The sequence below is a fragment of the Varanus komodoensis genome, unplaced genomic scaffold (assembly GCF_004798865.1).
Source record: "Varanus komodoensis strain SLA01 unplaced genomic scaffold, ASM479886v1 scaffold44_3, whole genome shotgun sequence".
Classification (NCBI taxonomy): Eukaryota; Metazoa; Chordata; class Lepidosauria; order Squamata; family Varanidae; genus Varanus; species Varanus komodoensis.
The window spans coordinates 2,180,220-2,248,639 of record NW_025336010.1 but is presented as its reverse complement, the minus strand read 5'-3'; the positions used below and the strand labels follow the sequence as shown (position 1 = coordinate 2,248,639).

Here is a 68,420-nt window from a genome sequence, read left to right as displayed (position 1 = left end):
TGAACACACTTTGGCGCTTGGAGGGCCGCCAGGTGGGCTGCCCCTGAGATCATTAGATCCTGGGGTGCCATTGAGTCGCCAGTGGCGTCACTGTGGGCCTAGAGGGACGTGGGTCCCCCGGCTCGCCTCAGAGGGCTGCGCACACGTGCTCAAAGCCGGCCGAGAGTGTCTGCAGCTGCGGGGGCAGCGGGGGCCGAGCCCAGCACTGCTTGGCCGTGGATCGGCAGGCCTTCTGGCTCCCAGCAGCGGCACCCACATGATGGCTCTCCCTCCACACCCCTTTCTTTATTTCACTGAAATGGGGGAAGCCGGGGGCAACCTGGAGCATGGCTGTGCCTGGAAGGACCTGGGCAGTTCTGGTGCCTAGCAGATTCCTGGGCTCTGGAGCCTTCCCTTCGCACCAGGCTCCTGCTGGTGGGCCTCTGTGTGGCGCTGAGAAGCAGTGTCCCTCCCACAGCCTGTGCTGCTGGGCAGGTGGGGGGTCCTTCCAGCCGATGTCTCTGTGGCTACTCGGCAGTCTTGCACTGTCCAAAAGAAAATGGTGACGGTGGGCACCCACTCCCCACAGTTAGACTGCTGGAGAGAGGAAAGGTTGGGGAGAAACCATGAGCAGGCTTTGTGCAGAGAGACAGCGAGCTGCATTATGGTCTGGAAAAAATCCCTGGGCTCGGCACATGCTCGGAGGAACGCTGCTCCTCGATTCTCAGGGGATCAGACTCTGGCTGGGGGCCTGCTTGCTTGCTTGCTTTAGTAAAAGGCAAAGGGGATGCACAGTTCCAAAGGCTGCCCAGCCCTGGGGCCCCCACTTACCACATCCACATGGTTAAAGTGGGCAGTTGGGGAGGAGACACTCAAAATGCATCATCCCAGGAGCAACTTTACCCCCTTGCGCCGGTTCCCCTTCTGCTTCGAGGGTGGAGGTAAAGGTAGCCACTTCGGGCTTGTAAAGCCCCACCCTGGCAGGAGATCCAGTGCCAGGCCCGGCCCGGGGGGAGCCCAGGTTCACCCTTTCGGCCAGGGTGGCCTTCCCTGTGGGTGCCCTTGCTGTGGAATTCCACCTCAAGGGAGGCCCACCTCCGAAAATGCTTCAGGAACCTTTCCATGTTCTCCTGAACTCCATTCCTGGTGCTCCCCGTTCTTGTTTTGTTTCTTGGGCTGCTGTTTGCTAAACTTGTTTTAGTGTTTTGTGCTTGTTTGGTTCTGTTTTCGTGCATGCTTTGGGGTGTCACAATTACTGTATTGTTGGGAACTGTTGCAAAAGGTCATCCCTAGTGGCATCTTTTAAACAAAAATAAAATTAGCTGGGCTGCCACAGTTCAGAAAATCAGCAAACGGCCATTTTGCAAAGCAATCCAGCTACTTCAGAAACTTGGACAGCAAGTTTCCTGTCCTTAAGGTTAAAAGTTGAGCTGTGGCTCTCGCAAAAGGGAGCATCGCCATGACAGTCAAGGTGAGCAGAGTCCCAGGCAGCCTGCAATGAGTTTCGGGCAAAGGAGCTGCCTGCTGCATCCCGGGCCGGCACCTGTGTGGCTACGCCGAGAAGGGTGGGCAAGCCATTTGCACGCGTGTTGAGGTCAGCCGGTCCAAAGACGTTCCAGCCACATGAAGGGTCTTTGGGTCTGAAGGTTGCGGCTCTCCTTCAGGGCACGCCTTCCCCTTTCAGGACCTGCTGGAGGTGCTGCACTGCCACCCCCACCTTTCCCAGCCAGCACAGCCACACTGGGAGGGCACCGGGCTGTGGGAGGCTCATCCAGCACAAGGCCGGCCCTTCTGCTGCCAGCCGAGCAAGCGTGGTCTGCCCTCTGACTCCGGCTCACCACTGGGTCACCGCAAGCAAAGTGCACCTCTGTGGTTGCTCCCCACCCAGATCCTGCTTGCGCACCCCTACGATTTGCAGTGCCGCGTGCCGTTCCGGTTGCCCACCTCAAGAGGGGGCTGCGCAGAGGTGGGCGGAGGCCAGAAACGGGCAGCCAGCGTGGCAAAGTTGGGCACTTTGCTCATGAGGAAACGCAAACCGTGCCTGGGCCGGCCGTTCGTCTCGCGCTCAGAGCTGCGAAGGGGCACAGCAGAGGTTAAGAAAAGCTCGAATGCTGCGGAGAAAGTGGCAGGAAAACCCCGGAGGGATGAACGCCTCCATTCACGGCCCACGTCTCACATTTCCTCAATCACGAGCCTGTTCTGTCCAGCTCCAGCATCAGTCTGCGCTTCCGAAAAGTTCTTGAAAGTTCACTTCTGTTTGTATACAGCATGCCCTCACAGACGCATGAGACGGAAGCAAGGCGCCTCTGCTGGTGGAGCTCGCCCGGCTGCCTCGCCCGGGCCCCGGGGCTGCCCGGGCAGGGCTCCCCTGCAGAGGCAGTTGGCAGCCCAGGCCCTCTCGAGTCAGCCTCCCGCGTGTCTCCCCGCGCTCCCTGGGGGCGGGGGGGCAGGCGCAGGGCAAGTGATCCAGGCGCTCACAGTGCCCTGCAGTAGCTTGCAGTCCCAGGCAGCCCCCCCCCCCCTCAATCCGAGCCCGGTCCGGGCACGTCAAGGGTCGATTTCAAGCAAGTATAGCTTGGGCCATTGCATAGCTCTGTCCTGAGAGCAAGTATGAGGCTGATCGGCTTGATGTCACTAAAATTTAAATTAGAGTAGTTATTTTCTAATTACACACACGTATTTGCATATGTAAATTGGCACGTGCAAATTTACCCAGTCTTTTTCCTTTGGGCCTGCGTCCCAGACTGTTTAGGTACCCAGCACTATCCTGCTGCTAAAAAGGCCTGGCTTGGCTTGGAGAAGTTGCTCTGCTGCATAAGTGCCCTGTTAGGAAAGGCGGCAGTCATTTGAGGAGGGGGCACAAAGTGGAGCCCCTTTCTGAAGGGAGCTGGTGTCCCCTTCCTCGAACTCAGCACTGAGGAAAGGAGAAGGTGCAGAGTGGGGAACCCACGCCAGCCCACCCCAAGGCAGCTTTCGGGGGGGGGGTTCACGTCCGGGTGCTCAGTGCAGGAGAGCCGCCCCAGTGGATCAAGACTGCAAAGCAGTGTCCGCAAGGTCTGAAAAACAGGATCCTGCAGCGGCGTCATCCAAAACTGTGGATATTCTCACTTTGCACAAAACATCCCGTGTAATGTAGAACTATTTGCATATGATGAAAAAGAGCCCTCCCGGCCATCTCCCTTTCCCGTACCAAGGGCCCTTCCGGCCAGGAAGATCTTCTCAGTCCTTCCAGGAAGTGCCAGAGGTGGAACTGGGGACCTTCCGCGTGCAAAGCAGCCGGCTCCCTGCGGAGCAACGGCCCCGAGCTTTGAGGTGGGACAGGGCTAGGGAGCAGTGGCCCTCTGGACGTTGCACTGCAGTTCCCATCGGCCAAGCTGAGTGGGGCTGATGGGAAGTGCATTTTGACACAATCTGACGGCCAGATATGAGGCTTTGGAACAAGCGTTTAAAGCCTGGGCTAGGGCCTCCGAAGGGACCCGCCCTGTCGCCAAAGGCCCACTGCCGGAGGGCACGCTCTGGGCAGCCCTGCAGGGCCCTGGCCTGCATGGAGCCCACCAGAGGAGGGCCTCCAGTGCGGCAGCACCATTGCTGGGGGGGACAGGCGGGCAGGAACTGGCACGGCACTGTTCTTGGCCCTCCTGAGCATGCCTCTCTTTGGGAAGCCTTCCTGATAAACAGCCCCATGTTTACTGATGCAGCCTTCTTGGACTGGCTTTTCATTGCTCATCCCTGTGGGTTGCAGAGTAGCGGGCAGCTCTTCTCCCTGGAGCCACAGGATTGTAAGCTCTGTCCCGCAGTGGACGCATCGGAAACGGTGCTTCAGGAAACGGTGGCGTTGCAACATGGACAGAGAGCCTTGGGGTGCTTGCACTGAAGTAGCTCAAGGTGCAGGGCAGTTGTCTCTGAACCTCAGGCCATGCCCTAGATCAGATTCGGTGGCTGGATGGCTAGCCAGGTGGGTGTGTGCAGAGTTTGGCCTACCTGCACCTTTATTTGTATGCGCCAAAATACACCCTAGGCATCCATATTAGGACAGTGAAAAAAGAGAGCAGCACAGGTGATCTTAAACGACCAGCGCCACAGAAGGGAAGAGCAGGGTCATCCTGCTCTACTCTTTGAAGGCCATTCGGGGCCAGATTCTGCCTCAGGTGACGTATAGGGCCGAAATTTCCAAGAGCTTTGCTAGGTACTGTTACAAACTACTGGAAAGATCAGAAAGCAGCTCATCTGCCAGTGGTCTGGAGCAATTAAGTCCTCAGTCACAAGCGGGCTACATTCATGCCAAGAAACCTCCTCAGGAGGCAGAGTGAGGCGGACACCTCAGGCGTCCGATGGTCGGAGGCAGCCACAAGGTGCTGGAGGAGGACGGAGGACATGCTCGCCCGCGGCTAGGAGTTTTGCTGGTGCAGCTGTGGCCTCAGGTGCCTGCCAGAAAGCATCCCGACCATGGCACAGCTGTCTTTTAAAAGGAGTGCAAAGTTGGGTGCGTCTGCGAGCTGCCAGAGCTGCTTTTCCCCAGAGAGAGCGGGTGGGATGCACGTTCACCTCTCCGGAGTAGCTACAGCCTCAGAAGGAAGTGCAAATGTGCATCGCCCTGATGATTGTAAGGGCAAAGGGCTCTTGTCGTGAAAGGGGTGTGGCTCCTGTTGCTCGTGGTGAAGTCGCACCCGACCCATCGTGACCCCACGGACCACACTCCCCCAGGCCCTCCTGTCCTCCGCCGTCCCCCGGAGTCCACGCAAGCTCACGCGACTGCTTCAGGGACCCCACCCAGCCCCCTCATCCTCCGCGGTCCCCGTCTTCTCTTGCCATCCACGGTTCCCACCATCAGGCTCTTCTCCAGGGAGCCCTTCCTTCTCACTAGGTGGCCAAAGTATGGCTCTTGCCACTCCCCATTTTGCAAGCCAAAGTCACTCTCCTTGACAGCCGTCAAAAGGGAGCAGAGGGAGGAAAGAACCCATTTGGAACCGTTCAACATTGTCTATGCAAAAACAGTATTTTAAAATGCTTGCTGACCACTCACAGCCCCTCCCAGGTATCACTTGGGATTGTTGGCAGCTGTCAGTCAGGACTGCAAAAGCCGGGGCTTCACAATTTCCAAGGGAAAAAATAGATAAAGGGGCAAAGAGCCTCGGTGAGCTGAAAACTGGCTTACAGCCATGGTGAGGAAGCAGCAAGCCGACGCTAGCCGCCCGAGGCCGCTGGGGCCCTCGCAGAACGTCTTGTCCGGAGCAGCAGAGGCATGGTGCTGCTTTTGCTCGGTGGCTCGGTAGCCAGTGCCTGGCGCCCACAACACAGTTGTTCACCCGGTGTCAGATGACACAACAGCCTGTGGGCAGAACAAACCTGGAGTGGCTTGTGTGGCACGTTGGGCGTTTGGTGGGCTGGGCTGGGCATCCCTCCTCTGCATTATTCTCACAACGGCTCTGCCAGGTAGGTCTTCTGGCGAGCAGACAGGTGCCCAGGTAGCCACTCGCTTTAAGACTGCTGGCAACGGGGGCAAGTGGCGTCTGGCTCACGGACTTTTCTAACGTGCGCTCTGCTTCTCCCTTTGCAGCGGAGCCGTTTGCTGCGCAGGATGGAAGCAACGAGGGGAGGAGTGCCCGACACGTAAGCACGAGCTTCGCTTGCCCTCCCTCCCCCCCACCTCTGTCCCTTTCCCAGGGAACTACCGAGGCGCACCGCGTGGGCTGGGGCAGGGCGAACCCCTTTCCAGCCGTGCCTCAGACATCCCCAGCGCTGGCAGTCCATTGGCTCGCCCACCCTGCTCCCCGCGGACCAGCCAGGCCCGCATGTGAGCGAAGCCGGGAAACCAGGTGCTGCCAGGCCTGCCCCACCTTCCCCAGTGGATCCCTGTTTGACAGGAAAGAGTCCGGAGACACGGGGTGTTTGGAGAGGAAGACAGCCGTGTCTGGGCCCCATAAGGGTTCGGAAAGGGACACAGCAGTGGCGTGAGGAAGGAATCCTTGGGGCCACGGCTTAGCTGAGCTGCTCTGGGGGGCAGTGACCTCCCTGCTCCAAGCAGACAGTCACGTGGCCTCGGGGCCCCCTAAGCGCCACAGGGGGCTTTGCAAGGGTGTGGGCCCCTGCCCTAGCCAGTTGCTGCAGGCCTGCGGGGGTCGCGGGGGTCGCGCTGCTTACATCCAGCACCGACCACGTGTTGCCCGGCTCAGTGGGGCTCTTGGTAGCCCCCTGTGCAGAGTGGCAGCCTCGCTAGAAGAGGAGCTGCGGCTTGGCTGCCCCCCTCCGTCCCCTGCCGCTTGGGGCCGGGAGTTGGATCGCGGCATCCAATGGTTCTGTCTGAGATCACTTCGGAGGCGTCTTGCAGCAGAGTGGGGGGAGTGTGGGCTGTACATTCTTGGGACTTCGAGTCCCAAGGCACTGATGGGAAACTCAGAGAAGCTATTTTTAGCCGCTGTTAAATTCACTGCTGTTCCAGCTGGCTCTGGCCCCCTTTCTTTCCTGTGGAGTAATATTTCTCCGTGCTGATTAGCAGCGGCCACATTTGGCCTCTTGGGCGGTTGGCCTGTCTGTGGAAGCAGCCAGGCGGCTGCGCTGGACTGCGGTCCAGGCTTGGAAGCTGCTGGGCAGGGAAGGGTCCTCCTCCCAGGTGCGCGAGGGCCCCTGCCTCTGGGCACGCTCTGTGGGGCTTCCGCACGGAAGGCGAGCAGGAGATGGAGAGACCAGGCTCTTGGGAAGCGATCCACCAGGACATTTGCTCCTGCTGAAGTACGAGGGAATTCCTGGGGTTCTGGGGTTAGCTCTTGTTGGACCTATGGGTGGTCACGCTTCAGAGTCCTCTGAAGGCACCGGATGGGAGGAAGATGTGCAGCAGACTGGCAGGTTGCATGGGAGCTCAGGTTTGGCCCGTCCTGGTGAATACAGAGAGAGCTGCAAGGGATCTTGGAGGTCATCTAATCCACCCCCTTGCCTGCTTCCTGGCTGACACTAGTTCCAGCAACTGCCCCTGGGGGCCATGGCGGATCCAGACCTGGCCCCAGCTCCCCATGGCTCTGTCCTGGCCCCATCCAGGAGCTGTGCAAGACCACCCCTCCCACCTGTGTTTCAGGGGAGCATCTGGGCCTTCAAGGCTGGGCCGAGCCTCATCGCAGAGTCACAGGACATGCGGGGAAGAGGATGTGGGTGGAGGGGATCAGACCATGGTGCATGAACATGAGTGCAGGAAGGCAGATTCTCCCTCCGCCTGCGCATGTTCGATGGAATGTCGAAGACCCCGCACATGCGGAGGAGCATTCTGCACACATCCTCGTGCCCCTGTGCCAGTGAGAGGCTGGGCCCACCCTCCCCTCCCTGTATCCATTGTGCTGTGCGCACTCGGAGCACTTGGAAAGAGCCAATAGGCTGGCTGGTCAGCTCTGAAGGGGGACACGCAGCATGCCCCGCCCAGCAGTGGCCAATGTGGGAGCAGAACGCTGGCTGGACGGACCTTGGCTTCATGCCATGCGTGAAACATGCAAGTCACAGAAGAGAGCTCTTACACACTTGGGCCTCGCGCACCCCGGGAGCTGTGCCTTCTCGGGCTCTGTAGTGCTCACTGTCCCGCGGCATGCAGAACGTCTGAGGCCCAGTCGCCAGCATCTCCAGGTGGGCAGAGAAAGGCCCCTGGAGAACAATGCCAGGCAGAGGAGATGGTTCGCCAGCCAGACCAGGGCTGGGATGTGCCCCGGAGGCGATTCGCTGGCGGATTCCTCCTGCCCTGCAGATTGTGCTTGAGCCTCCTCACGTGGCGGACAAGCCTTCTCCGGTGCAGTGCCCTTCCAGGATTTAGGTCCCCTCCATCCCTCAGCACCACCGTCTTGGCAGAAGCCGATGGGACTTGTACTCCACATTGTTTGGAAAGCTGGAAAGTGCCACAGTGCAGAAAGCTGAGGGACTCAGTGTCTGGCTGGGGTTTGCCCTCCTTGGAGAGCTGCAGCCAGTCTTGGTCGGGGGCTGCCTGGCACTGCGGCAGGCCCTGCTCTCTCTAGCCCCATGCAGCCAGCACTGACTGGCAGCAGCAGCGGCGGCGGCAGCTTCCAGGGTTTCTTGCAGGCATTGTTCCAGCCCCGCCTGGAGATGGTGGCCATTACGCCCAGTGCTCTGCCCCTTCCTTCTTAACCCACACGCAGTTCCCACGGCCAAACTCCCACACTTGAGGTCTGTGCCTGACATGGCAGAACCTGAGCCTCTTTCAGAAGGCGCCCCAAGATCGCCTGGTGCCGGGTCAGTGGGGAGGCGTTGCTGCCCATGTTCACAGGGTCACTCCTGTCACAGGGCTTTGGGGAAGCCACGCAGAAGGACCCATCTTTGATCTCTGGGGCAGGCAGCAGCCCTCTCCAGCCGGGTGCCCTCCAGACAGGTTGCACTGCCACTCCCATTATCCCCCGATGGTCCCCTTGGCTGGGGTGATGGGAGTGGCAGTGTGGCCTGTGGGAAAGGTTCCAGACTGGAGAAGGCTGGGGTCCCGTCCAGCTTGTGGAATGGTAGGAGGCAGGCAGAAGAAGCAAGCAAGGGGAATACAGGGCGTGCTCAGTTCTGTATCCTTGGATTGAAGTTCACTATGAAGGAGGAACTCGTGGGGTCACTTCAAAGGCCTTGGAGGGGCATGGATTTGGGGCTGGGCTGTGGAGGAAGAGAGCGGTGAGAGGCACGCAAGGAGGGGGAGGCACAGGATGGCCGAGGTGGGGGAGCCGGTGAGCAGAGACCCGACCAGAGGAGGAGAGTGGTGGGCATCCCCTCGCCTTTGTCTTGGGCCAGTGCCCGCCGTCTAAAACCAGCCCTACTAATATTAACCCCGCTGCGCTGCGCTGCATGTCTCTTCGCGCTGCTTTCCCAGAGCCTCTGGGATCGAGTGGGCTCAGCATTCACGCCCAGGGGTTAGTGTCCGTGTCGCCCCGGCACCCTCTTCTCAGCCCCTCTGCTCAGGTGGGAGACCCCCAAAGAAAGGGTGGCTTGCTCCTCTGTGGTCCCTGTGTCTGAAGGCAGAGAGCCAGGCCCCCGTCCCGGGGTCTCCGTCCGGGCGCTAATCATTTCGCCGGCTCCTCCTTTGCATGTGCTCAGTGCCTGGTCGAATGCTAGCCAGACGGTTCCCACGGGCAGGAGCGTTTCCTCCACGGAGAGGCAGGTAAGTCAGCGCTCGCCTGGCATGTCGTGCATGGCGGGAACCGGGGACGAGCCTTTGGCTGCACGCCGGGAACCCCACTTCTCCTGTATTAACCCACTGCTAATACTCTCTCTGTGCCTTCATAGATCTCTCTCTGGTGTCCACCCGGGGGCTTTCTGGAACCTTCACTTGCTTCCTCACCACCTCCCCGCCATCGGGTGCCTGTTCACTGGTGTCCCTGGGGAAACGCTTTGTGTCAGGGCTGTGGCGCGCCCGGCCCCGGACCGGCCCTCCTCGTTCAGGAGCCAAGGCTGGCCGAGCAGCTGAGGAAGGATGGGTGGCCAGCACCACGCCCTGCGCTTGGGACCCAGCCGCAGTCAACCTTCCCGCCCTGAGCCTCTTGGTCCAGGAGCCGCCCCTGGGGAGGCTGCCGCTGACTCACTCTCAGGAAGGACCCGGGATGCCGCAGGTGGAGGCCGCAGGGTGCGTTCAGGCGCGTGGATGCCGGTACCTCGGCTGCCCCAGCTGGCGTGGGCAGCAAGCCCCAGTCCAGCTTCCAGAGAGCTTCTGCAAACGTATTTCCCAGAAAACGCGCCGGGGCTTTCCAGAGAGACCGGGGTGGTGAGTGAGCACCTGTGGAAAAGAGGCCCCTGCTGGGAAGGAAGGCACGCATCCCAAGGTCCAGCAGATTCAGATGAGGCCAGGAGGGGCCCTGGGAACCAGCGCCCCAGACACTGAGATGGGAGAAGTGGCAGGGGGGAGGGGGGCTTATCTCTCGGCCGCCCTCCTCAGGTCTTCCGGCAGACTCTGAATAGCTGGGGCCTGCAGTTGCCGGCAGAGGGCTCGGGACGAGAGCTCCAGGAGCCGGCTGGGCCTGGTGCAACTCCCGACCCACTGGCTCAGTGTGGGGAGAGAACGGCAAGCCCACTCGAGGGGCGGCATGCGGAGAGGAGGCCTGCATGCCTCCAGAAGGGCCAGGGGGACTCAAAGAGAGGCTTCTCGGAAGTCGCTGCTAGGTGGAGTTCAACAAAGGGTTCTTTGCATGCTCAGAGACTCCTCGGTGGTGGCTGTGCTTCCTGGATGTACTTGGAGAACAACGAGCCCTTGCAAAGGCTCTGTCTGTAGCGTTGACTGCACCAGGGGGGCACTTGCCCCCAGCCTCCGAGGCTTGCGGGGGACGCTTGCAGCAAGGCCCGTGCAGGAGGAGAGGAGGGCTGCCTGGCTGCCCAGCGGGGTGACGGGAGGACGCTGCCTCAGCCGGCAGTTGGGCCAGCTGGAGCGGCCGAGGCCTGTCATGCGCCCGGTGTGTGGGGGAGCTGCCCGGGCCGTCGGAGGGCCTTGCCCGCTGCTGGAGCCTCGGCTCTGCCAGGCTGGGGAGTGCAGGCTCCCTCCCAGAGCCCCGCTCTGAGCTGGCAGGTGGCGGCGGGGCTGTGTCCTCTGGCCAGGGCGGCCCAGACGAGGCCCTGCCCGGCAGTCTTTCCTGTGCCTTGCCCTCATCAGAGTGCTCTGCTGCACGGCGAGAGGCCCGAAGACCGGGGCCGCGGCACGCCCCCTCACCGCCTGATGTTCCCAGCACCGGTGGGTCTTCTCCTCAGTCCCGCTCCCCATGCATGGCAGCTCTTGGTGAGGCCTAGCCGGGGATCCAAACCCCTCCAGGAAGCCACGGGGACGTGGCCCTCCCCAGGCTCACCCAGTGCCGCTTGGACCGCGCCACCCGCGGAAGCTGAGCGCAGCATGAGCCCCCGCTCACGCCCAGGCCTTTTCTCATGGACTGCCTTGTTCTAATCCGCCCGCTGGTTTGCCACCCAGCTGAGCTGCGCTCCCTGAGAGCGTGGCTTGAGAGAATCAGCCTGCTGGCCACGCCTGGGCTCTGGGCAGGACCGTGTAAGTGGGCAGAACCTTCCGGAAGGACGCACCATACTGCCTGTGGCTGGGGGCACTGCACCGTTGGGGGAGTTGCTTGTTTGCTTTTTATAGGAGTGGGAAGCAGAGGTCACTCGACAGGAGAAGCTAAGAACTGAGCAAACGACACAGTGTTAGGTGGGGAGGCCTCACTGATCTCTCAGTGAAAATCACCCCTCCATGATATCACATCAGGTACAGCGGTCACTCCATTGTCACCTCCCCAGCTTGCCCCCCCCCCCCCCCGATTTGGTGCACTGCAGTACCCATTCTCCTCCAGACAGAAGGACCATGGGCCAAGGTGGCTGACGGTGATTCGTGCTGCGGCCCAAAACACCTCGAAGGCACCAAGCTGGGATGGCAAAGCTGCTCTGCATTGTGTAACTTATGCAAGAGGGCACTGCAAGGAGGCCCAGAAGCCAGGGAATTATCACAGGACATAGACTAGGAACAGGAAGTGCAAATCCTGCAAAAATGTGTAGTATGCGAACACTCACATTTAGACGTCGTTATACCATTTTGTTGATTGCAAAGAACCATTTACACCACCTCATATGCAGATATGGGCATGACTGGGCCTAATCTTATTTTTAGGCCCAAGCAACCCCTCTTGCCTTAAGCAACAGGAAAGAAGCCACACTTCTGGCTTGTGTTCTGCCTTCGCTTCCACCTGCAGGAGGTTCCCCTGTTCTCTCCAGCTGGAATTCCGGGAGGGAGCTCTGAACACAACGGGACTCCATTCCACGCAGGCTCGGAGACCAACACCGTGTCATCTGACAGGCGCGTGCTCCCGTAGTTGTGGAATGTGTGCCCATGGCAGGAGTCCTTTGCGGGCTGCAATGACCTTTCCGTGGAACCGCTTCCTGCCCCCCTCGTACGCCTGCCGGGCCCTGTGGCGCGTGGCCAGCCACTGGCCAGGAATCTAGCTGATTGCCCGTCGCCATCCAGCAGGGCCCCAGTCCTGCTGCACCTCTGCTGTGGGGGGGAGGCTTCTCCAGCTGGAGACCCTTCCATTCCCATCATCCCCACCACTTCTGGGCACCCCAGCAGGAGGACGGCCTCTGCAGAGGCCCATGTGGCGCAGGCGGTGTGGCCGCCCGCCACCCGCTCACCCTGCCCTGCTCTCTCCCCGTAGCCGTGTGCGAAGGGAACTTCACCTGCAAGGACAACGAGGTGTGCGTCAGGCCCAGCGAGTGCCGCTGCCGGCACGGGTACTTCGGCGCCAACTGCGAAACCAGTGAGTGCAGGGTGCCCGGGCGGTGCCCCACTGGTGCGGGACTCCCTCGCGGGGGCCTGCCCCCGGAACCTGGGGCTCAGGGAAGCACGGGAGGAAGAGGCTAGGCGCGAGCCTCGGTGCCGGTTCTTGGCTGCCGAGGCCCGGAGCGGGCTCTTTCTGGCAGGGATGCACGTGGCCTGCACCCTTTGCCGTGAGGGGCGAGGAGCGGCCGCACGCTCTGACCGCAGGGAGGGCCGAACGTCCCGTCTGGCAGGAGCCGCTCAGGAGTGGCGGCGGCTGAGGCTTTGCTGTGTGCCCGCAGAGTGCCCTCGCCAGTTCTGGGGCCCCGACTGCAAGGAGATGTGCCAGTGCCACCCGAACGGGCAGTGCGAGGACGTGACAGGCCAGTGTACGTGCAACGCCAACCGCTGGGGGCCCAAGTGCGAGAACGCCTGCTTGTGCAAGCACGGCAAGTGCGACCAGAGGACGGGCAAGTGCTCCTGCGAGCCCAGCTGGTGGGGGCCGCAGTGCTCCAGCGCCTGCTACTGCAGCCTCAACTCACAGTGCGACCAGCAGAGCGGCAGCTGCCTGTGCCAGCCGGGCTGGTGGGGGCGCAGCTGCAACAACCAGTGCGCCTGCAGCAGCTCCCCGTGTGAGCAGTTCACCGGGCGCTGCCAGTGCCGCGGGCGCACCTTCGGCCCCCGCTGCGACCGCTACTGCCAGTGCCACATGGGGAAGTGCAGCCAGGTCGACGGCGCCTGCACCTGCGAGCCGGGCTACCGGGGCAAGTTCTGCCGGGAGCCGTGCCCTGCCGGCTTCTACGGACAGGGCTGCAGGAGACGGTAAGACGCCCCCCAACCCCCCCCCCCCGCACGACGCAGGCTGGAAATGCATGTCCGCAGAGAGGCTGCTAGGGAAATGCCGCCTCTTGAGAACAGAGCCTCTCCCCGCTGGGTGGCTGAGTCCTGTTTCGCAGGAGCTCTTGGGCTGCACCCCGGTGGCCGGGGGGACCTGGGGGCGCAAGGGGCGCCACAAATGCAAAGGCGACCAGCATGTCTCCTTGTGCATCTCTCCCTGCCTTGGCACAGGCGCTCCATCCTGCTGTGATGCAGGGAGAACTGCATGAAGCTGGCACCGCCACGTGTGCAGCGGTTGCCGGAGAGGCAGGAGGCTGCGGGGCCTTGGATGCTCCAGACCATGGGTCCTCGAATTAAGGCCCAGGGGCCGAATCCGGCCCGCCACGCGCACATCTGCGGCCACACGCGTGCCCACTGCTGCCCACCTCACCCCACACACCGTTGGCTTGCTCGGAGAAACCAATTTCCAAGCCGCTGCCTCGCGCACCTGCCTCACCACACGCGCACGCCCCCGCCTCGCCTCGCCTCATTGCACATGCCTGCACGCCCCGCCCCCGCCCCCACACCGGCCCGCGCGCACCGCCGACACCCCCTCTCCGGCCCACACCCAGCACTGGCAGCTTTCAACTGGCCCCGGTGGCAAAATGTGAGGCCCCCTGCTCTGCCCCTCTGGGGATCCAGAAGCAGCTCCTTCCCGCACACTCTGCTTGCACGTTCAAGTGCAGGGAGAAGAGGAGCTCCTGGCACGCTGCACCATCTGACCCCTCCTCCTGTCAGCAGAGTCATGCCCCACCCCGCCCCGCCCCATGGCAGTCTCAAATCCATGCGGAGGGGCACGCGGGATGGGCAGCGGGCCAGCCCCCCCCCCCCCCCCCCCCCCCCCCCCCGGGGGCCCCACAAAAACCGGGGGGGGGGGCGGGGGGGGGGGGGGGGGCCGCCCCCCCCCCCCCCCCGGGGCCCTGCCGTGGAAGCACCAAGAACAGACGGGGCTCGGCGAAGGGCCTGGGTGAGCCGAGCCACGCGAAGTGGGGCTCCAACACGCCCTCACCCTGCCACTGGGAGGTGGGACTGGAGTTGGGGTTCCCCGGGGCCCTCCAGGCCCCCAGCAATTTGAACACTGCTCCCTTCAGAGTGAGCTTTGCTGTACTGAAGCCTCATGCAACCCGGGGCCTTCCAGAAGTGCTGGGCTACAGTTCCCATCATCCCTGCTTGGCTACTGCTGCAGCGGATGCACCACTCAGTGGCCGAGCGCTGTCCCTGGCCCCCGGTGGTAAAGCAAAGCGGCCGGGGCACCAGGGCCCTTGCGAGGAGACCGGGCCACCGCTCCCGCCGACGGCACGGTTCCCAGCGACCTCTCGGCGCGTCTTTTCCAGCTGCGGGCAGTGCAAGGAGCTGCAGCCCTGCACCATCGTGGACGGTCGCTGCCTGGCATGCGAGGCAGGCTGGAACGGCACCAAGTGCGACCAGGTCTGCTCTGCAGGCTTCTATGGGGAGGGCTGTGACCAGGTCTGCCCCCCCTGCAAGGACGGCCACACCTGCAACCACATCAACGGGAAGTGCTCGCACTGCAACCCTGGCTGGATTGGGGACAGGTGAGCCCTCTGTGCGCGAGGACCGGGCTGGGGGGCAGCCCACGCCCAGGGGGCCGTCTCCCGCTCTCTGGGGCAGCGGCTGCAGCTGGGCGTGCAGCAAGGAGAGGCGCAGGCAGGCGAGTCGCGTGAGAGCCGGGGACCAGACGGTTCGCGGCTGGCCGGGGGCCCTGTGGTGAAGTCCGCAGGGGACGTGGGCAGCCCTGGGGCGGTCAGGCGAGCCTGCAGCATCGGAGCGAGAGTCCTCTGGCCTAGCATTCTGCCCACACAGTGGCCACCTGCTCCCCTCTGCACGTGCCTTCCTGAGCCCCCTAGAGCAAAACGGGGATCAGTAGGACGTAAACCCCTCGGCCCCCCATCTGGCCAGAGCAGGACTCCCCGGCCCCGGCCTGAGCCTAGAGCAGGACCTGCAGCTTCAGGACCTCTCCTCTAAGCTCGGAAGCACGGGGCAGCCAGGAACTTCTCGGCCATCCCAGAGCGCAGGACACAGGATCACGGGCTCAAGTGGCGGGAAGCCCGGCTCTGGCGGAGCGACAGGAAGAGCTTCCTAACTCTGACCATGCCGCAGTGGAACTGGTGGTCTGGGCAGGGGGTGGGCTCCCACACCGGGGGCGTCACAATGCAGCTGGGCGCCATGCTTGCAGTCCTGCGGGCCTTATCAGCTCCTTCCAGCTCTGCTGTTCTGCGATTCTGAGCTCCAGTGGCACTTTCGCTCGATAGACCCACCCCAACACCAGCTGTGTCAAAAAATGCAGGAACATAAAGCAAAATGTACTATAGACATATAAAATGGCTTGGGAGCTACTTAGGAGTGCCAGACGCAGCTCGCAAGGGCTTCTCCGGACCGTGTGGTGTGCAGGTTTCCCTCTGGGAGGAGGCAGGAGGGTCTGCGGGGCCCCTCCACCGCGGTGGTCCCTGAGCCGAGCCTGCTCAAACTCCTGCGGGGGTCCTGCTGCGTGGCCGAATGCAAAGCCTGGCCTGGCTGCAGCTCCTCCAACAACTGAGTCCGAAGCAGATGGCCGACGGCCACAGCGGGAAAAGCCGCCGTCGCATCGGGGGCTGGAACATGTTTGGAAAGGGCGGGTGCCAGCAAGCCTCGTTCCTGTGAAGAGGAACCTCAGAGACGGAGTGCGTTTGGCGTGGAATCATGGAAGAATAGAGCTGGAAGGGGCCCTGGAGGCCATCGAGTCCACCCCCTGCTGTTGGGGGCAGGGCGGGGGCAGGCAGCCACAGCTACCCCTGCTGTACCTGGAGGGCTGCAGCCTATTCTCTGTCATCGGGGGGGGGGGGGGGGGGGGTACAGGCCAGGGGAGCACAGGCTGAGGCAGGCTTCAGGCAAGCATCAGGAGAAGCTTCCCAAGGGCCTGGCAGCCAGAAAAGGAGCCAGCCGCCTGGGGAGGTGCTGGGCTCTCTCTCGGCTGAGATAGTCAGCTGAGGGCCAGAGAGCTGCCTGCCAGGGATGCCTCCGCGACTCCCGCACCCACGCTGTGTTTGAGGGCCTCTGTCACCCCATCCAGCTCTGCACTCGCAGGCAGCGGCTCCTGGTCAGCAGGGATGTTGACCCCCACATGCTCCTGGGGCCCGGCCTCCCTGCCCCCTCTGGGCTCAGCCGCAGTCCTCAGCACCTGTTGGAGGGGGCGGGGGCAAGACTGGGCGCTTTCCTGTTGGCGGAGCACGCAGCCTTCTGGGTGGCTGGTCCTGAAGGGACAATGCACCCCCAGCCGCTTGGCAAAAGGCCACAAGGGACGGCTGGGCACCAAGGGAAAGGGGCAGGTGGCCACAGCTGTGCCTGACGAGCTGCCTCGGTCCCGTTCCAGGTGTGAGACCAAGTGCCGCAACGGGACCTACGGCGAGAACTGCGCCTTCGTCTGCAGCGACTGCTTCAATGGCGAGTGCCACTTCGAGACGGGGCGATGCCTCTGCAAAGCCGGCTTCCATGGGGCTTCGTAAGTGAGCTTCGCCAGGCGCGGTCGTCCGGCCCGCCGGGCTCCCTGTGCACCAGGCCATGCGAGGTCTCCCCGCACTTGCAGAAACATCAGCGCTCTTGGGGAAGCTGACAGGGGCAACTCGGTGCCCAGGACACACTAGGCAGCATTGTGCAGGGCGCCAGGCCGCGGAGTGCCACGGCGCATGCTCCCCTTTGGGCCCTGGGGTTTCGTGGAGCACCACCCACACATTTTCAGGGATGTCATCTCTTCAAAAGGAAAGCTGAGAGTCTCGGGATAATTAAATTCTAGGCCAGGTACAAAATGTTGGATTGCTGCTTTGCACGACTTTCCAACAGCCTCTCCCAGTGAGGTGCTCTCCGGGGGGGTTGGGCTTCAACCCCCTTTGTCCTACCCAGCAGGGTTGAGAGTCAGGAATGCTAGGAGTGCTGATCCGCGATGCACAAAGAGCACCAGGCTGGAGAAGCAGCTCTGTGGCCGTAAAATGTGCGTGGGCATCGCTGCCCACGGCTTGCTTTCATCTCTTCTGCAAAAACTCAGGCTGCACAAAGGCAGTTTCATCATTTGCTTGCTCCACGTGGGCCCTCCCCTTGCTCCAGAGAAGGTTGCGTGCATGTGCCTCCACGGTGCTTTCTCATGGTCCAAGCAGTTTACAGGTCTGGGACTGTTGGGAAGGAAGGCAGATGGAGAAAGGTTAACCGTAGCGAAGGAGAGTTGGCAGCCGCCTCTGCCCCAGGGCAGGCTTGTTCCCTCTTGGCCCAAGGAGGGTGTTGGCAGCTTGCCCCAAGCCTCACACTGAGCCCCAGGCAGGGCCCCTGAACGGACTTTCCCTGCACACCCCCCATAGTTTTGCAGCCTGGTCTTAAAAGGGTTGCAGTCCTTTGTGTTTCTGTTTTGCAAAGGCAAGGCTACTGACAAGCTGCTAATGGCGGCTAATAACTTGGTGATGTAAATTTTTAAAGCTGCTGGGTGAAGTACCAAGTGCTTTCTCTTTCCTCATGTGCTTTCTCTTTCCCCGTCTCTTGGGAATTTAAAAATGCATGAAGGGAAGCCACAGCCCTGAAAGAAGGCAATCTGGGCATCCTGTTTTGAAACTCGGTTTGGGCCCACCAGCCTGGGAGAGATCGCCTGACAGTGCGCCTGGGTGCCCGGCCAGCCCTCCTCTGGTGTCCTTAGCAGAAGCAGGCCATGTGCTCGGGATGAGTCATCCTCGCCTGCTGACTCAGCTCCAGCTCCGTTCCACAGTGGGGCAAGAGCTTTGCTTTCCCCCTTCTCAGCAGAGCCGGTGTCTTCAGCAAAGCAAGAGGGTCTCTCTGGAGGCGCACATGGAGAGCATGCCAAGTGCCTGTGGTGCAGAGCTCGTCCTCTCACTCCTTCTGCAGCACCACTTCCTGCACAGGTCCAGCAGAGCTTCAGTTACTTTCTAAGGCAGCCTTCCCCCACCAAGGCTCTCCCGGGCATGTTGACTCTAACTCCCCTCATCCCCAGACAGCAGGGGATGGGAGTTATGATCCAACACACCTAAAACACATCAAGTTGGGAAGGCTGATGGATTGGGTCATCAGCATGATGAAGTCAAGAGCCGAAAGGCCAGGAGGAGTTTTTGGCAAGAGGGAGGGAGGATTTGGGGGTATGATTTGGTGCCTGCATCCAAAACTGGAGCAGATGAGAGAACATTCTCTTAAGCCGAAGCACAGGAGTACTTCTGCTGCCTTCAGGGGGCATCCTCCAAGGCAAAACGATGTGGAGCCAAGCTGGAAGTGTTCTACAAGGAGGTAGCAGGGCTCGGCGGAGCCAGCCTGAGCGGCCGATGGGACACATTCCTCGCTGGGGCTGGGAAGAAGGATGCGCCTCTGTACGAACGACAAGTGTGCCGTTTGGCCCTTGCCTGAAGAAATGTACGTGGGCTTCCATCGCCCGACGCTCGCGAGGCCAAGCAGCAGAGTTCTGCAAGTAGAACTGTGGAAGGTGCCCGTTGGCCGTCCCCCCTCGTGAGGTCAGAGGCGGTGGCTGCTTGCACCCGCCAAAGGGCTGTGCGCATGGCCGGCTCGCTCCTGCTCTGCGCTGGGGTGCATCCCCACGAGGCTTGCGCAAGACAGCGCTGATCGGTGTTGGGAGGCTCCCGCTCGTCTTCCCCTGGAATCCGAGCGTCCGGGCACATGCTGCCCCCGTGGCCTGGTGGAACGCGGCGTCTGGCTGAATCCCAGGCTTTGTCAGCAGATGGCAGGAAACCCTGCAGCACATGCTGAAAACAAGGCCTGGTCAGGAGATGCTCGCTTTGGCTCTGGCTCTCAAGGCAAACGAAAGGGCTGCGAAGGGGTCTCGGCGGTTCTTCCTTCTCTCTAGCAGAATAAAGGGTTCGCCCAAAGAGGCGAGGGCGTGTGGTGCCCTGGTGGCTTGAGTGGGTGATGGCTTTCCCTTCTTGCCCACCCGAAAACAAAAGAACAGCGCGAGAGAGCCAGAGGTGGGAGGGCAGGATCCTGTTGGCGTGTCAGTTCCCTCGTCCCCTTCAGGCTTTTCTGCTGGGCTTTGAGCATCACTCAAAGGCAGAATGGCACCGTGCATGGTGGACTGCATACAGCTGCGAGCAACCCAGGACCAGCATATTCTGGGAAAGGCACTTCTGTGTCGGAAGAGGCCCTCCTGGGGGCTCAGCGCAGGTGGAGCCTCGCTGGAGTGGAGCGTTTAGTGCCCTGCTCCCTCCCTCCCTCCCTCCCTCCCTCCCTCCCTCCCTCCCTGCCTGCGCCATTCCCCTCCAGGTGGCGCCGTCTGGGGGCACTGCTTGTTCTCTGTCTGCTAACCTTTTTCTGAACAAGCAGCTTCTGGTTTCCTGGGATAACTTACTGCTATTTTTATTCTTGTTGTTTTCTATACTGTTCATCACTTTTAAAGCTATAGAGCAGGTTACCATTTTACTGCCAGGAAAAACAGTATAATACAATAACTGCAGCCCAATAGTTACAGCCCTCGTTGGTGTTATCAATGTTGCATTATATATGAATTCCCCTTTTCCTGCAAGGACAACAACTCCTCCTCCATTTTGTCCTAACAACAACCCTCTGAGGTAGGTTAGGCTGCAGGTCAGTGACTGGCCCAAAGAGAGCTCCATAGCTGAATGAAGACTTGACCACTGATCTCCAGAGTCCCAGTCCTGTACTCTCACCATTAGGCAAGCCAGCTCTCTGCACCACACTGACTCACACTCATTGCAGTGTGCAGATGCAGTCTTCAGCCAGGAGTTTACAGACCAAAACCAGGGAGGAATAGATTTGCCAGTTTGGGTTTCACTCAGTTGATAACTTTTCCAGCACAGAGTTTACCCACAGTCCTGCACATCATCCCGGTTTCTGCATCAGCACTTCATTGGGTTCAAGCCCACAAGAAACACGTCTACATTTTTGCAAGCTATTTTCCCTATTTATGCCGTCGCTGAGCACTCACTCTCTGAGTTGACTCTGGGCAGCTGTGGATGCACCTGGCGGTCGCTCCATCCAGCCCACTTTGAGCTGGTTCGCTGATCCATGGGGCACTTTGTCAAGGGCTTTGTGAAGTCGAGATGGATTATGTCCACAGCATTCCCAGGGTCCATCAGGGAGGTGACCCAACCAGAAGACGGAACCAGATTGGCCCAGCAGGATTTGTCCTTGAGGAATACATGCTGCCTTCTAGTAACCACTGCACCGTTTCCAAGGTGTTTGCAGACCGACTGCTTTATAATCTGCTCCAGAATTTTCCCAGGGAGTGAGGTCAGACTGAGTGGTCTGTAGCTCCCCGGCTGTTCTTTCTTCCTTCTTGAAGAGAGGGACGACATTAGCCAGTCTTCTGGCACTTCCCCGACATCCATAATTTCTGGACGAGAATCGGCACTCTGACAGCTCTTCCAGCCGCTCCTTTATGACTCCGGGATAGAGTTCGTCAGGCTTTGGAGATTTGAGCTCATTCAACCCAATTAGGAGACAGGAAGTTGCAGGTCCTCTTTTGGGAGAAGACTGAGGCAAAGGAGGCATTGAGCACTTCTGCCTTCCCTGTCACCTGTTACCATTTTGCCATCCACACGGAGTAGTTGAACCCCCATTTCTTTCTTTTCTCTTTTACTATGGACATTTTTGTTGCTTTTATCAACCCTTGGTAACCTTAGTTCATTCTTAGCGTCAGCTGTTCTGATGCCACACCTGCAATTCCATGCGTCCTGCTTGCATTTTCCTTTGTAGCCTGTCCTTCTTTCCGCTTCCTATCCTTCCTTTTTTGTTTTTGTTTTCAGATCATCGGTAAACTTTTTGTGAAGCCACAAGGGCTTCTCCTGTTGCCTTCTATCTGTTTTTGTTGACGGAATTGTCAGTGATTTTGTCTTTAGAATTTTTTTTTTAATTCCCACTCATTCCATACCCCAGGTGCCCTAACTGTCAGGAAGTACTTCCTGGCATCCAAATTGAACCTTGAAGCTAGGGTGTGGAATGGGCTTCCATGGGAGGTGGGTGAGGCCCCCTTGGTGCGGGTGTTCAAGGATAGGCAGGACATGCACATGGTGGGCATGTCGTGAGCCAGCTGGAGCCGGGGGTCAGACTAGATGGCCCAGGAGACCCCTTCTGACTCGCTCAGTTTCTATGCTTCTGTGTTTCCTCCAGAGAAACCACAAACCTGATGAGTTGGGGGGGGGAGGGGCTTCAGGACATGCATGTGTTTCCATTGTATGCAACAGGGAGTCTCCCACAACAAGCCCCCGACTCGCACTGGTGTCAGCGCCACTCCGTGGCCGAGCTGCAGCCCTGGCCCAGTCATGCGCGGGGCGACGTGCAGGCCCGCCACTGCCTTCGGTCTCCTGTAACTGGAGGCAAATCCGAAGCGCCACCACTTCCCTGCTGCAGAGTGTCTTCCAGTTCTTCTGCTCCCAACTTTTCCAGGGAGTTTCCTCCTCGCTCTCCCTGGCCTCATATGAGTTGCATAAGCAGCCTCACTAGCAATTAAGAGAGCAGAGGGCTGCAGTCACATGCCCTTCATTCCTTATCCAAATCATTTCAAAAAATTAAACCAGGCCATCAAAAAAGCTAACCAAAAGCATCATCAGTCAACCCGCTGTCCCCACCCCACACCCTATGGTTGGCGTTCCTCTCCCCTTTCCGTTTCCTCCTCCCCTTTCCACTTTTCCATGCGCGCATCTTCTCTGCCCCAGATGTCCCTCCCAGAAAGCCTGCATAAACTTCCCAAAGAGGCCCATGGGCATGGTCAGTCCCGCTCCAGGCTCTAAGTTCTTGGCGCAGAGTTCCAGAGCCCGGCTTCCAGAAAAAGACCATCCCAAGGCATGTGCAAACTTGGGGAAAGAATGGCTCTCCTCAAAGTCTGGCCCCTCACACCCGCTGGCTGTCACTGCTGAGGAGGAAGAGGTCTGGGGGCCGGGTCTGCACCCCAGCCCAGTCCGGCTCTTCCTCTCCACTGCACCCTCCCGTTTCCAAGCCAGCGGCTGGAGGAGTCTGCGCGGATGTGCCATGGCTCTGGGAGCCCCCGGCAGCCCACTTGTGGGTCGGGGAAGAGGAAAAAGGCACGGGCCCTCACACTTGTGGCAGCCCCCTCTTGCAGAACAAGCTTCTGGCCAGGAACTTGGAGGATTTCCGGCTGCAGGAGAAAGTTGGGGATGCAGTGGTTCGTCACCAACCCTGGGGCATCCAGTTTTTTGCAGAAGAAAAAGCTTGGCACTTGACTTGTTCCACTCGCTTGGCACTGGCAGTTCAGTCGCAGCATCTGTTCCTTTTCCTTTCTAATATTGGTTCGGCTCAGGCAGTTCCACCATAGAAAGGAGACCAAAGAGACTGCACTTTCCTTTGGATGAAGCCCCAAGAAGTGCAGCTCCCAAGCGATGCCTTGCCAAGAACCTGCTGGCCACGGCGCTGTCTTGCAAATTATCCGTGAAGCCCTGATGTCTTGCCAGTCAGGGAGAGCACTGGGGCACAGAGGTTAAAACTCATCTGGAGGTCCCGGGCTGCTGTGGGCAGGTGGAGAGAACACAGAAGCTTCTCGGAGGCACTCCTACATATTTCGTTCTGGAGTCCTCTGCTGCTGCTGTGCTCAGGCAGGGCCTGCCCCATGGCCGGCCAAGGCCACAGCTGGCACTCTTTGCCCGGGCAGTGGGCCCAGCTCTGAGCCCGGATGTGGCACTCCAAGCTCCGATGCTGCTGGTGATGCCATGCAGTCGCCTCTTCACAGGAAAATGGCACATGCTAACAGGACTGAGAGCCAGTGTGGTGTTGTGGTTAAGAGCCCAGGCCTGGGACTCAGGAGGCCAGGGCTCCAGCCCACTGGATGACTTTGGGCTGGTCACAGACTCTCAGCCCGGCCTACCTCACAGGGTTGTTGTTGTGGGGAGAAGACAGAGGAGGAGGAGGATGCAAGCCACCTTGAGTTCTTTGCAAGAAAAAAGGTGGGATAGATAGATAAATAATAAAAGAGATGTCCAACCATGCTGACAATAAGCAGTGCATTGCCCTGGACCGAAATGACATGCAGAACTGCAAAGAACAAGTGGACCAGCACCAGGAACAGACAGCATGGGCGAGAAGCTCCATTCAGTCAGGGGCAGGGAAAGCTTGCCCAGAACGGGGGTTCTGCTGGGGGAAAAGCGAGATGCCTCACACGCTTTCGACTTCTGCCTGCTGCCGGTGGGGGAGAGGCCGAATCCCCCTCCCGGCGAACTGGACGGCCCTTCTGGCTCTGGGGCTGCCCCGGCGTCCACAAGCAGGAAGAGGCCTGGCCGACAAGAGAGCCAGCCACTTATCCCGCTTCCCGTCCCCACGGCAGCAGCCGGGCGCCCCTGGAGGCCACCCAGGGCGTGGCGGGGGGGGAAGGCAGCGGGCCTCCTGCTGAAGCCCCGGCCGGCCGGCCGGACCTGGCCGCCTCCCGAGAGCCAGCCTGCCTTAAGCTGCCCGCGTGCGCCAGCGGCGGTCGCCTCCTCTTCCGGCGGCTCCTCTCCTGAGCCTCGCAGCCCCCCAGAGCCGCTCGCAAATGTCCCGTGCGACAAGCCCGTAGTTGTGCCTGGGTGAAGTCGGCTGCTCTGTCCCGCGTCTTCTGTCGATTCCAACTTGTCTTTGCGACCTGGAGGCCCACCTGCTTGCAGAGTCTGTTCTGCAAAAGCGGCGATTCCCAGGATGCGGAATTCTGCACCCCGCGGCGCACAATTCAGAAGCACTCCAGAATATTAAAAAGATGTTTTAAAAAGGCAGCAGCCACCGGCTGGACTTCAGAGCATGGCTGTTTGCAGCTGCCGCAAGCAGCTGGGGAGTTCGTGTTCTCCAAACCGACTGGCACGTGGCATGGGGAGGCCGGGCCCTGTGCCCAGGCAGAAGCTTTGGGTGCTCAAGAGGCATGACGATTCCTGAACTTATCAGAGGAAATATCGCCTCATTCTTAACCAGAGACGGGGTGAGCTCCGATCCTTGTGCGGTGCAGTGAATTGACTGAAGCTGCGTTTAAGGCCTGCCAGAATCGCTGGTGTGGGACGCGGCAGATTCCAAACTGGACAACTTCCCAGGACTTTATTTTTCACAGCAAATTTTTCATCTCGTACATTCATTAGTAACAATGAATGGATGCCAATTACAAATACAATATGAGGCAAGCTTGGCAAAGCCGTAAGTAACGTTTTCTTGGAGATTATCCCTAGCAGAGATGTGGAAGAAAGCGTGCATGTCATTGGAATACGTATATGTCTCCATGTGAAATCAAAAACAGTAACTGTGAAATGGGAAGTGCCCACCAGTCTTGGAAAATGCTGAGCTGTGCTGCAAGACACGCTGCACTCTGACTCCCTCAGAAGTGTATTTCGGCACGGCACAAATGCAGCATCTCCAGAGAGGCTCACCTGGCACCTGGGTGGCGCGGCCTTCTTCGGCAGGCTTCCCAGCTTGTTCATAGTCCACCACATTTTGCGGGGGGTCCAGGTGACCCCATTCTTCACTTGTAGCCCTCCTGCATTTTCCCTCTGCTGCTTCTACTTTTCTTCTTTCTCATGCTGCACACAGAAATGTGCAGAGGAGGAGAATCAGGTGTGCCAGGCCAAGGTCCGCGGTGATGCCTCTTCCCCTCTCTGCTCACTTGTTTCCACATGCCCTGCGGCAGCATCAGGACGGAGCAGCCCTAGGCGGCCGGGCCACGGAAGCCGGCCCCCGGGAAGAGGCACCTGCTGCAGCAGCAGCTGGGGGCCTCGTGGGGCGTCTTGGGCTGGAGCCCAGGATGAAGGTGCAGGCGAGTTTTGGGGAAGGGGTTTGCCAGGAGAAAGCAACACTCTGTGTGTGTGCTTCTGCTTGTGCAAACAAAGGCATGAGTGTAAACCTGAGCTCACTGCTGGAGAGAGACTGGCATGATGGTTATGTATTTTTTACCATTTCAGTCCTTTATTGGCTTAATTACAGTTTACACTTTTGTTTGTTGCTATGATGTTATAATAGTGTACATTTTTAATGTTGCAAGCCACCTTGAGTCTCAACACGGGGAGTAGGTGAGTTATAACAATCATAATTGGAATAATAATTAGTAATAATTAAAAATCATAATGCTTGCTGTTGCTCAGGGGACTGAGGCTTCATCGCAAGCATCTTTGCATCCCTCGGTCAGCAAACCCTGTGAAAGGAGTCCAGCTCGAGGCAAGGGGACTGAGCTCTCGAAGGGCAGTCCTGCAGCAGCGGAAACGCACTGCCCTGATGGAAGATTGCCCAAGGAGCCAGCCAGAGCCCCTTCCCTGGCGGAGCAATGATGTAAGAAAGAAGGACGAGGAAACCGGCCGGGCTGGTGTGGCGAGTTGGTCACTGCTTGAGCCTTGAGTGGGAATGAAGTCTGTGGGAAGCCTGCCTGGCGGAGTCTTCGCCACCTTAAACGTGCCTTTTCCTGTCAAGCTCAAAGGAGTTGAGGGAAAGTAGAGAAACCCCGTGCAAGGCTGAGTGATAGTGCGTGTGAAGGAAAGGGGGGGTGGAGGGGAGAATGGAGGTGCCACACGGGTTGTACTGAAACTTTCCTTTACGTGCAAGGGAACCAAGTGTTGCCCGGCGCTCACCTTTACTTCTCCAGCTGTTGACTCTTTGCACTCTCATGCGCACTCACACACACACCTGGACATGTGCAGGATTCTGCCCGTCACCGTTAGGGCTTCCCCCGTAGAAAAGGAGCAGTATCGGTTGGCGTGAATCCGACAGCTTGCCAAGCTCTTTCTGTGGGCTTTGTTGTTCTGGCAATCAGAGAAGAAGCAGGCAGGCTGAGGTTGTGCAGTACACAATCAATGCTCCCCTGCCCTGCGAGGCTCTGGATTTGAGAAGCGTTCGGGGAACCCAGCCATCTCCCTGAAGAGTCGCCCATGACCAAGAACTGCGAAGCACAGGCTGTTCGTTGCAAAGATGGGGCAGTTCGGGAGAAGGGGAAGGAAGCTAGGAGGACACAAGCAGGAGTCGATGCAGGATTATTCTCTGTAATTTGTTTACGTTTTGCTTCTAAAAGCTGAGGAAAGAGTAATTTTAGCAGGTTTCTCTTTGCCTTCCCTCCATTTTGGGGATTGGTACGTGTTTTAGATGAACCTTGTTTTTCTTTTAGTTACTACGAGGGGTCTTCAAAAAGGTTCTGCACTTTTATATTTTCCTTGGCGACAGTGAGGGCGGGAGGTGCAGTGACTGGCTGCGTCTGAGGGTGTCATGGGACTAGTCTGTCTGGCAAGCCGGCTGCCCTGGCAGATTCGCGAAAGTTGTCACGCTGTGGCCAGATGCCTGCGAAACTTATGAATTGAGCTAGAGAGGAGCAGTGTTCTGCATATGCTTTTTGTGGGCAGAAGGTGTGCCGGGGGCGCCGGTTCATCTCCGCGTGTGCTCAGCACGTTGAGAAAGTTCTCTCTCAAAGAGTCGTTCGTGAGTGGGTGGAAAGCTCCAAAAGCGGCTGGATTAGTGTGACGGATGCAGAGTGCTCCGGATGTCCAGCTGCAGCCACGACCATGAGGGATGAAGAAAGGGCCCTGGAACAGAAGAGTAACAGCTGAAGAGGTTGCAGGGAAGTGGAATGTGCGTGTTGGATTGCCCGGCCCCGTGCAGCGAAGTGTGTGCCAGGTGGGGGCCCAAGCAACTGACGGGGGAGCATAAGCACAAGCGCTTGGACGTGTGTTCCCGGCACTTGGCCTGTTGCCATGAAGAAGGTGGCAGTTTCCTGCAGCGGACGGTCACTGGTGCTGAAAGGTGGGTTCACCATCACGCGCCCGAAAGCAAGCGGCAGAGTGTGCAGTGGAAGCATCTGGCCTCTCCTGCCGCAAGGAAATTCCAGCTGCAGTGTTGGCAGGAAAGTCGGTGCCACCCGTCTGCGGGGACTCTCGAGGGCCTGCTCTCGGGAGCCTGGCACAACGGTCACAGGCGCAACGTATTGGGACACGCTTTAGAAAGAACTCAAACCCGCAACCTGCCCTAAAAGAAGAGGAGATCTGTCAAAGGGAATTGTGTTGTTGTATGACAACTCCTGCCCCCACGGCGCAGACCACACATTGGAAACCCTCAGACAATTGAGGTGGGCGGTTATGGAATACCCAGCATATAGTCCGGACCTTTCTGGACCACTCAAAGAAGCTTCAAGGGGAGAGGATCTCCATGGGATGATGATGTGAAGGCAGCGGTGCATCAGTGGCTCCGTGCTCAGCCAAAACCCATTTTTGCTGGTGGAATTAAAAAGTCGGTATGATGCTGGGGAAAATGCGCCCAGGAGGCACGCGCAGGATCGCATGGTAAGCAGGACTCGGAGGCAGCTCTGCAGAAGCTCGCTCTGCTTGCTCCCGCCTGTCACGTCTTTCCAGCCTGCTGACAGCGGACGCTGCACTTCCACATCTCCCGTGGAAAGCCCTGCAGTTCCAGGGCCAAGGGCTGCACGGGGGGGGGGGGATCCACTCGGGGTTTGTCGACAAGCGCAACATGTGCGCACCCTGCCCAGCAAGGCACCTGCTGCTGCCCGCGGTGGTTCTTCAGCTGTGCAGAGCAGCCTCTTGGAGGAGGAGACGGTCGCTGGCAGACGGCTGCATCGCCACCTGCAAGGCTTGCCAAGAGCGCCCTCCGGCCCAAAGAGGCCGCCCAGCTCCTGCCCCACTGATGCGGCTGCTGGCCTTGCGGCGCGCTGTGAGGAACCACTTCCACAGGGTGAGCAGTGGGGCAGGCTCATGCTTTCCGGACGTTGCTGAATGATGTGAAATCACCAAAGGGCTGCTGAGGCAAGAGGTCAAATTTGGAGGTTTGGGAGCCCCCCATTTCTGCCCCTTGGAGCTCGCCAGGACCCACACGCTCACATGACCTCCAAAATTGCTACCACTGAGCTGCAGCCAACTTTCGGCACCAGCTTGGCAGCTAGCAAAAAGCTGCATTTTTGCTAGCTGCCGAAAAGCTGCGTGCAGGGAAGACCCGCCTTGTTTGAATACAGAACCGAGCTCCGCTGGGGTGCAAGCAGCCTGGCCGAGGGCCTTTCTGGGACGGGGAGCCCTGAGGGGAGCGGGCATCCCCGGCGCTTTGCAGCCGCAGCCACTCCTGGATCTTGGAGGTGTGTGCCCTCTCCTCTCGAGGAAGGGAGTCGGAACCCTGGCTGGCAACGGGGGCAGAGCGCGCCCCTCGTGGTGAGGCTGGCAGCAAAGCTCTTCACAGACACCTCGTGCAGGATGAGCTCCCCGAAAGGGGTCCCATCTAGGAGGGAGGCTGCACGCTTCCTCCGCGAGCCACTCGCCTTGTTCCACTCGCCTGGGGGCACGTGGCCACAGGCTTGCTTCCTCGCTAGCCTTGGCCCTCGCAGCCGGCACCCCCCAGCTCCCGGGATGCGCAGGCCTGGTGGAGGCACTCCACCCTCCCTCTTGGCAGCCACTTGGCGCAAGGACTGGCCACACTGCGCGGGTGCAGGATCCTTCCCGCGGTCCATGCAGGCAGCCCGCGGATTGTGCACCCAGAAGGGCACTTTCTGCCGCGTCTGGGGATTGTGCCACCTGCGGAGTCTTCTCTGATTTGAACATGTGCGGGGCATTTGCTTGTTTTCAGTGCTTCCAACAGAGACTTTTTCTGGTCTGCTTTTAAGCGATTAACTGTGAGCATTTTGCATGTCAGTCCTTTATGCTGTGAGCCACTTTGGGCGCTTTTTTCCCAAGCAAAGCGGTTTCTAAACAGAAGTGGCTGCTGCGGAGAGAGGCCCGGCATGCCTGGGAGAGCCGCGCGAGGCCACGCCAGACCTGCCCGAGCGCCTCGCCCCGCTCACCTCGCTCTCCCTCCTGCAGGTGCAACCTGACCTGCCCTGTCGGCCACTACGGCGTGAACTGCGAGGAGTCCTGCAACTGCCGCGAGGATTCGTGCAACCCCCTGACCGGGACCTGCCACATGGGTGAGTTCCCCCGGGGAGCACGGCTCGGGGGGCACCACCCTCGGGGGCCCGCTCCCCCCCAGCAGCGTGGGTCTGGTGCTGGCGGAGGCTGACGGGGCGCTCGGTTCCTCTCCAGAGGCCAACCAGCGGATGGGGGTCGTCGGGGCAGTCGCTCTGCTGGCCTTCCTGCTCATCCTGCTCCTCTCCCTCCTGAGCTGCTGCTGCATTTGCCGCAAGAAGGACCGAGCGCGGGAGTAAGTGCGGGGGCCGCGCGGACCGGGGGGGGGTGCCTGGGCCCTGCCCTTCCTGGGCGAAGGCTCCAGGGTTGCCGGCCGTGGGGAGGGGCCGGATCTGCTCCTGGAGAGTGGCGACAAGTGGGCAGGGAACGCTGCGGACACGCTTGGGCCCCAGGGGGCATGCCATGGGCGCCACCGCAAAATGGCCACCGTGAGGGAGCCTGGCTGTTCACGAGAGCGCACAAGAGGTATGGCGGAGTGGGGAGAGGTGAGGGGGACGAAGTAGGGAGTCAGAGCGGGTGGAAGGAGCACGTCTGGGGACTCAGAAAGCAGAGGAAGGCTGGCCTACAGTTCCCGAGGCTCTTCTTACGGGGAGGGAGCTGCAGGAGCCGTTCCGGGGACGCCTCCGAAGGGCACAGGCAGACGTGCTTGAGGGACCGTGCGTTTCCACCCACATTCCTGCAGCATGGGGCAGGAGTGGCCATGCGCGCCCCCTTGTGCTGTAAGAAGCTGCCGTGCATGGACCTCCGGAGGAGCCGCGAGCCCCTTTGCAGCCTCCTGGGCTAGGCTCCTGAGGGTGGCTGCCCGGGTGCCGAAAGAGGCAGATTTTCAGCAGGTGGCTCGGTGCAGCGACAGAGGGGGGCAGGGAGGGGGTGCCGGACCAGAAACTGGGTTGGGGATGCTGGGTGCCCAGCTGGGAGGGAGGGTGGGATCTTGTGCTTGGGGGAGGAGGCGCGAGGGCCAGACGGGCCTGGGAGGGGGGGCAGAAGGCCCAGCAGCACGAGGGGTGGGGCCAGGCCTCATGCTTTTCCATGGAGGAGCAAAAGGCCCACATGAGATGCTTCCCGCCCGTGGCCAGCCCGGGGGCTGTGCAGCCGGGGAGCCAGGCGGGCCGCGTTTCCCCTTCCTGTGGCTGCAAGGAGTGCTGTCCATTCCGGCACCTTGTACCCTGCGCACCCCAGTGTCACGAGGCAGAGTGGCCCCACACACGTGCCGCAGCCATGCCGAGCCGCCCCTCATGCGGCATCTTCACAGGCCGCCGGACTTGTTTTGCAGCCCGAGCCAGACCCCGGCCCATGAGAAGCCCCCCAAATGCCTCTGCGGCAGGTTCAGCCGGATCAGCATGAAGCTGCCTCGGATTCCGCTCCACCGCCAGAAGCTGCCAAAGGTTGTAGGTAAGCAAGAGCACCTCACCTGCCCGGCCGCGGTTCCACCTGCTGACAGTCGCGTGGCCAGTCTCACGGGGGGCAGACACGTTCGGGGAGCCTGGGTTGGGCCGCAGTGGGTGCTGCCACACGGAGGGACAGCAGGCAAGATGCGCCCGCCCCCTTGCTCTGGGGCTCCCCCCCAGGTTCCCCCCCACACACTCTGCTCCCCCTGCCTTCGTCACGCAGCGCTCTCTCATGCTGTCTTGGCTCAGAGAAGCGCAGGGTGCGGAGGCAAGCAGCTGCAGCTGGCATCTCGGGTCTCCCCAGGGCTGGTCCGCCTCCAGGCCCTTGTGGGGCGGGCTAGGAATCGTCCGGAGAGGCGAAGGCTCCGGGGGCACAGCCTCTTCCTCTGCAGCTCACCCTGCCTCTTCTGCAAGTCGAAGAAAAAAGCAGGAGGCGAAGGTGCCGCTGTCTGCAGGGAAGACGGGCGCTGAGAGGGCCAGGGAGCAGGTGCCGGCAGGAGGGGCGGGAGCAGCGCGCTGGGGAGCCGAAGCACGGGGGGCACCATATTCGCGGCCCTCCAGACTGCACGACCCAGAGCACTGCGGCCCCCGCACCCCCTGTGCCATTCGCTGGCAGCCCCACAGGGGGCGCTCTTGTGCTCCGCCCCACCTGCCGGCTCTGCGAGGGGTGTCCGGCCGGCCGCGGTGGGAGCCGCAGCCTGGACTGGAAGGCCCTTCTCTCGCCTCAGCCAGTCGGTGCGATGGCAGCAGCGCTCGGGGGGCCCCAGTGGGGACTCTGGCCACCCGCTGCAGGTTGTCAGCAGACTGCATGGCACCCAAGGTGCCGGTGAGTGAGATGGATGGGCGAAGCATCCAGTTCAAAGGTTCGGGGTTCTGGTCGCAAACACGCAGGACTTTAATGGTGCGCTCGGATCTGTCCTCCTCGAAATCCATGCGGGGTGAAGGCAAAAGCTGTCCTGCTCCTCCATGACATCATGGAGCAAAAGCAAAGGGGCTGCATGGTACCAGGATTTCCCTGCATTCCCCCCGCGAGGCCCGGCCAGCCGGGGTGCCTGGCTCCTTCGGGGATGGAGAAACAGGGAGAAAACACGCAGCACAAGACTGCAGAGGAGCGGGGGAGATAGCAGGAGACTTCCGGGGGCTAGCGGGCCTCCCCCAGCCCCAGGCCCCGGCGGTCCTCACTCCAGAAACTGTACTTGAGGCGGAGTTCATGCAGCGCCAGGGGAGGCCCGACTCCAGATGAGTCCCCTCTGGGGCAGCACTTCCCAGCCCAGCCTCTCCCGCCACACCCCAACAGGGTGGGGAAGTGTGGGGGCCCATCCCTAAGCCCAAGGAGTGCGACTCCGCGGAGTGGAGCCATTTCCCCAGCGAAACAGTGACAGCTGCTGTGTTTGCAGAAGCAGGCTCCTTCGGAGAAGAGAGGCTCCTTCTGTGGAGCAGAGGCGCTGGCTGAATGGGCCGGTGTGTGTGTGATTTCCTGGCGCTTGCTGCTGCTGGGAGGCTCTGTATAAACAGGGTGGCAAGAGCGCTGCCCTCCGCCGCTGTCAATTCCCAGAAGTGGGCTGAGCAGGCTGCTCCTGCTGCCGGGGGTGTGGAGGACGATCCGAGCGCTCTGCACGGCGGCAGAGGCACGCAGAGCCTTGGAAAGGCGCTCCACCTCCCCACTCGGAACATTGCCTCTTTCCCGGCCCTCTGCCCTGGCACACGGAAAAAAGCCTTTGTGCAGGATCCCACCACGGGGTCCACGGCGCCTACTCTCAGGTGCCCCCTTGGCAGTAAATCCAAGCGTTTTCTAGGACACCCGCGGTTCCCATTAGTTGCCCGGGCTCGCACCAGCTGAGAGACCTCCGGCATCCCCCCTCCCCCATGAATTTGGCCAATCCCGTTTCAAGCCACTCACTGGTTTACGTTACTAATGTTTATGTTCGTTTAAGTTAATTAACTTAATGTTCTTTTAAAGCACACCAAGCCTCTGGTGGTGCACGATGCACTATGTGGGCCATAAAACAATGACAGCAGCGCATCACGTAGCCAGGATGAAATCAACAGCAAAGAGTAGAACTATTCCAGCGTGTAAGACCTGCGGCGGGGGTGCGCGGGGGCCAGAAGCACAGGTGGGGCCCCCGGCGGGCGAGCCAGAGGGGCTCCAGGCAGAAAAGCGTCCGGCCGGCCGGCCCGCTGGGCGTCGTGGGCCCTCTCTCGCCTGAGCGGCCCGCCTGGCGGGGGTGGACAGGTCTTCGCCCGGAGGCAGAGGGCTGCGGCAAAGGCTCCAGGTGAGCCTGTCTGGGGAAGCGGCCACCCCCCCACCTTCCTTGGCAGGGGCACCTGGACGGCAGGTCTTCACACCGGGTGAAGGAGCGCCAGCGTGGAGCAGTGGGTAAGAGCACAGGACTGAGGCCTGGGAGATCCGGGTTCAAGTCCCCGCCCAGCCATGGGGTGCACAGGCAGTCTTTGGGCCAGTCACAGACTCTCAGCCTAGCCTACCTCACAAGGCTGTCGGTGTGGAGAGGAAGAGGAGGATTATGTAAGCTATCCTGAGTTCCTTGGAAGGAAACTGGTGGGATAGAAGTTCAATCAATGGTGGACGGGAGGAGAGAGCCACCCGGGAACTGCGCCCAGCTGCTTGAGGCTCTAAAGCGCTTCGAAGCCGTCCGGCAGAGGAAGGGCCTGCTGCACAGGCGGCGATGTGTCCGGGCTGCCTTCACGGGTTACGCAAATCCAGATGCGAGGTTAGCAGAGCACGAGCAGCCGAGCTGTCCAAGTGGGTCCAAGGCCACGGCCCATCACACGCTCGCCTGGTCTGCGCAGGAGCCACACATGCTCTGTTCCGCGGTGCGTGTGCGACCGTTCAGGCCGGGGCGGGCGAGGGGAACCCCTGCAGGCGGCATCTCGCTCGCCCTTGGCTGCTGGCTGAGCTTGGCGTCGCCCCCAGTGTCAGCTGGAGGAGAAGTTGTCCTGGAGCAGTCAAGCCACGCACGATGCCAGACCACTCGAGCATCGTCGCATGGGTTTTTCTGTCCTGCAGAGCAGCGGTCAGGTTTGCGTCAGGGCATAGACAGCAAGGGGAGTGGGCTGTTCTCCACTCCGCAGACCCAGCACAGATCTCCCCATTTGGCACACTCTGGGGAGCACCGGGGAGCGATCCCTTGGAGGCCCAAGGGGCAGGAGGGGTTCAGCGCCATGGTCCAGATCTCACTGCATGGAGGTTTTTGTTTTTTCAACGGCTTGCAGCTGCATGTGATGCACTTAGTGTGGCCCCAAATTACATTCCAGAGAAGGTGCCTTTGGTTTGCGCTGAAAGGCAGCCCTTCCTGAGAGCTCCCTGACTTGCCCAGTTTCTGTACTGCCCAATAGCAATAATTAAGCCATAAAGGAGGACGCAAGATAAAATGCAGAAGTCCAAAAATGCAGTGTAAAGTAAGTAATATAAACAAAAAAAATGTAAAAGCTTGTTATATTTTTGGAACAGATCACACTTGGCTACTGATGTGGCAGCTGGTATTTCAGTGTTCTGCAACCGATCCCTGTCAGGTGGGGGTACCCCAAGCTGAGATCTTATTAAGCCTGAACTTGGTGCTGACCTAGGAGCATGCCCCCCCGCCAGCTAGGAAGACCCTGGCCCCAACTTAGTCCATGATGGGTGGGCATGAGCACCCACGCCACATGCAGACTGCCACCCTCCATTCCCTCAGGGACCGGCACAGTGGTAAATATTGCCAAAATAATTACGCCGAGAATTTTCAACACACCAAAGAACCTACGCGGGGCAAAATTGTCCAGTACGCACAGCTCTGGCTGGATGCTCTTCTAATGCATTTGAGTGAGTTCGCTGGCTTGTTTATGTGAATTGTTTGCCACCACTGCCACCCCACCCCCAAGAACAAGAAGAACAGAACAGGCATCAAGTGGAATGCGCTGCAGGGCCTGGGGGGTTGGGGGCGGGGTCAGCCCTTGGCCTCCCTTGTGGAACGGCCCCCCCCCCCGAGGGTGGGAAAGGCCGATTCCGCCCCCAGCCCTACTGAGCCACGGCCTCAGAATAGCCAGCACAGGCAGAGGGCCAGTGGCAGCGTCCAGCCATGCCACCTGATCGCCCCTCCCTCGCAGAAGCCCCCTGAAACCATCGTCCGCGGGTCCTGCACGCGGCTCATTAGCACCGCTGCCGGGGTGCGCTCCCGCCCGTGCGCAGCCCCCCTGGGAGGCCTAGCTGCCGCTTCCCTGGCCTGCCAGAGGACTGTTCTTCCTCTGGAATGAGACACTTCGCTCGCAGGCCCCTTTGTTTGGCTTGGCCCGAAGGCCCGCCATGTGTTCTTCAGATTATGCAGCCCTGGCTGCGGGGGGGCTGGCCCGACACAGCTGGCGGGGGGGGCAGGGACGAAGCCCGGCCGGGCAGGCAGCCCTCTCCGCTTTGCCTGGCTGGGTGAGGGGGGCCTCCAGATGCGCCAGATGACAGCTCCATCATCCCCAGCCAGCACAGCCACAATGGGAGGTGCAGTCCAACATACCTGGAGGGCGCCTAGTTGGGGAAAGTTGGCTTTCAGTGATGGCAGCAAGGAGGGGTGCAGTTCTGCCGTGCCCACGAACAGGATGGGAACAACCCCCCCCCCCATTGTCTCTTCCCAGCACCTTTGGCTTAGACTGTCTCTGCCCAGGGGGGCATTAAGTTGTCAGCAAGCGCCAGGATGAGGCAGGCGAGGCGAGGCGAGGCGAGCTTCTGTGCTTGCAGGCCGCAAGGGTCAGCGTGCAGGCCCTTGGGATAAGTCCTGTTGTTGCTATTCAGTTCCCAAAACCGGGACTGCAACATTAAAGGACCTGAATATTTGCAACATTAATAGAAATAGGCAAATGCTAAACACAGAAACAGAGCGAGTCAGAAGGGGCTCCCGGGCCACCTAGTCTGGCCTCCAGCTCTAGCCGGCTCCACTCACGACATGCCCACCATGTGCACGTCCAGCCTGTCCTTGAACACCCACACCAATGGGGCCTCACCCACCTCCCGGGGAAGCCCAGTCCATACCCTCGGGGTCCTAACCGTCAGGAAGCACTTCCTGGCATCCACCCTAAATTGCCTATCCTATTAAAGCTATATAAAATGCCACAATTAAAACAGCAATAGCAGCAATGTCAAGGGCAGAGCAGGCTCCCCAGCTGTCAGCGGGCTGTCCTGCCCTGCCTGCCTCCGGAAGCACGACAGGGAGGGTGCCAGGCGTGCCTCCCAGGAGGGCTTTTTCAGAGGCTGGGGTGGCCCCTGAGAAGGCCCTCTCCCGTGCCCCACCATGCATGCCTGTGAGGAACGAGGGGCCAAGAAAGGCCCCCCCTCTGATGCTCTGGGCACGGCCTGGACCTGCGCCAGATGTGGCCTTGTTGGTGGGTCCCAGCACGTTGTCCTGGGCCCAGAAGCCAATGGGGAGCCCCCGCAAGCCCCTGTGTGTCAGTTCCAGAGCCCAGCCTTGGCTGGACTCCTTCATGGCTGGAGGAGGAGGAGGACAAAGACGCGGCTGCTCGGCAGACGTGCTGCAGGGACCTCCGCTGACTGACTCTGGTGCTGCCACAACTGTCATCCTCGTCATTCTCACTTCCTCACCCGACTGGCGTATGCGCTGCGCACCCGCCGTCCAGCAGCCCTGCCCTTCCGGAGGGTCTGTCTGTCGATGGAGGGACAAACGGTACAAAGCATGGTACTGGTTGCACAATTCCACTTCCTGGCAGTCTCAACATGCATCTTATAAAATGCAAGTTTCTAACTCTCAGTGATTCTGTAGATGTAGTTTAAACCATGTGGACAATGCCCACTAAGCAGAGGGCTGAACAAGTTTTCCAGTGCGGGGGGGGGGGGGTGATTCCTTCCCCTCTGCCTTTGCCTCATGCCCTGCTTGCGGCCTTCTCCAATGAAAAGAACAGTTCTTTGCTTTCATCAAGCAGAGTTTTTTATATATTTGCGAGGAAGGTGGGCCCACCAGTAGCTGTTGACAGTAATAGCGAAATGGACCCCATGCCCAGAGGCAGAGTGCCTGAATGCCAGGCACAGGGATCAGACAGCAGGAAAGGTGTGCTGCCCCTCTTGGAAGCAGGTCGCTAACCCAGAGCAGATGGTTGGCCTGATCCAGCAGGGATGCGCTTATGCAAACAGAAAGAAATAATCTTGACTTGCTGTGCCCCCAAAGTGCAGCTTTACTCTGAGCTCCGTGTTTAGCACCAGGCTTATGAGAGAAAATTTGAACCCTCGATTTCAAACGAGCAGCCTAGCATTTGGCTGTGGTCCATTTCAAACATTTTCATTTGCTCAGTCTCACTGAAGACAAGAGACTGGTTTAGATTCCACATGCCGTGGCTGTAATTCTCTCCTTTGCGCCAGAGCTGCAGAAGGCGCAGCCTCACTGCCCCCGGAGCCCCGCAACCTTCCTCTCCGGCTTGCGTTCGCCGGCGGCCACGCAGCCCCTGCAACCCGAGCGCGTCCTCGCGCAGGGCGGTCTCTCCGATGCAAAGCGTGCAGGCTCCGCCAGCCCCTGCCCTGGACGCGGCAGCCGCTCCTGCAGTCTCCCCTGAAAGCAGAGGAGGTCCCACAGGCCCCTCTCCTGCTTCTCGCTGATTAGTGGGAGGCAAGCAGCCTTAGGTGCCTTTCCCACCCTGGACCCCCGTCCTCCAACCCCCCCCCCCCGAGTGAGCCTCAGTGCTCCCACCCTCCTGCTTTGATGGTCCCAGAGGTGGATGCCCCGCAAGGGCGGCTAAGGGTTGAGCAAGACCATGGCTCTTCTCCCTCCCCCCGCGCTTTCTGCTGGCCCCCTTTTTTCGTGTCAGGGAGGGGCCCAGTGGCTTCCTCTGAAAGGAGCTGCTCCACAAGGCAGGCCATTGAGAGTGCGGAGCGGCAGAGGCAAACACGCCGGCAGCAGAGGCCTGCAGGAAGCGGCCCGGTTTTCTCACAGCCGCTCTTGGCATGATTTATTTGGCAGCAAGTCACCCCGAACCAGATGGCCTGCGAGCAGGGCACTCCAGGAGGTGCAGCGCCCCTGGCCTCCTCCGCACAGAAGCCTCCTGTCCTGGGGTCCTCGCAGGCCCAGGCCCAGGGCAGCGGGGTCAGTCCCCTGGCTGGGCACCCCGGCACAGCGGAGCTGCATGCGGGGAGATGCGGGGCGGTCTCGACATTTTGCGCCCTGAGCGGCATCGCAGCAGCCGCGCTGGCAGCAGCTTCCGCCCCTCCTGCCCACCTCACTCTCCCGATCAGAAGCGGACGGAGGGAGGGGGTGGCCCTGTTTGCTCTGCCCCATTGGGAGGAGAGGAATTGTGGGGCTTGGTCAGGGACTTTGTAGTCATTCCCCTATATTATACAAGAAGTGGAGTGGGCTTCCAAAAATTAAGAGGTATGTGCAGGTCCATGGTTGGCACTCTGCACATGATCGAATTACCCTGATTTTCAAGGGAGAGGCGCGCGATACTTGCATGGTAGCCGTGCTGAGAGAAATCACAGGCTGACAGCCTCTGGAGGTCCACGAACTGCCCGCCTGACACAGAAAGACACAGAAAGCCATTTCTAGCAGATGAATTATTCGTGCGTAACAGTGCACTGAAGGACCCTCCGTTAAGCAGTGGGCACAAAGCGCGTCACTGAATGTGCTTGCCCCGGCGACGTCCCCCGATTGCCGGCGCTCCCTTGCAAGGCTGCTCGGAAGCCCTGCGCACCCGGAGCGGACTGAGCGAGCCGCACAGGCTCTGTCCCCCCGCGCCGCGTGCTTCCTCTTGATGGCCGGCCAGAAGAAGCCCTCCGGAGCCATGGGCTTCAGCAGGAGTCCGCGGGGGATTTCATGCCGGCCCGCGGGGGGGTGCCTCCTGCTCACCACAGGCCGGTGCGGGGGCTGGCTGTGCTGCACCCCCTCTTCCTTGGTTGGCATTGCACTCGGGGGGGGGGGGGGGGCTGCCGGTGTTTCCAGGGCACCAGGGAAGAGAGAGAAGGCTTGGTGGGAGCCATGCTGCACCAATTTGGGTATGTTGTTCTTTTGTTGGCATTTCGTTGCTGTTCCTGGTTGTTTTGGAGAATTTTCACTTCTTCGGTATTGTGTCTGGAAACAGATGCATAGTACACTGTTTGAGCGTATGGTGCTTTTTGTTCTGCCTCAGCGGGTGGATTCCCATCCCGTCTTGCCCTCTGCTGGGAGTTGCATCCTGCCGTTTACCCAGGAAGTGGAGGGAGCCCGCCCCTGCTTATCCTCACGGCAACCCTGGGAGATGGAGATGGAGATGGGGCCAAGGTCATACATGGGGAGCTTTGGGGCCAGGTGGGGAGGGGCACCCAGTTCCCCCCACTCCAGCCACCCCATTGCACCATCAGCCCCCCGGCGCCCCGGTCTGCCTCGTTCATTCGTGAGTCGCCTCTTGCTCGGCCCCTCTGCCTCACCTCTCCTCTGCCCCAGCCCCGTTTCTTGACCCTCCAGCTGCTTCCCCGGCCTTTGCCTTTTCTTTGGGCGTTTGCACACGTGGGTGGCCTGGCCATCGGGAAGGAGAACTCAAGAGGCGATGCAAACCTCGTGAGAAGCTCTTCAGCCAGAAGGGGACTGGGCACCCTCTGCTGACAGAAGAAATGAACTCTTTTTAGAAGTCCTTTGTGTGCTCTTCCTTTCTGGCGCTCGTGAGGTCTTTCTCATCGGTCTGAGTTCAGTGTGTGATGAGTGTTGGGAGGACGGCCGGGGCCCAACGAACATGGCTGGGGATCCTCACGGAGCCAAGCTGGCCTTTGAAAATGGGGCCAGCGTGGCGCAGAGACGGGCTTGTCGGACCGCCTGGGCACTCCAGTCCCGTTCTCCACTCAGCTCGCAGAGCTCCCTGGGTAACTCTGGGCCAGGCCCCGACTCCCAGCCTCTCCCCACCTCACAGGGTGGTTGTTACACGGGAGAAATGGGGAGGAGAGGGATTGCGGGCATGGCCATGGGAAAGATGGGGTTCATGTAAGGGCACCGCTTACTCCACCTCCAGTGCCTGGCTTAGCAGGATGCCTCTCCCCAGGCATGTGAGGTCCAGCTTCATCGGAGGCCACAGTAGTTTGCTTGGCTTTTCCCAGGGAGCTGAAGGCAGGTCAAAGGAGAGGTTGTCCTTGGCAGTGCGCGTGGGCCGCCTCTCCCCGTGCATGGATTTGCCGCTTGCTCCAACCGCTGGTTTGGTCAGAGGCCCCCACAGGTCGGAGCATCACCTGCACCTCTTTGCATGCTCTTAAGAACTGCTGCCTGCCCTGTGGCTGCCGAGATTCCCAGATAGGTGCTCACCTGTGCTGCATAACAATCATCTCCAGGTGAGCGAGGGAGGGAGTTTTTGTGTCTTTCCTTGGGTTGTGCCTATTAAATGTCATGGGCTGGTAATTGTGAGAAAGGACAATTGGCCTGCATGTTAGGAACAACATCCTGATGGAGAGCAGCTTTGACAGCAGGAAAAAAATACCTTAGAAGAGATGAGCTCCTCGTTGGAGGCAGGTCACTTGGAATGCCCAAGCATCTATTAGGGATACTATAGCTGTGTCCGGGGGAGGTGGGGGGCCTTCCAGATTCCTTCCAGCTCTGGTTCTATGGCAGTTGCAGCTAAAAAGAGAAAGGGGAAAATACCTTCCTTGCAGAACCTGTAGGCTGGGTTCAGACAACACAAAAACCCAGTTTCAGCCATTGAGTATGTGTTGCCGTTGAACTGTGGGTTACTGTTATCTTGGCCCAGCTACACGAACAAGCCATGGCGAGTTGTTCATCAGGGTTTGTTATCACCGCTGGGTTCAGACAACAGGGTAATCCACAGTTCAACAACCCACACTCAACCCATGCCCGAGCTTGAGCGGATTATTGTGCTGTCTGGACCCAGTCAATTCACTGAAGTGGCTTTGGGGGGGAAGGAGGCAAATCCTCCCAAAGAGGCGTTCCGATTTCCCTGGCGCCACAGTCCCTCTCACGCAAGTAGTCCACCTCTGCCCTGCCCTGAGGCAGCCTGGCCTGAGCAAGCACCCCCAGGTGTGTCAGCGTGCCGTTCGCGTCACTCGGGGGCAGAGCAGCCCTGAGCGCAAAGCCCAGCTCTCCTGCATGGGGCCAATTTCCAGCCCAGCCCCGTTCCCCAGGAGCCCCAGGAGCAGGCTGTGAGGCCAAGAGCCCTGCAGCCACAGGGGTCCTGCCCCGAGCCCACGGGTGGGCACAGCCAGCATGGACTGACGGCCGGCCCCCCGCCTTGTGTCTTCCAGTGGCCCACCACGACCTGGAGAACACCATGAACTGCAGCTTCCTCGAGCCGCCATCCGTGGTGGAGCAGCCGTCCCCATCTTGGTCCTCCCGCGGGTCCTTCTCGTCCTTCGACACCACAGATGAGGGGCCCGTTTACTGCGTGCCGCACGAAGGTCAGTGGGGCCGCGGGGGTCTGGACGGCAGCCAGGGCTCCCCAGCGCCCGGGGCGACCGCCCTGCAGGGCAAGGCGGTGCCTGCATTCCCTGTGGCCACATCAGCAGGTGCCACGCGGCGTGTCAGTGGCATCCGGCCTTTTTGGCAACGGGCCGGTTTTGCGGAAGACCACTTTTCCACGGGCGGGGGGTGGTTTCAGGGTGCTTCAAGCGCATTGCTTGTATTGTGCTCTTTATTTCTATTATCATTGCATTGTGATAATTGTGATAATGAAATAATTATACAAGTTGCCATCATGCAGAATCAGCGGGAGCCCCCCCTGACCTGCCGCCCAGCCCTGTCCTGCTTCCCGGCTCCCTTGCCACTCGCGCACCCTCTCTGGCTTCGCCGCGCCACTTGCCACCCGGCTCTGCCGCTGCCGCTGCCGCCACTTCCTCCTCCTCTTGAGGCCCAAGCCCCAGAAGGGCCCCGATGATAATCCGTATTTGCAGCCGCTCCCAAACTGTGAAGTGGCCACAAATGCAGATAAAAGTTTTGCCTGCTGCTGGGCTCCTGCTGTGCAGCCTGGCTGGGGACCCCTGCTCTGTGTGACAGCCATGCAGAACATTAAAACAAAGTGTACTGTAAAACGGCTGCAGTCCAGCATAGATGGAGAAGACGACTGCAGCAGTAACAGTGTCTAGTGCTGGGCGCCAAGATATAAGGAAGATGCAGGAAAACTAGAAAGGGTCCAGCGGAGGGCCACAAAAACGATCCGGGGTTTGGAAACACTGCCCTGGAGGAGAGACTGGGAGAACTGGGCGTGTTCAGCCTTGCGAAGGGAAGACTGAGGGGGGACATGAGATCCCTCTAGAACAGGGATCCTCAGACTTTTTAAACAGGGCCAGTTCACTGTCCCTCAGACTGTTGGGGGACTGGACTATAGTTTGAAAAAAATATGAACGAATTCCTATGCACACTGCACATATCTTATTTGTAGTGCAAAAACAGGAAAAACAATACAATATTTAAAATGAAGGACGGTTTTAATCAACATAAACGTATTAGTATTTCAATGGGAAGGATGGGCCTGCTCTGGCCACTGCGATGGCCCGTGTCCGGCTCTGCATTTGTCACTGCCAGTCGCAGCAAGGGATGCGAGCGTGCATGGGTGAGTCTGGGTCTGGCCGGAGATGTCAGAGGTTTCATGTGGGGAAAAGGCTGTTCACAGGCACAGGTGCTGCCAAAGAGGGTTGCCATTTTGAGAGCCTGGTTCCTGAGATTAAGATACGTCTCAGGGGAGAGAGATGCATAGAAATTAGTAAGGCTGCTTAACTTGAATGCATCTTTCAGAGAGTCACAATTCACTAAATTCTGGCATATCAGACAAACAGCTCTTTCCTTGTACTGCATGAAAAAGTAATTGTAAGTCCACTGTTCTTTGAATATCCTGCACTCGGAGTCCATTTTTCTTGACATAATGGTTTCCTAGGGATGCAAAATTGCTATTACTAAAATACCAATAAATACAGTGCTACAAAAACAAGATACCAGTACTGACACCCCAGAAGTGTGTCCACAGCAACACAATGAGTATAAAACTGATACGATTAGGACCATTTCTGCAGAGAACAATCATAAGCTCATCATGAGCACAGAGCTCATTGACGTAGGTGGTAGTGTGATCCACAGGGGATCGCTGTTTGGAAAGCAATGGTCAGGTGGCAATGAAACGATCTGTCGCCTCCACACCACCTGTTTTAACCACCATCTCCAATAGCAACCAAATGACACTAATAAATCTGCACTCACATCAATGCACACCCATAGAAATACATGACGTGTGGCATCCTGCATCAAAATTTGCATTACAATTTATTTTTCATGAGCAAAATTGAGGAGGAGAGATGGAGGGGAGCAACTTCTGAATCTGCTAAAAATTATGACTTCTTATCAAACAATATAACACAGGTTTTAAAAAAAGAGAAACTCACTGAATATCCGCTAGGTCCTACAATGCAAGTCCATCTCTACAAATATGTCTCTGCATATAGTTTGTAAATATGGACTCGGGTTGCAGGACTTAGTGAATATTCAGTGAATTTCTCTTTTTTTAAAACCTGTGTTATTTTTTGTAATTAAAATTTTATATTTTTTGCAGCTCCACTGCCGTGTGGTTCCTGCCACTGCCAGGTTGTCTGTATCTCAGGGCCGCCAGAGTGCAGGTAGTTAGGATAGTACACAGGGAGCCTCCACGCATGCCCCCGCCCTCTCAGCTGACGTGATCATACAGAGAATTATCATCAGTTGGTAAATGAAATAAAGAACAGGCTTAGCCCAATGCCAAAATTGCACTAAAGATCTGAGGAGCACGGTAAGCCACTTCCAAAAATGCCCTTCCTTAAATGCCCTCCATGGTGTTCTTCACCAAAGAGTGCTGGGAATTGTAGTTTTGAAATATGGGCCTCAGGCGGTATTGGAGGGCAGACTGATGCTGCTGCCTGCAGGGGAAATGGCGGTTGTTTTAAAACGCTTTCCTGCGCTGGGGGAAGCAAGGTGGCGGACTGGTCCCAAGCCAGCCCGGCTCTTGGGCCCCGCCATCCTGCGCCGTCGCTTGATGCACGTGGCTTTCCGTATCCCCTCTGTCTTGCGGGCGAATAGATCCTGTTCTGGAGAAGGCCAGGCTGGGCAGATCTTTGTGCGGAGCAGAAGCCTGAGCAGAACTGGGCAGGGGTCATTTGAGCAGGGCGTGCCCCCTACCCAAAAGAAGGCACATCCGCTGACACCCGTCAGCACCCCCCCCCATCATGTCGCACCCGTATGGCTCCCGGGGAGGGCTCCTCCCACCCAGGTCCCGGGGGGCTGAACAGGGGGTGGGGACAACCCTGCGATTCCGTCCCTCCAATCATCCCCGCCTCCATGCCGCCTGCAGCCCTCGAGGCGAATCGGTGGCCTGGTGCTGAAGAGGGCACAGCGGGAGGGGCCTTCACATGCACAGCCCCCCCAGTTAATGTTAATGGGGGCCTCCGAAACAAGCAACCCCCAGTATCGGGCCCTGTGGCCCCCTGTCTGCAGGCCACGTTTCACATGTGCCAGCTCCAGAGAGTGGCCGCCACAGCCGTGGCGGGGCGCTCCCCTAGCCCACTCTGCCTGTGATTTCCCCCACCCGGCTGGGGCACACGAGGCCTCGCCTGGGTGTGCTGCGGGGCTGGGGCCACACGCACGCACAGGTGCAGCGCAGCGGCGATGCAGACACTTTCCCACCGAGCAGCTCTGCCCACGTCCGAGTCCTGGGAATGCCTTTGCGTTCCTCCTCCCTGCAGACACCGGTCAGAGCAGAGAGGGGCTTCCTTGCTTCGGACTGAGGGAAACCGCCCCCACTTCTCCCACTAGTCCCGAGCCAGGCCGCAGACCAGCAGGCTGAGGGGGCTCCGGGTGGCAGCGGGTGTCCAGGGTGAAATGTCCGTTCTGCAGGCATCTCTTGCCCGTGACAGCGCGGCCACGCCTGGGGGCCTTTCTTGGCCCCGCCACGGCGACCTGCCAGGAGCGAACCGCCACCCTTGCTCCCACCGCCACTTCCGTGGCCCCCTCTCTGCAACTTGCTGATGTAAAACTGGCTGGTGCCAGGAAAACCTGCCCGGTCAGGGAGATCACAACCCGCCCCCCCGCCCCCCCGCCACCTGTATTTTTATTTTGCAGCCAACGTTCATCTGAGTCACCCAACAAATTTTGGTTTTTTGAAATCGAGAGACTTCTGCCTGTGTATTGTTTTGGCTTCTGGCTTTCAATGCACTGTGATCAGCACAGCCTTCCCCAGCCGGGCCCTTCCAGACACGTTTGGCGGCAACTCCGGGTGGCAGAAGCTGCAGGCCAGGCCTTCATGTCTGCGGGGCACCAGGCTGGGGCTGCCTGCACTGGACCCTCCGGTCAGCCGCCTGTTTGCCGGGGCCAAGCCTTTGGACGTTCGCCACAATGGCTCCATGGAGCCGGCGGGCCTGGGAGGGCGGGCCTGGGACGCTGCACCTTGGACTGATCCAGCTCTGCGACAGTCACCCTCCCGCCCCTGGCCTGTTGGCAGCAGCAGGGGCAGAAGTGGCTGCTTGGGCCAGAGCAGGGATGGAGCCCTCCTGGCCCTCAGGACGATCAGTGCCCAGCCCTGCTGGCTTGGCAGATCTGCCAGAGGCAAGAGTCCCACAGTGGCTGGGGTGCGAGGGGGCCCCACCGCTGGAGGAGACGGTGCCCTCTTTGTCTGCTCCACCAAGACCATTTTTATATGGCAACAGGCAGACTAGCTAGACCGGGGCTTGTTCTGAGGGTTAGGGTTAGGGCAATACGTGATCATCCAGATGTTGGATGTGCAACACCCATCAGTCCTAGCTAACGCAGCCTGTGGCGAAGGACGATGGGAGTCAGAAACAGAGCGAGTCAGAAGGGTCCTCCTGGGCCATCTAGCCTGACCCCCAGCTCCACCCGGTTCCATTCATGTAATCCCCCACATGTGGTTGCCCAGTCTTTCCTTGGACACCCTCACTGATGGGGCCCCCGCCACCTCCCGTGGAAGCCCATTTCATATGCAAGGGGTCCTATCCGTCAGGAAGCACTTCCTGGCATCCAACCTGAAGCCTGGCCCCTTGAGCTTTGCCCCACTGGAACACGCCCTGCCCTCCACTGCAGGGAAGAGCAGGTCACGACCCTCTTCCACATGATACCCCCTCACACGCCTGTAAGTCGCTCAACGTCCGCCTCGGAGTCTTCTCCTCTCCAGGCTGAAACAACCCCGTTCCCTCAGCCTCGCCTCATACAGCATCCCTCCCAACCAGGCTGCCATGCTTGTGGCCCTGCACTGAACTGATTCTAACATGCACACATCTCTCCTATAACATGGAGCCCAGAACTGGACACAGGACTCCAGCTGTGGGCGCACCAGTCATGTGAAGCGGTGTCAACGCCCCCTTGGATCTGGACGCCACACATCCGGCTGTGCACCCAAGGGTGGCACCTGCCTTCTCGACCGCTGCGTCATACGGCTGACCCGTGTCCAGCCTGCTGTCGACGAGGACAAAGTTTTAGGGCAAAACTCTTTAGAGACTCTTCATTCGGGCCCTGCAGGGCACTGCTGCTCGGGGACCAGGCAGCGTGAAAAAGGCCTTTCCTGTTGACTGCCGAAGATCTCCCGCTTAGCAGAAGCTGATGTCATTCGTAGGCTTTTCTTTGCAACACTAAGGACTAGAATGCTTACAGAAAGGAATGCCGGGGTGCACGGGGTTAGACTGCCGAGCATCCATGGCTGCGGTGCTGGAAGCCAGCGTTCCCGTTTCGCAGGCTAACTGCAGCCAGGTGGTAAATGGCTGTCGCAGCAGTTCAGCTCCTTATTTCTCCTCTTCTATAATTTTGGCAGTCATTACAGAGCAAAGGAATTTGGTGCGAACCCAGCTTCACCACAACCCTCCTGTAGCAAATAACAGGCTTTCGCAAAATAGCCCTGTAATGACTAAAGAATTCCAAGGCCTCGCATGCATAATTTTAAAACAAAAAATCATGATTATGATGCAGTAAGTTTCCCACCACTGGAAGTTAACTCCTGTAATCCCAGTATTATCTCCACAAGTGAAAAAAGAAGCAAACAACCCCGCCCCCCCACACCCCGCCTCCTGTTTGTATTCAGCACAAAAACCACGCTGGCTGTACCTGGCACCCCAGAAGTGCTGCCTGCAAAGCTGGAGCCACAGGAGATGCATGAAGCTTGAGCGCTCTGGCTGGGCTTCGGAGGCAGGTGGCCTCCCCCCGCAAAAGCCCCCAGGGAAAACCAGTTGTTGACCTAGGTCCTCACGGGTTTCGCCATTCTAGGACTGCATACTGAATCTAGTGGCCATACCAGAAATTCAGTCCCACTCGGCTTTGGTTAGTATTTGCAACAAGCACGGACTTGAACTGAATGCAACCTGCAGGTACAGTCCATGTCTCCCAGGCTGCAGTGCGCTTTTAGGACTCAGAATGTGCTCAGCAATATGTGAAGTTATGAAAAATGTGCACTTTTGGAAAATGCATGTAAACATGCTTTAATCAAAGGGAGAAGTACACATCTATTTCAAAGATTTGCAATAAAAAATAAAAGGTGTGCCTATTTTATACACACGTTTGGAGAAATACGCACAGAAATATGCAAGAATTTTCATGCAAAAAGAAAGAAAAGGAACTCATAAGCTGGCCGTTTTTCCATGGAATGGTAGGGCAGGATTCCTATGAATGGTCTGTGTGCTAGGCACACTCTTGGCTCCTCGTGCAAGCACAGGTGGCTAAACAAACCAGAACCAAACCCTCCGGAATCCGGGATCTTGCCTTATTGAGCCACTTACAAGCCAGATCAGAGACCAGGGAGGGCCCGTGGTTTATAGGCTACTTGAGAACCAAACAAGGATCCCCGCCCGGGTCACGACCCGGCATGCAGCTGCTCTCTGATATGCCAGGGATCCCGGCTCACAGCTCTGTAGGGACATGGCGGAGCATCTCTGTAAGCCCCGTGATCTGATTTGTCTTTTGCAGAGTCCATTGTATGTTGCAAGCTCCTCTACAGCTGTTGTGATAGCTGTGACTGAAGAACAGGCAATGCTAATGGTTCTCTTTAATGCCAGTGCAGGCAAATTGCTGTGCCCCGTGTGCGTCATGCAGATCCGGCCCAGCGCCCTTACTCTGCACATGCTGTTCAGCCGTGCATGCGATTTCAGAAGGGCCTGTTTCTCCTCAGCAAGGAAGCCCCTCCTGCAGTCCCTCGGAGCAGCAAGCGGAGCATCCTCTGAGGCAGACCTGGGCATCGTACGGCCCGCGGGCCACATCCGGCCCGATGGCTGACCCTGACTGGCCCGCATGAGGTCACTGGCCAGTTAAAAGTCAATGCAAATATATATCGTCGTAATATAGATGCAAGCAACACAACGGCTTGGTCCGGCCCTTAACAACTGTCAGTTTCTCATGTGGCCCCACAGGAAAATTAATTGCCCACCCCCGCTCTAAGGTTTCAGCAGGCGCCACTCACATGTTTTCAAGCTCTCATCATGGAAGCCGAGATTGCCGGAAGAGCACATGATGCACCCAGTGCTGCGTTCTGTGGCGCTCTCAGCCCCACACAGCGGCTGGCCTCGGGCAAGCTAGCCCCTGCCCTGCCGCCTCAGCCCTACTGCATGTGCCAGTCATACGGCTCGCCTACCTTAGAGGGTTGTTGTGCAGGTTACTAAATGCTGAGCATTAGTACTGGTGGGGCAAAGTTTCGGGATCCCTATGGATCACGGATTTTACAAAATTGCAAGCCGACCGAGGAGGAGGCATCTTTCCTCAGAGCTGCCCTGTTGCGCTTCTGGTGAAAGATCGCAACCCTCCGGCGCCTCTGCCAGTGGGATCAAGCGGAGAGGGGGCCTGCTCCCACCCCCACGGCCGGCAGGGGCTCTGCTCCCGCCACCGAATCTTCCTCTGCTTGTCCCCACTTCCTGCTTCGGGGCTCTGTGCCGTGGAGTCTGGCAGGCGCCCCGGTGCTTGCAGCTAGCAGGTCTGTCTGCTTCCCCCACAGAAAGCGCCGGCGACAGCAAGGACCGCATCTCTGCCCTGTGCAGCCCAGGAGAGAAGGTGGCGCTGCCCATCAGCGAGGAGGAGGCCGGAGAATACACGGTCCTGAAGGAGAGCAGCTCCACCCAGGCGGACTGCAGCGAGGCGCCTCTGCTCAAGTCCTCCGACAGTGAGCGCTCCTCGTGCGGCTCAGGCTCCGTCAGCGGGGCTCTCTACGCCCGGATCGCCCGCCTCTCCAAGCAGTCCCGAGACGACGACGAAAGCGCCACGGAAGGCAAGAACGCCAAGCCCCCCTCCCCCGAGAGGGCCAAGCCGCCGCCCCCAGACCCCTCCACGAAGCCCAAGATCTCCTGGATCCACAGCAAATACAACTCCAACCAGTCCAACTCCTTGCCTGCCATCGCCGCAGCCGACCTCTCAGAGCACAAGCACGGGCTGGCCAAGCGCAAGAGGAGCCCCAGCGAGACGTCCAGCGGGGCTCACAGCCGCGCCGATGACAAGGCGCCCCCGAGGGGCAAGGAGAAGGCCCCGAAGCAGCCCAAGGATGCCGTTCCCTCGGAGGGCCGGGCACCCGCAGCCGCGGGGGAGCAGCCATCACCGTCCAAGCCCAAGCAGAGGCACAAGGCTGGCTCGGAGCACATGGAGAACATCAACGGGGCCGTCCAGAACGCAATCAAGAAGATGGGGAGCTGCCCCCCGGAGCGGAAGGCCGGGGAGGAGCCCAAGGGCCCCGGCCACGGCAAGCCCCGCTCCGAGGTGGTCCACCCGCACCTGTCCTTGGAGGCGGCCACCCTACTGGCCGCGCAGCTGAAGGAAAAGACTCAGAGCCTGAACAGGGGGGACGGGGGGGTGAGGCAGAACGGGGTGAGCCCCCTGCCCGCCCAGAGGGAGCGGCCAACGCCCCCACAGAAGGCCAGGCGCTCCGTGGCAACCAGCGGCCAGAAGTCCAGCAAGCCAGTGCTGCCCACGTCCCCCAACCTGCAGAAACTCATCAGCCCCATTGCGGAGGCCGCCACTGGTGACCCCAAGAGGCCAGAGAAGCAGAGCTCCACCGGGAGCCCCGAGCTGGCCCCCGCGCCCAGCGAGCAAGTGGTCAAGAAGACTCCCATCAAAAAGCCGCCCAGGAAGAAGACGAGGGAGGCCACCGCGGACCAGCCCAAGGCCGCCACGACGCCCACTCAGACTGTGCCGTGAGGCGGGGGCAGTGGGGAAGGGTCCTGCCGAGAGGAGACGGTCCCGTGGGGCTGGGGAGGGCGGGCAAGCGAGGGAGGATCCATCTGTGCGAAGCAAGGCTCCGGAGAAGACCCGGCTGCGCTCCCCACACTGAGGCGTGGGCCTTGACAGAACCCTTCCCCACCAACAGAGGACCCGAAGCACTTCCAGTTTCAAGCCCCCTTGCAGAGGGGCAGAGGGGATCTTGTGGACCAAGCGCTGGCGCCTGGGGGGGGGGGAAGGGGAGGGATTGGCAGGATGGGTTGGGCCATATTTGTACCCATATTATAGTTGCATATGCCACGCTTCTCTCCCTAGAAATGTCTTGAGTGGTGGATATCTGCAGCCGTGGCAGCCACGCTGTGTTGCTGGCACACGGTTCCGAGCCTCCGCAGCGCCTGGAGAGACATGCCCGGGGCCTCACCCAGCAGCCCCACCTGGCAGGACGGCCTGGGCCGGAGCCCCTCCGCAGGGCAGAGGCCGGGCATTGTCCGTCCAAGCAGCTGGGCTGCCTTGAGCCGCTTCAAGAGGCCTGCCTCGGTGCTGCGGAGGCCGCTGCCTGGCCGTGCTAAGGGCAGTCTGGCATGCCAGCCGAGCTTCCCCACGGAAAGCTTCCTCAGTCAGGCGCAAATGTGCGCCCCTCCGATTGCGGGAGGTCTCTGCGCCTGCTGCCAAGGCCCCCTTGGCAGCTGCTCTCTTGGCCAGCAGCCCCGCCCCCAGGCACTGGGAACGAAACCACCCGCACAAGGACCAGACCGGGCCAGCTGACCGCAGGCCGCTGACCAGCCCGGTGCAGCTGGCCGGGCGGCTCCCTTGCAGATTCCCCCGGTCCTCTGCAGAACAGGAGGGCCCTGCCAGACCTCATGCATTGGCCAAGCCTCTGCGCAGACGGGAGTCCAGGCAGTGGGCCGGGCACGCAGTGGCATCCTCATGCCCATGTTCCCCGGGAATTGGGGCACCCCAGCAGGCTGCCATTCGGACTAGCGGCCGTGGACCCCCAGGAATATGGCCAGTGCTGTAGCGGGGCCTGGGGGAAATTTGGAAGAGCGCCTCCCCACTGCCTGCCGCCACTGCTGGCGAGCCCTGGGCGCAAGGGGCCCAGCAGGGAGGGCTTTGCGGGCCCCACACACCAGGAGCCAGCCCAGCCTTCAGCCAGCTCCTCCAGGAAAGTTGCCCGTTACCTGAAGGAACGGTGGGCTATGTAGTCCTCCCGCCCCACGCCGGTTTTCCTGTACTGCCTGTCGGGGGGAATGCCACGAGACGGAGAACGTGCTTTCCACACAAGGAACAGAGGAGGCGGCGCCCCTTCCGCAGCGCCACCTGCAGGCTTGGGTGGGTAAGGGGTGCGTTAGGGTGGTCAGTGGCTGGCTGGCCGGCTTGGGGTCTGGCAGAACCCCAGGCATGAAAGCGTGGGGCAGCGGAGCCAGTTGCCTGCTGCTGCCCCAGAACCAGGCACCGCGTGCTCACGTGCTTAACCGGGAAGGGCGCAAAGGCTCTGCTGAAGACCATCTGTCGGGTCTCCGGTTGGACGGGGAGGCTGAGAGACCAGATTCATCTGTGCAGGGCCAGGCGTACTTGTTGGACCAGAGGATCCTTTGTTAATGAGCTGTTTCAAAGCCCCACAAGCTGCTGCAAGCAAGAACTGATCGGTCCTGCCCCCACCCCCGCCCCCCAGCACCCATGCTTTGCAGAGTAAGGCACATGGACAGGTCTCTGCCCTGAGGAAATTGCAATCTTAATTTTGACGGGGGAAGGCAGGCCAGTGAAACACTGGGTGAGTTTCTGCAGGGCTGAAGGATGGGGCCTTTTCACAGAAAGGAGGGTTCTGAGGGGCAAGGCAGGGGAGTGGGGGCTGCACACACACAGACCCTCTTTCCCTTGATGCGGGGCACAGTTCTCGTGGCCATGAAGTGAACAGGAACTGCTCCGCCCCCGGAGAGCCCCATGGCCATGCTGTGGGGGCCGTGGCCCTGGACTGTGTTCCCCAAGCCAGGCTGGGACAACATCCAAGCCTGCCACCTTTCAGAGCACCCAGTCTCCGGAAGGGCCCTCGCTCAGCGGACACCGTGTTGAAGGGAAGAGAGCGTGTCGAGCGGCTTCGGCAGTCTTTGTGGTGTCGCCTTTGCTTCTCGAGAGGACCGGTCCGCTGCCTCTCAGCTCAGAGACTCCCAGAATGGCTGGCAAGCCCTCAGCTCAAGGAGACGGTCCCTGCCCCCGCCCCCCCCCCGTGTGTCGAAGTGACGCGAGGCAGATGGGGAAGGGGCCTTCCGCAGGGCCGCTCCAGGGCCCCTCTGCTCTCTTCTCCCTCCACTGCAGCCTGTTGATGGCGGCTGAGGGGAGGGGGCCTTCCCGGGGAAACAGGGCACAAGGCGCACTGTTCCGGGGCAGCCCAGTTTCAGCGGGGACAGTGAAGGGCTGTGCCAGGAGCAGACGGCAGAGGGCCGTTGGCCCCCCAGTCGGTTGCTGTTCCCTCCCCGCCCTCTCCCCTTTGCCTTTTGGCCTGTTTAGTCTGTGCGAGGAAGCACAAATCACGGCCGATGTCATCACTCCAGGCGCATCTGGAGCTCGTCGGGGCCCCTGCGAGCGCCTCAGCTGACGGCTCGGCCTCTCCTCCGCGGCGGGAGCAGGGCTGAGCGGCTGGCCGCCCAGGCGGTTCTGCTGCCACAGCTGCCCACCCGCACCCCCGAGAGGTGCTGGGCTGCTCCCCCGTCGTCCCAGACACTGGCCATGCTGGCTGGGGATGACGGGGCTGCAGCCCAACTTTGCTGGAGGGCACCTGGCGAAGGGAGGTGGGCTACGGGGCTGCAGAAGCAAGAGAGCCCCACGCAAGCCCCCGACGCTTGTTCACGTGTGCAGAACCGAGTTCCCCGTTTCACTGAGGCTGAAGCCTGCTTGAGCCGGTGCGCCAGATGCCCTGCCGGAGAAGCTCCGGGGGCCCCATTCCTGTGGCAACGGATCCAAAAGTAAAAAGGGTGGGACCCCAAAGGCCAGGCTGGACCCCCAGGCAAATTAAATTTGACCCAGGGACCTGAGGCTGCCCCCCATCCACAGAAGACAGTCTTCGCCCTCTAGCCGCTTCCAGTAGGAAAGTGGTGGCGATGTTGTGGGGACACGGCTGACCAGTGACAAGAAAAATGGGCTCACGGGTGAAAGACAGCCCAGCCACTATTCTGTGAGCGAGCCAGGGCAACCGTGCCAGTCCAAGGACGAGACCGGCCCCTTCCCCCAAAGATGGCTGCCCACCCATGGCCCACACGCGTGACCTCACCAGGGAGGGGCACGGGGCACGGGGCGCACTCAGCCAGGTGTCGCTCGCTTCCCGGTTCAGAACATGCCAGTGACGCGGAGCGCGAGCCCCGAACGTGGAGCCCGCCATGCATTTTGCCCACCTCGCCACAGGCCGATTCGGGTCTGGCCCCTGTGCTAAACTCCGCTCCCCCCACCCCCACTTTCGCTGGTCCTCCCCCACACGCGATGCCCATTTCCTCTGCTAACCTTACTCCATTTTCCTCAGGAACTCTGAGTTCTGACGGGGTTTGCTGAAAATAACGACTCAGCCACCAGACTTGCTTTTCCAAAGCAGAAGGGCCCACGTGCTTCACCAGCCCTCTGTGTAACCCAAGACCTTTACCCAAAGGCAAGCTCCAGCTTCCTCCATGATTATCTTCCTGAAAGAAAGAGCAGCAGAAACAGTTTCCTCTTTGTTCACATGTCTCTCTGTGTGTATTTGAATATGCCTTAAATTTAATGAGCCCTGAAGATCCCACAAAGATCACTTGCTTTCAGCATGGGCCGGATCCTACAAAGCGGGCTTCCCCAACCTGCCCAGATGGGTTGGGCTGCAGTTCCCATCATTCCCAGCCAGCATGGGCAATGGTGCAGCCCCAGGTTGGGGAAGGCTGCTAAAAGGCTTCTACACCCCCACCCCCAATTCAGTGGTCTTCTAAGAGCATTTTTTTGCTCCTTTCCATGAAAGGAGTGGGTAATTCACAAGGGTTTTTGTCATATCTGTTCGTTTATAAATACAGATTCGAGGTCTGTTGAGGGGAGCAGTACCCCCAAGCCAGAGCATCAACTGCATCCGTGCCCCCGCAGCAAGGGCCAGTGTTGGGAGTTCTGTGCCTGGACCGTTTTGCTGCTGGCTGCAAGAGCCTCACAGACGTCGCTCTCCTCATTGGCCATTATACTCCACATTGCCCTGGTGACTAGATTCCGGCGAACACGGTAATCCACACTCCCGACTGAGCCATGGATGGCTGCTGAAGCATGGGCTGTCATGCTTTCCGAACTCAGCTGCACTAACGAAGCATAGTTTGCTCACCACGAAAAACGCAGCCCAGCAGCAAGGCACGAGGCCTCTTCGTGTTTGTGGTTAGCAAGCCAGTTTGCTGGAATGGCTGGGCTCAGACCAGACGATCACCTGCGATTCTGCAAACCCATACTGGACCCCGGGCTCCAGGTTACAGTGCTGTCCGAACCCAGCGCAGCCACAGGAGGTGCGTGCCATCGCCAGCAGCCCCCAGCCGGGCAAGCCACTGAAGCTCCAGATCAGCCCTCCTCCATCTTGCACATTGGACGAGGGCTGCCCTCGGTGCCTGCCTATGCCTCTCCCCCGGGGAAGGAGCACATGCACCGACCGGACGTGTGGCTGGCCTGAAATGCCTGGCAGGCCTGACGTGGTGTCCACGGAGCCACACGTTTGTGCGCTGAGCTCTTAGCCACCTTCCGGCGCAGGGCATGTCTGCCCCCCGCCCCTCCCCCGCATGCTGGACCAGCCACGCTTGCTCCATCCGGAGTGCGAGACGGCATTAGTCTCGAGGCACCCCGCTTGCTTCCTGCCAAGTTAAATATCTCCGGGCACCACCGCAATTCCCACAAGGAGCCCGGCCCTTCCCAGAGACAGGCAGGCAGCCGAGAGCTGCAAGATCCTGAGCGCAGCTTTTTGCCAGACTCATTAGAAGACGCCCAGGACCAACATCTGGTAGCTATTGAGAGCAGGGCTGGGGGGAGTGAGTGGAAGTGCAGGGAATTGTGGGAGGATTAGAGATGCCTCCAGCAGCCTTCTCCAACCTGGCGCTCTCCAAATGCATTAGACTGCAAGTCTTGGCCAGCGGGGAGAGAAGTCACGGTCCAACACATCTGAAGGCACCAGGCTGGGGGGGGGGGTGAGGCTGGGGCACGAAGAGAGCAGCCGCAGCACCGGGATCCTCCTCCACGTGCAGCCATGCGTCACTGGGTGCCGTGGAAGCAGCTCAGCTCGAGAAGTCGGCCAAGGGTGGCTTGCAAAGGGATGGACGACAAGGCCCGGGGGCAGTGTGGCTGGTCCGCATCGAAACGTGCACTCTGCCACTGAGCTACCTCCCCGATATAAACACGTTGGCTGGTTTTGCCTTGCGGGGGCCCCTGCACATTGTCCAGGGGACCGCTCATTTCAAGAATGACGCTGGGAGCTCGGGGGGCCAGCCGCAGTGCTGCTCTTGGCGTCAGACGTGCGCGCCCCTGCTTCTAGCCTCTGCCCAGCGGTCGTTCTGTGCCGGGGGGAGGGGGCATTTTTGTGCTGCAAGTTTTATTTAGACACAGAGAGGCGGATTCGCAGCATGCCAGCGGATTCTTGTTCTCCACCCATTCCAGGGGAAAGGAGAGCGCCAGAGGGTCTCCCACAGGGAGCAGAGTCAGCTCCTCAGATCGGGCTCCAGCACAGATGGACTTCCTGCCACACGCAGGAGCCCCCGCTGCCTCTCCCGCTGCTCGGCGGCGGGGAGGGCGATGACGCCCGGGTCGGGGGGGCCAAGCGCATCACCTGATCTGCCCCGGCTTCTCTTGGGGGTGGTGATGAGCCACCCCTGCGCACGAGCTCAGGCGGACGAGCCGTGAGGCTACTGAGCCTCTTGGCCGGAGCAACAAGACGGCTGGCCGCTCTGGCCAGCCGGCTCCAGCAGCACCTCGTGCAGCTGCCACTGGCCTCCCTGGCTCCTGCCAGGGGGAAGCAAGGGCAGAAGCGCAGGGGAGGCAGATGGGGGCCCAGGGTTCCGGCAAGAGCTGCCGGCTCAGCCCGTATGAGGGTGGGGGGGCGGCGGGAGCCCCTCTGCCTGCCTTCCCAGAGAGGATGGCAAGCCGTGGGGCCCACCACCTCTCGCCCTGTTGCCCCCTTGATGAGGCAATTTGTGCAGGTGGCACCCCCGTCCCTCAGCGCTTCTCCTGTGCCGTGAGTCATGGGGGGCGCAGAGGAGAGAAGGGGTAGGCAGCACCCCAGGCCCTCCGCTGCGTCCGATCATTCGTAGCTCATAGCACCCTTTTCGGGGCAACTTTAACCCACGGGTGGCCATGTAGCCACTCTGGGCCATCCCAGGTCCCACCGAAGCTCGTCCTCAGAAAGGGACCTGCATCCACGGAGGCACTTCAGCACAGACTTGCAACGACCTGTGGGTCACAGAGCCGAAGGGGCTGCAAGGGAGGCTCGACGGGCTCTTCCGACCAGTCCCAGGTGCATAACAAGACACCGAAATGTGGCTCCGAGATGCCTGCTGGAAAAAGACAAAGCACCGGATGAGCTCGGCCTCAAAAACCCTGTCCCAGCAGGTCCGCGGTGCCGAGGGCAGAGGCGGGACTACCGCCCCTTCCGAGCAGGCTGCTGGAGCCGAAGCGCGCCCTGCTCGGGAGCGCCAGGGGAAGCCGAGAATCCCCGGCAGCACCCAAGGGGAGCGGGCTGCTGGCGGGCATGCAAACGGGCCCGGGGAGGAGGCCCGCAAGAGGAGCCGTGCACTGTGCGTGACGGCCCGCTGCCCTTGCTCAGAGGCACGTGGCTCACCTGGAAGTCTGCACGTGCACCCGCGAAACACTGGCGGCCGCCACCTCCCCTCAGGGTGTGCTTTGTGGAAAAGCACGTGCTCAGAGGTACTCGCGCCCTTTCAGCCTTGTTTTGCAAAGAGCAAGGGCGAGGGTACCACGCAGGGCCGAACTCCAACGCTCTGCTCGGGGGACCGAGCACGCGGCTCTCCTGCCCTCCGGCTCGCACCTGCTTGCCGCGACGGTGGGGAAACGGCGAGGGAGGGGGGCGCCCCAGGCCTTGCCGCGGGAGGAGGCGGTGCTCTGCCCATGGCCAGAGGCACTGCCACGCCTCTCGACGCGCACCGCCCCTCCGCCTGCAGCGGCCCGCCCCGCGGGAGGCGGGGCGGCCCGGCCCGCCGCTCCGCTCCGCCCCCCTCGCCGCTTCCGCCCGCGCCGCTCGGCCGCCGGCCATGGCGCGCTTCGGGGCCGGCTGCGCCTACGCGGCCGCCGAGGACCGCGACGACCGGGACGGCCTTGCGGGCGGCGCCGGGGACCGGCAGCAGGCCCGGCACTACCGGCTCCTCTCCGAGCTGCAGGCCCTCGTCAAGGAGCTGCCCAGGTGCACGGCGCCGCCCGACCCCCGCCGCCTCCGCGCCGCGCGCCGCCGAGGGCCGGCCCGCCCGGGGGCACCGCGGGAGGAAGCCGCCGCAGCCTGGCGCCTCCGGGAGCGCGGGGCTGCGCGCCCATCATCCCCGACGGTCGGCGCAGCAGTTGGGGCCGAGGGGAGGTGAAGCCAACCGTCTGAGGTCACCAGGCCGGGAAGGCTGGTTGAGGACGGGGTGGGGCCTCATGCGGCGTCTGTGCAGTCCGGGGAGGGGGGGTGGAGAAATGGGCGCGGGGTTTCCCGGGGAGGGTTATTCCCCAGCCCCCCCCGCCCCGCCCCCCCCCCGCCCCCGTTAAGGCCAGCCAGTTGCTGGGCACTGGAGTGGCTTCGGGGCTGCTGGACCGCGCTGCCTGCTGCCCCTGTGCAAACTCCACGCCTGGGATCCATGAGCGAGACCCTCCTTCATGCAGCAGTGCCTGGAATGGCTGCAGAATCCACCCATGCTGTAAAGGGGGCTAGACGGCCGTGCAGGAGGAAGCTCCTCACCGGGCAGTTGCCGCTTGTATGGCCCCTCTCAGGCACAGTGTGATTGTGCTCCTTGCAACAGCCCTGCAAGGTGTGGGCATTAGAAGGACTCTTCCCCATCTAAGCATGTGAGGAGTGCACCGGGAGAGGCTGAGGGATGCGCCAGGAAGCCCCTGCTCTGCCTTCAGCTCCTAAGCAGCCTCTCATAACCATGCTGTTCTATCTTACAGGGCTGCTGTTAGGCTCCCGGCCAGATCTTGCCTGTGAAGTACTTTGAATGCTTGCAGGCGCTGCACAGATATGGCACATTACGAAGACAGCACCTCACCAGCAGCAGATCCGTTACTGTCCTCCACTGTGAACTTGCCCAGCCTCCGTTTGATGCTCTCTTTTTTTCCCCGATTTATATCCTGCCTTTTTCCTACAAAGGGCTCAAGGCAGCTTGCATCATTCTCCTCCTCCATCTTATCCCCACAACAACAACCCTGTGAGGTAGGTTGGGCTGAGAGTCTGGAGTCTGTGACTGGCCCAAAGTCGCCCAGTTGGCTCCATGGCTGAGTGGGGACTTGAACCCAGGTCGTCTGAGTCCCAGTCCCGTGCTCTTAACCACTGCGCCACACTGGCTCTCTTGCCGGGTCTTTCCAGGGTGCAGCCCTGTGTGTATTCAGGCGGAGAAAATCCCTGTGTTGCCGGGCATTCCCCATCTTCAGCCGCTGCGTGGCATGCTGGCTGCATGGCAGCTCCATGGGCAGAGACTTGCGTGGCGTACCGCTTGCTGGAGGCCAGCCATGGGGGAAGCCCGTGGCCGACACACCCGGCCTGTGGCTCTCCACCCGGGCATTTATCTGGGCCCTGCGGGAAGCAAGATGCCTGCACTTTGCTCTGATCCAGCACTGCTCGCCTGATGGTGATGGACAGGCAGAAGTGGAGGTGGAGGTCAATGGAGGTGGCCTACAGGTAATTTCACCCAAAGTCACTGCATTGCACACACCTTTCCTGGGTTCTTGTTCTTTGCAAGGCACTGTTTTCTTCCCTAGTGGCCACCATTTTATCTTCTCTTACTGTGAGTTTCTCCTCCCTGGGTGGTTCTTGTGGATGGGACAGAGACGGAATAGTTTCCAGTGTAACTTCCACATGCATGAAGGGTCACCTGGGTTTCCTGGATGTTTTAGCTGGAGCACCTGAAGAGGCCAGCTACTTTATTTGGCTTACTTCTTGGGCACGCTGTGCAAATGTCAAAGAAACTTGCAGCCCTCCGGCGTATTTTCAGGTAGTCCCAGTGGCTACCTGAAAGAAGGAGCACCCTGCTCGTGTCAGTAGGCAGCACCAGGGCACTGTAATGGTTAAGAGCGTGGGATGGGGACTCCAGCAATCTGTGTTCCGGTTGCCACCCCGCCAGGGAGCTCGCTGGGTGGCTTTGGGCCCATCACAGCCCTACTGCACAAGGTTGTTTTTGTCAGGATAAATGGGGGAGAGGAACCTTGCAAGCTGCTGTGGGTTTTTTTTGAGAAGAAGGGCAAGGTAGAAATGTAATAGGAGGAGGAGTGGACCCTCCTCTTAAGTCCTGCTGACTTCTTTAGTATTAGGTTAAAGAGTAGTGGCCCTCTTGGCTGTCCCCTGACTCTGTCCCTCCACTCCCTTCCAGCGCTTCTCAGCAGAGGCTGTCCTACACGACCCTCAGCGACCTGGCCCTGGCTCTCCTCGACGGGACGGTGTTTGAGATCGTCCAGGGCCTGCGTGAGATTCAGCACTTGACTGAGAGGAACCTCTACAACCAGCGGCTCAAGCTGCAAAGTGAGCACCGAGGTATGGGCCTGCATGGTGGCCACACTTGGCCAGTTGACCCCTTGTGGGCACCCATTGCAGTGCTTAAGCAGCGGGGAGACATGACGTCCCACTGCCCACCCCCCTCATGGGGATTCGAATCCCACTGGGGAGGACAGGGCCGGGACGTGGTGGCAGCTGTTTGCATGCTTGGGAGACGGAATGACAGGGTGCCCTGCTAGGGGTCCCTTTTGGCCGAGCTTCCCAAGCCCAGACTGAGGCAGGACAGGCTCTTCGTGGGGATTTAGCCAAGCTTGTCTGCAGCATTCCAGAGAGGTCCCGTAAGCATGCACAATTTTTCCTCTAAGAACAGTTTCTAGGCAAGGTGGATTTTTTAAAAATCTGATTTCAGAAACATAGAAACAGAGCAAGTCAGAAGGGGCCTCCTGGGCCGTCTAGCCTGACCCCCGGCTCCAGCCGGCTCCGCTCACAACATGCCCACCATGTGCACGTCCAGCCTTTCCTTGGTGCGGCCTCACCCACCTCCCGTGGAAGCCCATTCCACACCCTCGGGGTCCTAACCATCAGGAAGTGCTTTCTGGCATCCAAACGGAACCTTGGTTCCCTGAGCTTTGCTCCATTGGAACTCATCCTGCCCTCCTCTGCAGGGGAGAACAGGTCTCTGCCCACCTCCGTGTGGCACCCCCTCACATTCCTGTATGTCGCTCACAGGTCCCCTCTGAGTCCCCTCCTCTCCAGGCTGAAAAGACCCAGCTCCCTCAGTCTCTCCTCATATGACTTACCCTGCAAACCAGCCACTATCCTTGTGGCCCTTCGCTGCACCAATTGCAACCTTAATTTTAAAATTGTAATTTTTTAAAAAATTGTTTTGAGAATTGTTGATTTCTTAAGTATTAGGTGAAATTATATTTCTTAAAAATAGACTAGTTTAGATTCATATCTGAATGGCATGGACTGCTATACATCTACCAGTTATTTCTCTCATTAACTTACAACTGAAACCATGACCCTGCCTCTCAACCCAGCTTCCTTCACATCCTTAGTCTTCAACTCCCATCATTCCCAGTTTGGAGATGACTGATTCTGGCTATCAACCAGTTGCCTTCCATGGAGGGAAGCATCTATGGATGTCTTTCCAAATGTGGCAAGCCCAAGGTGGGAATTTCCGTCCAACGCCTCTGGTGCTGCCAGATTGAGGAAGGCTGAATGAGCCATTTCTCTGTGAAACAACACAGATAATTCATAGGCAGAGCAAAGTGGATTCTTGTTGCTGGGGTGGGGGGAGTCCTGCCACCCGCCAATCCCCTTCCCTTCCCGCAGGCACCCCCTTAAGCCCGGTGGCCCAGTGGGCGGGGGCCACAGCAAGCATGCCATGGAGCTCCCTCGTGGCACAAAGGGGGTGACACAGCCTTTGTCCCTGCCAGCCCTCAAGCAGGAGATGCTGCACAAGCACCGGGAGGACCAGCAGGGCTGCCTGCCGCACAACCTGCCCCTTCTCAAGGCGGCCCAGCAGAGGGAGCTTCAGGTAAGCATGCCCCGCCTCCGCTCCAGGTGGGAAGCGTGGCTGGGGGCAGGGTAGGGCGGCTTTCCCATTGGGCGCCCTCCAGATGTTGCTGGCGTCGGCTCCCGTCGGCCCCCACCAGTTCAGCCAGTGCTCTGAAATGGCAGGGGGGGGGGCTGCACTTGGCAGCACTGAAGGGCACCAGGCTGGGGAGAGTCCGTCGGAGACGCCCTTTCTCCATGCTGCCAGATGAAACCAGGGAAACGTTTCTCCCACACGTGCCCCTTCTCCTCGGGGAATTCGGGGCTGTGTCTCGGGTGCCTCCCCACCTACATGCTCCTGCAGGGTGGACTGGGGAGGCTGCAGCATGGGCGGTCCTTCCACGAACAGTCCGAAGGCCCCTTCCATCTCTTCTTCTCCCGAATGGAGTTTCCACAACAAAATGGTAGAAGGAACAGTCAGGAGAGGCCATGTTGCAAAAGAAAGGTGCTGTCCTTGGAAGGCAGGGGCAGTTGCACACGCCCCGGAGAGGCTGCAGATGAAGCCAGGAGGCAGTTCAGTGAAACAATTAAAAAAAGCAGCCCCGGCGAGTGTGCTGGGTCCGGGTCACCCAGCGAGTTTCCCGCTTTCACTGAGATCTGAATCCAAGCCTCCCTCCTCTCAGACAGCCCCTCTAACCACTGGCGTGCGGTGCCACAACTGGAGAGGAGAACTTGGGCAGCATCGGTTGCGCCCCCACCCCCACACGGCCGGCAGTGGCTCTGGCTGGCTTCCACACTGGGGTCGGGGCAGAGGGGTCTCCGTGTAAAACGGCTGTGGGACCCGCAGGCCTCCCCTGCGGCATGTGACTCGGCTCATTGCACAAGTCTTCAAGCCATTGCTTCATTTCCACAAATGCCCAGTGTGACCAAGATGGGGTCAGTCATGCTGGCTGGGGATGATGGGAAAAGCAGTGGCAGCCCAGTATACCTGGAGGGCACCAGGTTGTGGCATGCAGATTTGGGGCATGGGTGGGCAGTCTTGCTTGCCGGGGGTGGTGTTCCTTTCTCAGTTGCGTTTCCTGCTCCCCTCCCCCCCGCCCCTTTGCTCAGGCCCTGGAGCAGCGGATTCATGACGAGCAGCAGATGTTGGATGAGAAAATTGTCCTGGAGCTGGACCAGAAAGTGGTAGACCAGCAGAGCACGTTGGAGAAGGCGGGCGTCTCTGGGTTTTATATCACAACCAATCCCCAGGTCTGTGCAGAAGCTGGCTTCTTCAGGGGCCTGGCAGGGAGTCCCTGCTTTGGGCAGTTTCCCAAGGCACCTTGGCAGCCCACCAGTGAGAAAAGCAGCGATGCAAACAAGACTCCCTTATGCCTGCATCCATAGAAGCATAGAAACAGAGCGAGTCGGAAGGGTCCTCCCGGGCCATCTAGTCTGACCCCCGGCTCCAGCCGACTCCGCTCACGACATGCCCACCATGTGCATGTCCAGCCTATCCTTGAACATCTGCACCAATGGGGCCTCAACGACCTCTCGTGGAAGCCCATTCCACACCCTCGGGGTCCTGACTGTCAGGAAGTGCTTCCTGGCATCCAAATGGAACCTTGGCTCCCTGAGCTTGGCTCCGTTGGAGCGCGTCCTGCCTTCCTCTGCAGGGAGAACAGGCCTCTGCCCACCTCCGTGTGACATCCCTTCACATACCTGTATGTCGCCAACATATCCCCTCTGAGTCTCCTCTTCTCCAGGCTGAAGAGACCCAGTTCCCTCAGTCTCGCCTCATATGGCATCCCCTGCAAACCGGCCACCAACCTTGTGGCCCTACGCTGCACTGACTCCAACCTGGCTATATCCTTCCTGTAATGAGGGGCCCAAAACTGAACACAATACTCCAGTTACAGGTGCACCAGAGTCGTGTAGAGTGGCAGTAATACCTCTCTTGATCTAGAAGCCACACTTCTGGCTATGCAACCAAGGGTGGTGTTCGCCCTCTTGACCACCGCGTCACACGGCTGACTCATGTTTAGCCTGCAGTCAACCGGCACTCCGAGGTCCCTTTCACAAGTGCTGCTCTCCAGCCACTGGCCCCCTAACCTGTACTTCTGACACCTATTCCTGTGCCCCAAGTGCAAGACCTGGCACTTCTCCACACTGAACGCCACCCTGTTGTCTCCTGCCCACTTCCATGGTCTGTCCGGACCCTTCTGGATCCAGAGTACGGCTCCCATTTTAGTATCACCTGCGAGTTTCATCAGCAGACGGTCCCCCGCTTGTCGTCCGCTGGGACGGAGGGGCCTGCCTGGGCCGTTGTGCAGCCTGTGTGCCACATGCTCCTGGCGTAGGATGAACGAGCGAGCCCACAGGCAGCGCTGCTTATGAAACTGCCAGGAGGAAGGTGCGGGGCCAAGGCAGCAAGGGGGCGCAGTGGCAGGCCTTGCAACCCCGACAGCCAAGGCTCCTCAGCCAGCTGAAAAAGTTGGCATGGGAGAAGGGCTGCGTGGGAGGGTGTCCCATAAGGCACTTGCCACAGTCGTGCCCCACATCCAGCAGGGAGAAGAAAAGTGAACATCCAGAACCCAGTTTGGTATGGAAAGGGCCCCATGATGCTCTGATGTCAAAAGCGCCAGATCTGACCCCAAAGAGCTGAGGGTTCTTCCTCATTCCCTGTAAACATGGGCAGTGGAGCCGATTCCTGTACCCGCCAGCCTCCTCAGAGGCCCCCGGAATCTGCCCCGCCCCACCCAAAGCGGCTCCCGGAGAGTCACGGTCGGGTCCACGGTGCTCCAAGAGCCCGGCCTGCGAGCGGGGCTGCTGCGGCCGACGGGGAGCCCCGGCGTGTGCCGCCCGCCCCATGCGCTCCGCAGTCGGTGGCCTTGCACGCAAGGTGCCTCGGGCCCCGGCCTGTCCTCCCGGCAGAGTGCCTGCCGAGTGGGCTCTTGCTGGCCACGGGGCACTGGCGCTTCCGGCAAGGGTGGATGGGTCTCGTGCGCCGGCAGACGTGGTCATCGCTCCCCCGGCGTTCGGGGAACGGGCTGCTCTTGTTCCGAGGCAAAGATGTGACTTGCTTTTCACAGGAGCTGACCCTGCAGATGAACCTGCTGGAACTGATTCAGAAGCTGCAGCAAAAGGAGTCGCGGCCATGGAAGCCGTTCTCTTGACGAGGGAGGGCATGCGGGCAGCTCCCTTGCATTTCCAGCCACGGCGAGTGCCAGGCTCAGCGTCTTGTTCTCATTTAAAAGGGCGTGTGCATCCGATTTTCCTGCCAGACCGCAGGAGAAAAGGGGCCAGCGCAGGTGGTGTCGAGCTGCCAAATGCCTCCAAACCCGCCAAAGACCAATGTTTCGATTTGATTCTGTTTATTTATTTTGGGGGGGGGCGGGGAGTTGGGGGAGTGTTTGTTTGCTCATTTGTTTCCTCTTTTATAGGTGTTGAGGATTTTTCAGTTGTTTAAAGGCTGTTGTTTTGACCCTGGGTTGTGGTCTCTAAACTAAATAAATGTAATTAAGTATAATTTAGCCTCCGTGCATGTTCTCACCTTAAGAAATGTGGTTTGAGAAGCGAGAGAGGGGGAGCATGAGCCTGTGTTTCCAAGTTTTTAGCCAGAACTTATATAAGTGGCATTTTATATTCTTAGTGAACAATTAAGATTTCTGGGCCCTGTATACAAAATATGTTTAAACTGTTCGTTGTTACATCAGCGCTGATCAGCTATTGTCAGCACTTCACTTATGGAGTCCATCCATCTCATCTTTGGTTTTTCTTTTCTTCTGCCGTTGACTTTCCTTAGGAGTTACTGTTTTCTTCAGTGAGTCCCAAAGCTTCTATTTCATCATTTTGCTTCCCAAACAAGTTCTGTCTAAGGTGCTCGAAGGAGCCACTCGTTTGTTTTTCTGTTGGTCCAAGGTATTCACCAATTTTTCTCCAGCACCATGTTTCAAACAAGTTTTCTTCCTGTCAAGTTTCTTCACTGCCCAGCTTTCATATCCGTGAACCAGGAATACAAAAGTGTGGATGATTTGGGCCTTGGTCTCCAATCAGACATCTTAACTCTTGGTTATCTTTCCTAGCTCCCTCGTTGCTGCCCCTCCTGGCTTCCACCTTTTTCTGATTTCTTGGCTTCAGTCCCCCTTTGAACAGATGACTGAGTCAAGGGATGAGCAATCTTTCACCATTTCGGCTTCTCCATTGTTCACAGTGCAGTTCTGTAGTTCTTCTGCAGTCGTGATTTTTCTTAATATCCGCTGCAGTCCCGCCTTTGCACTTTCTTCTTTCACTTCACTGCTGCTTTCTGCTACTGGCATGATGTCATCCACATATTTTAAATTACTGATGTATCTTCTGCCAATTTTCACTCCTTCCTCTGATCCTAATCCAGCTCTCCTTATGATATGTTCTGCACGCAAATTGAACAGATGGGGAGATAAAAGCGTTGTCCACAAAAGTGGGATTTGCTCCTGGTGTGCACGGAAGCCAGTCAAATACTCCTGGGGCACGAGGTGGAAAAAGCTTTATTCTGCAGGAAAATGGCTCTGTGCCAAAGTAGACAAAGTGGAGCCCCGAGTTAAAAACAGCCTCCCCTTTTATTCCGTTTTACAGGAATGTAAACTGGTGCCGGCAGAGTCTTGGCTTTCAGGGTCACTGAACCCACGGATGGCACATCCGGGGGGAACCTCGGGTCTGTCCTTCAAAAGGGCTAATTGTAGGTCGACCAGAGCTGGCTGGTAGACATGACCCAGCATCTCTGCTTGAACTGGCAGGGGTGCCCCGTGCCGTGAAGGCCACCAGGGCGCCTCCTGGGGGCCTGGCCATGGTGAGGCAGGTCTTGATTCCCAGGAAGTGATATGTCATCTCCAGGTTTGCCAGCCAAGGGCGGGTGTTGTGCAGTGACACCCCCCCCCCCCGCAGTCCCCTTAACTAGAGACTGATAGTCAAGACAATCCATTGTCTTGGTGACACTCAAAACAGGTTTATGTTCTGCAGCAACATGACAAACCTGGCCAAGCAGCTTAACGTCCTGAGAAATGGTTTATTGTCCTGCAACACACCAAACACCAGCTGGGTTTTAGCAGCTAAACACTGCAGGGGAACCCCCAGTCCGCTGGAGCAGGCAGGCAGGCAGCAGGGGTTACCTTGAGGAGGCCAAAGGGGAGCACAGGCGGCAGCGACCTTACGTGAGTCACACGATCGAAGACGGGCTTGTGTGCATCATTCTGCATCACTTTATAATCGTAACACAGGAGTACACAGATGACTCATGCAGGTGCTAATAATAATCACGCATAATGAACGAACAATCTTGAGCCTCTGCCTGGCCCACCAAGGTCCCCCACTCAAAGGTGCCAAAGTGATGGCACATGCCTGTGAGTGGGGGCTCGTGCTGGCCTCTGGCGTGAAGGCCTCGGACGGGGCCAGTAGGCAGCACAGCCGAGGGAAAGAAGGCCGCAGCAGCACAGCCATTCCCTCCTCTGATCCATCTCTGGGGAGCCTCGCCTGGTGGGAAGACCGGCAGAGGTGGCCAAGAAGGTAATCCCCAAAGCAAGGCTCTTTCAGTAGCATAGCAAGGGAACTGAAGTCCACTTACACCAAGCAAAGCTACATTTTACACATCAGAAACCCAGGCCTGGACTTTCAGGTTCAGGTAAGCCACAACAAGCAACCCCAAGCTGAATGGAGCTGGTCCAGTGAGGGGGCGCACCCCTCTGCAGCAAGTCGAGCACCCCCCGGCCGGGCCAAGTGGGCTCAGCGCAGGCTTCCTCAAGCGCACCGTTGTGGGCGGCCCCAGCAAGGCAGCTGCACTCCAGTGGGACCGGTCTGGCATCCTTGGAAGGGCCTGTCGCATTGGCATGCAGGGCTGGTGCCCTCGCTGAGGAGGACGGGTCCGCACTGCCCCGCGGGAGGCCAGCTCTGCCGGGGAGGGCCCCAACCGCACCGGCGGGGCTGCCACATGGGCGGGCAGGCACTTCTCGGCCTCGGCACTTCGGCCGTTGAGCGCGCTCTCGCTCTAGTCCTTCACCTGGGGCTAAACAGGTTTAAAATGGAAGGTGTGGCACAGCCGGGATCCACACGGCCTTGGTAAGAGGAACGGCCTGTGGGGGAGCCAAGGAAGTCCCAAACCCGCTTGCGTGGGCACGCGACTCCCTGTTCCTGAAATGGGGCAGGGGGAGGTCAAGGGTCGCGGGCGAAGCAGCGGAGGAGCCGTGCATGCGTGGAAGCAGCGCCCCAGGCCCCGGTGCACGGGCACCCCGGGAGGGTCCTCCCCGTGGCTGACAGCAAGCAGAGGTCTGCTCTGCAGGGCTTGGCCTACGGCAGGCCTTCTCCCAGCGGAGCTCCCCAAACGTTTGGGATGAGCTCTCCGCATCCCCGGCGCAGCGCCACGTGGGGGAGGAAGTGAGGCTCTGTGGCAGCTCAGCTGCCCTCAGATGGAGGCTTCACTCCGTTTTTCATGGCACGGGGTTTGGAAATAGGTTCTCCTGCACCATTTGGCGACCACCGATTTTTACTGAAAGTGTGTGTGCGAGATTAGAGACGCCAGGACAGCACTGTGGTTCTATACAGGGCAGCATTCAGTTGGAAGGGTGGGCTGTTGCTCTGCGAGGCGTGCGAGCTAACTCTCGACAGAGGGATGCGGAGTCGTGGGGACGGGCAGGGAAGGTACGCGGAATTGCCGTGCTCTCTCACACATCTGGAATGGGGTGGGACATTTGGAGACAAAGGGCTGTTGCTTCCTCAGAGCTGTTTTGCGCAGGTGCTCTTCTTTGCAGGAAAAGGGACTGCTGAGCACACCCTGCCTTTTCCCCATAAGGGTAAAGGTAAAGGTTTCTCCTTGAAGTTAAGTCTAGTCATGTCTGACTCTAGAGGCGGTGCTCATCTCCGTTTCTGAGCAGAGGAGCACGTGGCCGGCATGAGTAAACACCAAGGTGCACTGTTACCTTCCCACCGAAGTGATACCTGTTTATCAACTTGCATTTGCATGCTTTTGAACTGCAAGGTTGGAAGGAGCTGGAACTCACCCCATTGTGTAGATTCGAATCAGCGACCTTTCGATCAACCAGCCCAGCAGCACAGGGGTTTAAACCACTGCTCCACCTCCAAAGTTGTGGCCAAAACAAAAACAAAACGGATAAAATTATCTCAGCGAATCAGAATAATCTAAGATTTCGAGACAGTGCAAAAGGGAGAGCTGCCACTGCCGTGGGAGGAGGATTGGCATTCCCACATATAATGAAATCTTACGAAGCCTTCCAAATGTCCTGAACTGTAAAGCGTAGGCAAGTGAACAAGATCCCCGACTGCATTCAGATGGAGGGAGTACAGGGAGACCGTACAATTAATTCTTATTTATACATACCCAAATTGTTGGAGCATAAAGAACCATTCAAAGCCCTTTCATCAAGGAATCATATGAATATGGCATAACTATATGAAACTCTGGCACCACCTCTATCTCTATTCTGCCCATTTTCAGAGCAACTTAAATTGAAATCTCAAGAAGATGATGCACAATTTAGAGGCTGGAAAGAAATAGGCATCTCTAGCATTGGAGATGGATTTGTACATGGGAAACCAGTTTCAATCAGGTGCTGAAAAGAAAACACTGGTCAAAGAAAAACTAAGGGGGATGTAACCAACTCAAACGAGAGATTTTGCAAATCACGAATAGGTAACTTCAGGAGCTATGAGAACATTGACAGTGTTAGAAAATTATGGTATGGGAGATGCGAATAGTTAAACACAGCTTTAACCTCAATTTTGTATTAAATATGGTAAAAGATGAGTGCACCAGTTACACAGGAAAAAAAGCAGTATGGGAAAGGAATTTAAACATTA

The 68,420-nt window shown here is 59.4% G+C and overlaps 2 protein-coding genes across 2 annotated transcripts; both read left to right on the top strand.

The window, feature by feature from the left end:
- The first annotated feature begins 8,651 nt into the window (after window positions 1-8,651).
- On the top strand, window positions 8,652-49,662 carry SCARF2 (scavenger receptor class F member 2). The gene is made up of 11 exons (XM_044444186.1): window positions 8,652-8,704; window positions 9,552-9,703; window positions 12,120-12,221; window positions 12,523-13,042; window positions 14,431-14,649; window positions 16,464-16,592; window positions 28,843-28,946; window positions 29,062-29,179; window positions 30,218-30,336; window positions 40,531-40,683; window positions 48,225-49,662. Exons 1-11 carry the CDS (start codon window positions 8,652-8,654, stop codon window positions 49,412-49,414), a joined length of 2,859 nt encoding a protein of 952 aa, XP_044300121.1. The 3' UTR covers window positions 49,415-49,662.
- Window positions 49,663-56,670: 7,008 nt separating this feature from the next.
- On the top strand, window positions 56,671-64,104 carry LOC123030334 (protein DGCR6-like). The gene is made up of 5 exons (XM_044444185.1): window positions 56,671-56,819; window positions 58,975-59,135; window positions 60,539-60,639; window positions 61,707-61,847; window positions 63,668-64,104. Exons 1-5 carry the CDS (start codon window positions 56,671-56,673, stop codon window positions 63,749-63,751), a joined length of 636 nt encoding a protein of 211 aa, XP_044300120.1. The 3' UTR covers window positions 63,752-64,104.
- The last annotated feature ends 4,316 nt before the right edge of the window (window positions 64,105-68,420 follow it).

Bases quoted from the DNA above. Each gene is read 5' to 3' on its own strand.
- SCARF2 (XM_044444186.1), top strand. From the start codon at position 8,652: ATGGCCGAGGTGGGGGAGCCGGTGAGCAGAGACCCGACCAGAGGAGGA. The intron at 28,947-29,061 runs GTGAGTTCCCCC...GTTCCTCTCCAG, and splicing joins GACCGGGACCTGCCACATGG to AGGCCAACCAGCGGATGGGG. The intron at 29,180-30,217 runs GTAAGTGCGGGG...CTTGTTTTGCAG, and splicing joins AAGAAGGACCGAGCGCGGGA to CCCGAGCCAGACCCCGGCCC.
- LOC123030334 (XM_044444185.1), top strand. From the start codon at position 56,671: ATGGCGCGCTTCGGGGCCGGCTGCGCCTACGCGGCCGCCGAGGACCGC. The intron at 56,820-58,974 runs GTGCACGGCGCC...ACTCCCTTCCAG, and splicing joins CTCGTCAAGGAGCTGCCCAG to CGCTTCTCAGCAGAGGCTGT. The intron at 61,848-63,667 runs GTCTGTGCAGAA...TGCTTTTCACAG, and splicing joins ATATCACAACCAATCCCCAG to GAGCTGACCCTGCAGATGAA.